The sequence below is a fragment of the Camelus bactrianus genome, chromosome 8, assembly GCF_048773025.1.
Source record: "Camelus bactrianus isolate YW-2024 breed Bactrian camel chromosome 8, ASM4877302v1, whole genome shotgun sequence".
Lineage (NCBI taxonomy): Eukaryota > Metazoa > Chordata > Mammalia > Artiodactyla > Camelidae > Camelus > Camelus bactrianus.
Window position 1 is genome coordinate 25746613 of NC_133546.1, and position 71679 is coordinate 25818291.

General features: G+C 43.0%; 2 protein-coding genes across 5 annotated transcripts; one reads left to right on the forward strand and one right to left on the reverse strand.

The window, feature by feature from the left end:
* Positions 1-7100: 7100 nt before the first annotated feature.
* ALDH8A1 (aldehyde dehydrogenase 8 family member A1) lies at positions 7101-26962 on the forward strand. Of its 2 annotated transcripts, XM_010965605.3 has the most exons (7): positions 7101-7301; positions 10613-10760; positions 12124-12279; positions 13770-13919; positions 18464-18720; positions 21167-21328; positions 25756-26962. In XM_010965605.3, exons 1-7 carry the CDS (start codon positions 7164-7166, stop codon positions 26206-26208), a joined length of 1464 nt encoding a protein of 487 aa, XP_010963907.1. In that variant the 5' UTR covers positions 7101-7163; the 3' UTR covers positions 26209-26962. The 2 variants fall into 2 exon arrangements, with proteins under 2 accessions (XP_010963907.1, XP_010963909.1); XM_010965607.3 differs by lacking the exon at positions 13770-13919.
* Positions 26963-55337: 28375 nt separating this feature from the next.
* On the reverse strand, positions 55338-59725 carry LOC105077251 (spindlin-1). Of its 3 annotated transcripts, none has more exons than XM_045524546.2 (2): positions 59577-59725; positions 55338-58757 (listed from the first exon to the last, which is right to left on the reverse strand). In XM_045524546.2, the coding sequence occupies exon 2, from the start codon at positions 58725-58727 to the stop codon at positions 57942-57944; it is 786 nt and encodes a 261-aa protein (XP_045380502.1). In that variant the 5' UTR covers positions 58728-58757; positions 59577-59725; the 3' UTR covers positions 55338-57941. The 3 variants fall into 3 exon arrangements, with proteins under 3 accessions (XP_045380502.1, XP_045380503.1, XP_045380504.1); XM_045524547.2 differs by having other exon boundaries at positions 55338-58754; positions 59577-59719; XM_045524548.2 differs by having other exon boundaries at positions 59573-59706.
* Between the last annotated feature and the right edge of the window lie 11954 nt (positions 59726-71679).

A 71679-nucleotide genomic window follows, 5' to 3' on the forward strand; every position in this document is an offset into this window, starting at 1 on the left:
TCTGAAAATGACAAGCTTTTGTTTCTATTATAATGCTATGTGTGAAGGGGCTATTTTTTACAGTGAAGGAAAGAGAACTTATTAGAAGCAAACTTTAAAAATGCTTTTAAAAAATGCTTCAGTCTGTCCTTTTGTCTGGTGAACAACAGCCCCATCTTGGGGGTCTTTCCTGAACTGAGGTGACCCTCTTGAGCGTGGAAGATTCAAATGTGCTTGCCTTTCAGAAAAGGAACCAGAAATGAGCTGGCTGCCAGGGAGTCTCCCAGCTCTCAGGTGGACTGTGCGACAGCGGGGGGTAGAGGATACCTTGTACTTTCTAATCCTGGGCTTGGATGTATTTCTTTTTACTTAAGGATGGTTAAGAAATACCGTAACAGGCCTGTGGGACAACCTCTAGTACTTCAGCACGTGCAGGCAAAAACCTTTCTGAAATTTCAGGTGTATTGCAGGAAACCAAAGTTTTCTGTAACTGTTGCATGGTATCTGGAAGAGGTACAAGACTGTTGCTTACTTGAGGAGACAACCAAGACAGGTTAGAAGAGCTATGTGGGGACCTAAATCATAAATAGCAAAATTCAAGTATTCATTGAAGGCTGTGAAGTAGATAATCATTGGAGAAGACTGGATGATTATAGAAGTTGTCCTTGGAAACCAATCCTAGAATTCAGATAGGTGAAAATGATGAACAGGAAGACCCGGAGATTGCATGTGAGGAGAGCACATCGTATCTTAGGTCCAACATCCAAAGGACTTACAACCAGATTAAACAAATCTTGGGAACAAAACTCCCCAGAAAATGATCTTCAAAGAAGCAAAAACTGAGCCTCAGTCTTATCAGCAATGCTAAATTCCAAAAGGCAAAGGGATAAAGGAACTAAATATGTAAAACTTTAAGTTACAGGGATTATAACCCACAAATTCCTTACTCAGCTCTGGCATTGTTTACAGGTGAAGGAAAGAAAGTCTCAAAAGATGCCCTTCTGGGAGAGGAGTGAAGGGATTTAAAATGCTCAGATCATAAAGAGGTAGTTCAAAACTTTAAGATTGGGGACAGCGTGGTAGAAAATTCTGCAGCAAGCATATGTTGAAGCCCATAATTTATTGATGCCATCAAAGACCACCGGGACACAACTGAGCTCAAAATTATTTTATTGATGCTTGCTGCAGCCAGAGAGACCACACACCGTGGAGTTGAGGTCTTCTCAAGGTGTAAGAAGGGGCTTGTTAAAGAATTTGAGCACAAGTAGGTAACTATGAGGAGGGCTCAACTGAGCTAGGGTCTCTTCTGGATTGGGTGCTGTTGGAAAGTGGGAGTAATTCTGTTGTTGAGTATCAATTTTCATGTAGGAGGAGGTAGGAGAAACAGAGCAAGGTAAACAGCAGCAGTCACCCATGTTGGCCACAAGAGGGCGATGTTTAGTTATTTTTAATTTTAGTCTGTGCTCAGGTGTGGTTCCAGTATCTCATTTCATCAGGATCACGCAATAACCTTGTCTGATGTCAGAGATTTAGGAATTGTCAGTGTTCAATAGGAGAACACCATGGCCTAGCTGCGAGTGCCAAGCCAGCTTTCAGTCTTCAGAAGATCCCTTTTGTCTCACACTGAAACTACTTAAATATGTAGAAGTAAATTAATAGTGTAAAACAAAATAATGAAGTAAATCAATTAAATTATACCTTAAATATGGTGACATGAAGTAGGAGAAGAGAAAGCATTAAGTTATTTATAGTCCATAAAGGAGTTGATTAGTTTGTTAACTGATAATCACATAAAACAAAGTTTTAAGAATGTTTAGGGTACCCACTAATGGAACTAATAAAAGTATTCATATCAATGCAAAAGACAAAAGCAAAGAAACTTAGTCTGTAGAGCAAAAAATAGAAAGGAAACAGCAAAAAAGTTAATCACATGAAGAAAAAGATAGCAATTATTACAATAAATGAAAATAGTTCAGGATTTTCTCATAAAAAGGTACACTGAAACTGCAAAGCAATTGATGTGCTATTTACAAATGATATGCCTAAAATCAAGCTGTAGATTGAAAGAAAAAAAGAGGCACTGATGTATCAGGGAAATAAAAATAATTACCATGGGTTGGGTGTCCACTGTGCCAGGCAGTTTTCACGCAACAGTTCAAACTAATAAATCCATTACAGATCTTGATTATGATTTGAATTTGGATTTAAGATACGAAGTCTCTTTCTGGAAAACTCCTGTTTATGTCACCCCCCAAATCCCACATTTCACAGAGAGACCCCATCTCTGGTTTGTTGTTTGTATCACCTGAAGAGGGTCGTGTCAATTTCTGGCATGTATTCTGCTGAGATCTGGTCCCTCTGTTCAGCTCCATCTCTGCAAATCTCTGCACCTGCGCTTTGTTCTTGATCTCAGGGTCAAGTAGTCAGAAGGAAGATGGGGTCCAGAATGAGGACTTCCTCTGCCTGGAATTACCTACTCCTTTTTGTCTTCTAACTTTCTCTCCATCCTTCCTCATCCTCTTCAAAGTCTCATTCCATGACCTCTTCATTCAGCCTCTGGTGAATGAACTCTCATTCCCTGCCCTGTGTTCTGAGTCCGGTGCACACCCCCAGGGGCGCCCTCGAGCTACTACACTGTGATCTGTGTTCACCGCTCTCTCTTCCCCTGTTCTTCTAGCATCAAGTCTCTCTTTCCCCACGGCCCCTGGAATCTAGGAGATGCTCACTTGACAAACTTGCTGCACTTCCTGGTGGCCCACACAGATGGTTCCAAACTCCAGAAACGCCCTAAAGTTTTTAGAGCTCCTACATCAGGGATTGCCTCACTCCCTTCAAAGGGGCTAACTTTTGTCTAGGAGGGGAAAGCAGTCTATTCTCTTCTGGAGTATTCTAGAACTAGTAGTTCCCTTAGAACTCCAGTATATCTAATACCTCACATCTATAATTCTTGTCAGTTGAGCTCAAAGTCTTGAGTTCTCTATCCTCGCTGTGCAGGACCTGGCACTCAATCTGCCTCTGAGGGATGGTGGGGGCAGATCTGGTTGCTGCTAATGTCAGTAAATACACTGCCGCCTGGGGTAAGAATGATATTCCAGGCCTCAGCAGATCGTGCACTGGAAAGCTGGTGGAGCCGGCCAGGAGAACTCAGGAGCAGGGGATACCCAGGGCACAGTAAGGCAAGTAGAACCACCAAGGAGTAGGGCCTCTTCCCCTAGGCCTGGGTGCGGGATTTTATGTCTTCTTAAGGGAAACAGACAAGCAAAATATTGGTCCCCAGTTTAGAGGGAAGGACTTGAAGGCATGTCAGGGCTCAGGTGTGAGGACTGGGGTCAAAGGAGGTGGCCAGACTCTCAGGGAAGCCATGTGCTCTGTCCTCAGTGGCTGGACCTCTCTCCCTCCTCGGCTGAGCTCTGGTTCCTGCAGGTGGGGATCAATGGTTGTGCTGTGGATGGAAAAGAGATGAGGGGACAGAGGGGGAAGGTTGGGGAAAGGACCACTACGTTAAGCAAAAATGGACCAGGTCTTGGCTGTTGTAAGTAGAGCTGCTGAGAACATTGAGGTTCATGGATCTCGTTGAATTAGAGATTGCTCTGGATGTATGCCCAGGATTACTCAGCCATAAAAAAAGAATGAAATAATGCCATTTGCAGCAACATGGGTGGACCTAGGGATACCATACTAAATGAAGTAAACCAGAAAGACAGAAATACCATATAATATCACTTATATGTGAAATCTAAAATTAAAAAAAAAAGACACAAATGAACTTTACAAAACAGAAACAAACTTAGATATAGAAAACAAACTTATAGTTACAAGGGGTAAAGGTGGAGGAGGGATAAACTGGGAGTCTGGGATAAAATGGATGCAGAACACCCCTTCAGTTTTTCAATAAAAGTTTGAAAATCAGAAAGGACCAGGTCAAGCTTGAACAGCAAATGGCACGTCACCCCCACGACGAACGCCGGCGCTGCTGGTGGCGGGGCCCGATCCGGGTGGGGAACCGCTTTCTCATAAACATCAAGGACTGTGTCCAGTTCCCCACCCTCTTCTGCTATTATGTGGCAGAAAGCTCCTTCCTGCCTGTGCCATTTCTTTCTTTAAAAAGATTTCTCTTCGATAGCCCTCTAATTATAGTCTTCTGGATTATTAGGAACTGTATAAAAAGAAATTCTTATCGATCAATCAACATGAGACCCAGTTGCTTCAGTCACATAATCAGGTTATGTTTTCTGTGCAGCTTGGGTGAGGTAAATTTCGGTTAAGTGGCTTGAAGAAAAGAAGGGCGATGCATTATTTTTGAGCATGAAGTGCTGGGGGCAAGGTGGGCTTCTAGGAGGTTCTGAAAGGGCCAAGTGGACTAGGAGCCGGGAGTGGGACAACCGGGGAGGGGCGGAAGGGGACAAAAGTCTTTATGCACCAGTGGTGACTTGTCGACTCTCCGTCCCAAGCTCACTCCTCAGGGCTTCGCTCCGGGGTGCCAGGGCTGGGAGCTGCAAACCGTCTGTCTCACAGACACTTGCCAGCCGGCTTTCAGCTCAGGGGAGGCACTAGGAAGAGCCTGGAAAGAGCGGGAGGAAGACACTGCCTCTCCAGCAACAGCCGGCAGCTCCTGCTCCGGCCCCCGCTGCCCCGGCCCTGCCCGCATCAGCCACACCAGGTGCCTCTGAAGCACCCGCCCCATCTGGGGATGGAGGGCGGCGGGGGCTTCTGGTAGCGCCCCCCTCTTCTTGTTCCCAGTCTCAAAAATGCTCCTTGCTTTTTGCAGCCCCTAATGTCTGGGTTATCTCAGCAGACCTGGGGTGCTCTCTCAGCCTCCAACGTATGTGACCATCTCCTGGTATTAAACCTTGAAACGCCTACCGTGGTTTCGGTTTTCCTGAAGGGACTCTGGCAGTATCTAGCATTGTATTTCCTTGCCCGTGTATACATGTGACCAGATTCTAAAATATATCGGAAGAGCCTTTCCAAAGAGGCACATCAATTGGACCGAAAATCATCAACACAAGATTGAAAAAAAATTAACCCGAAAAAGGAAGTGTTAAGAATTTTAATCTGAGAAAAGAAATTTCACCTTTACACTGTTTCCTGCTTCTTTAGTGGGTGGGGAGAGGGAGCCTCGGGAATCTGGCTCTGTTACATGAGTTATGATTCCAAAGTTTCTGCAGAGGCTTGGAGCTGCAAAGGAGAAAAGGTGGGCAAGTCGGTTCTTTGTTCAGTGGGTCCTCATAGTAGTTTTAAGATCCACAGAGAGAGGGGCCTGGAGCTTCGCTGACTGGCATTGGAGGGATGATTGCTTGCACTGGTGATTGGCGAGCATCTGGAGCTTATCCAGAGAGAGACCACTTAAAGGTGGAAGCAGGAAGGGCCTAAGGGGCCAGCGAATGTCTCGAAATGACCAATAAATCTAGAATATTGACATTTAACATTCGATTACATTTAAAAAAAATCAACTATGTAATGGATTTCAAAACATTGTTATACTCTAGTTGAGTATACTGTAATATTTACAAATTCTGCATGTCCTCTTCTCTGTTTGACGTGATCCAGATCTCACTTGACCATCTCAGATTCTCTCTACAATCATTTCTGCGTATGATAGTCAAGAATAATTTATTTTTCCTTCCCAAGAATATATATGTGTATAATATGTTTTATAATACATGTATTATTTTGTAGTTTGTCAGTTACTTAGTAAAAGACAAGTAGAAATATTTTCCTTTGGCTTCTTATCTACTTTTTTTTTTCCCAGTTTCATTGAAAAATGATAGACATACCTCATTGTATAGGTTTAAGCATGATCAACTAAATTTTAACTATAAAAGTGATGTACTATTACGAGCTCAAGAAATTTAAGACTACATGGCGTAAAAAGAAGAAGAAACCATCCACTCTCCCCTTCGATCCCTCAGTCATATGGGCGTCCAAGGAGATTATATCATATAGATTATTCACCCATTTTCTTTTCCACTTAGCAATATGTCCTTTCAGTGCTTAAATGATACTCTTCATTATGGATGTAACAATGAATTATAATATTTACCAGTTAGTGGACATTTCAGTTGTTTTCAATTTAAAAATTTTTTTAATTTTATTTTTTGGGGGATAATTAGGTATTTATTTATATGGAGGTACTGGGGATTTAACCCAGGACCTCGTGCCTGCTAAGTATGTGCTCTACCACTGAGCTATACCTTCCTCCCCTTGATTGTTCTCAATTTTTTAAATTACCATAAAACATGATACTTTATGCCTTATCTCCTTGCACATAAGCAGGTAATTCTGCAGGAGAGAATCCTGGAGAGGGGGAGAATGCCAGACCCAAGAGAGGCAGGTGTAGAGGTTAACACTGCCAAGCTGTCCTTACTGTGTTCTGTGCACCCTCCCAGCAGCCGAGTAGGAAAGCACATTCTGTCCCACATCTGCAGGTGGAGTGGATGTTTCAGATCTTTGAAAACGTTTTCCAGTCTGCTAGGCAACTTGGACATCTTTGCATCTCACATTCCCAGACTGTCAGAGACGCAGAGCATCCTTTCACACATTCATTAGCTCACTGCGTTCCTGCCAAGGTAAAGGGAAACTGGTGAGTGATGGAAAGAGAGAGGCTGTCTTCAGCCATCTCTGAGGATGAGGGCAGTGATGCATCGAGGAAAAAAGCACATGATTTGGAGACAAACAGATTCAGGTTTACCCTTACTAACTATGCAACTTTGGACAAATTCACCTCTCCGGTGCTGTTTTTTTCTACAAAACAGGAGAAGTAATGACATTTACTCTCTATAGGGTTATTGTGTGGAATAAATGAATAAATTCATGTAAAGGACCTGCCTCAGCGGCCTGGCATTTAATCAGCATTTGAGCAATGAATAGTTTATAGGATGAACCCAGTAAAATGATATACACAGGTGCCTTTTGACCATTTTAAAGGGCTATGAACACATAAGTTGATGTGAGTTTAACATACTAGCATCCATTTCTCATGGTGCACTGGACGGCTGTGAAATATTTGGGAACTCTCTTCGTCAGAGCTGGGAGCCTGGAATATTCTTGGAGAATGTCAAGTCACCTCCCACTTTCACTGATTGGCCAGTGAGGACCTTGGGGCTGGAAATGAGGAGGCCAAGTCAAGAGTCAGGAGAGTTGGGGGAGAACCTCACTGAGCACGGGCAGCTGTGGCCTTCACCATGGCTGCATCGAGGGCACTTCTGACGCTGGAAAACTTCATAGGTGGAAAATTTTTACCTTGTAACTCATACCTAGACTCCTACGATCCCTCTACAGGAGAGGTGTACTGCAGAGTGCCAGACAGCGGAAAAGAAGAGGTGAGTGTATTCACTCGGGGAAGATTGAAATGTACTTAGCCTGTGAGAGACTTAATTTCCTGGGATCAAAGGAGATTGAGAAAAGGCGTAGAATTGTTAAACATCAGCAGAAGGAAGAGTTTAGTTCTAGGAAGGTTTACTTTGTAATTGGGTACTTACCACACACGAAACAAATCTCAGATTTGCAGAAGCAAATCATGGTCTAGGTAGCTTAACACACCATCACTGTTCTCAGACACGACTTAGTGGTTGCCTGGTAAAAAGCATTATTTGTAAGAATTATCAGTGTTACTACATGCTCCCTTTCCTCTACCAAGTGTTGCCTAAATTTGCCATTATATTCAAGGATTCCCCCAAATGTGTTACTTCACTAACACAAACAACATTTAAAAACCCAGGGATTTATTTTAGATTATCCTCTAATAATTCTTCATGTCTTCAAAATACCTAGTAAAGTAAAACCAGTCATTTAAATGGTGAAATGCAGAATCAAATTCCTATACATTTTTGGAGTTACATTTAACACTATCCTTTTTCTTACTCAGAGTACGTAATGGCACCCACATTAAAATTTTTTTCAGTGATGTAGAATTAATATTATTGAGGAATTTTGTAAAATATTTGAGATATATTTGATTAGTCATCATTATTGCACAGAGAATGTAAATGTATTTGGAATGATAAATGTGGCTGATGGATATATACTCATCTAAAGCCTAACAGATTTTAATTTATTTTTTAAGGCACAAAGAACTAGATTATTTAAAAGCTATCTGTAGCCTTCAAATATAAATATTACATGCATTTTTTTTTAAAATAACTAACCTATTATTTCTCTCTTGTTAATAATGTTTTAAATCTGTCTTGCATTAAAAAAAACCTTTAGACTTGTGGATTAAAGTTTGCAAATATTGGCTAATTTGTTGGTTAAACTGTAACCTGAAGTTTTGTTTGCTTCAAATGACCTAGGATAGATGTGGGAAATCCAGCTTTGTATTTTCCAACCCTTCTTGTCTCAGAGTGCTTTCCAGAGTAAAGTTAAAAAAGACAAATATACCAAATTCAGGTGAACTTCTCTGCCGCTCAGGGCTCAGCCCTTTCAGAAGAGAGAATGAGGGATGGAGTTACAGGCTAGGAAAGTAAGAGAGTTTGGATTTCCCAGCAATCCAGCTCTCAAATATTCTGCCTGATCCCCCAAATCCTAGGTTTTTCTGGCTTGAAAAATATGGTTACCATGCAAGCTACATGTCCATTTCTCCAAAAGTCACTCGCAGAGTGTCCTGCTGGTGCTGCCAGCGGGGCTCCCATTCGTTCAGCGTTTGCTTTGTGCTGTGCAGTTGCCAAACAGCTTAATGTGAATTGTCCTAAATCTGGGTCGTAACAACCTAGAGGTAAGACTCTATCATCATCCTTATGTGACAGACCATAGTGTGTTAACACTTTCCTCTCTGACACTTAGATCAGTGATCACTCACACACACACGTAGGCGCACACCTGTGTTGGCACCTGCACTGCAGCCCTGCGGTCATAAGCACAGACTGCAGTCCGACTGCCTGGCTTCAAAGGTCAGCGGCTCCACTCACTCCCTGTGGTCTTGACTTAGAGCTGAACCTCCCTGTGCCTCAGTCTCCTCACCTACAAAATGGGGATAATAATAATACCTACTTCATAATGTCCTGAAGATTAAACAGACCAACATGTGTAGAGTCCCCTGTGTCTAGCAAATAGTAAATGCTACGTATTAGCTTTGCTAATAGTATTATACAATATTATATATTATATAGTATACATGTATTATATATAGTAGATTACTATGTATTCTATATTAAGTGGACATAGGACATGTGACATAAGACAACTTAGAAAATATGACTGGACTTGAGTTTTCCACTTTTCAAAAAGCTCAGTGTTTCGTTGCCAGCTGTAAGAAGATTCGATCTGCGCTGCCCCCTGCAGGAAGGCCCCCTCCTCTCGCTGGCCGGCAGCAGGCATCCTGGGGCTGCAGCTCCTGGTGGAGGTCACCAAAGCCCCCATCCCTTCCTTCATTCTGCCTGCAGGCCCACTTTAGAGATCTAGTTTTTGAGGTGAAACCACCAACTTTCCAGAAATTTATCAGCAGGATGAGAATCATTTTCAACTTCACTTCAGCTCAGCAGAAGGTGACTTTGTTCACATGAAGAAGGAGTGTAGATCAGGCCTGGGGTGAGAGGGCAGCTGAACTGTCAGGTCACGTGATACAGGAAAGTTGTGCTGGCTGCCGGGAGCCTGTGGAAAAGGGCTCTGAGACTGAGCCCGGGCCCTGTGGTGGCAGAAAGCTGGGAGTGATAGTGAACGCTTGTCGTGCACGTGGGAGAGGAGGGGGTGGGACACGGGCCCTGGATTTGCCATCTCTGGGAAAGGCATTTGTTAGACATTGCCTCACAGAGGAGGAAGGCAGCAGACAGCCTGAAAGTCATTCTGTCTGTGTGAACTGGCCTGGCCGATACCTCCCCGTGCATTGTTTCCTTTCAGATTAAGCTCTAAAGGCAGGTCGCCGAGGTATGTGTTCAACCACAGAGGACCTCCTCTCCTACAGAGGCCTCTTCCATCAGGCGGAGCCAGGCCGGGGGCAGGCCAGCTGTGGTCTTGGGAGCCACACAGATCTGGGTTTACGTCCTGATTCTGACACGTGTTAGCTGTGTGACCTCTGGCAAGTGACTTGAGCTCTCTGTGCTTCAGTTTCCTCATCTGTAAAATGGGCATAGCGATACTCATATTATAGAACTTTAAAAGGAATTTAATGAAATAATTTGTATAAAGCATTTAGCACATTCCCTAATATATAAATTAGTCAATAAATAACTAATATGATGAGTCATTTCAAGTGGGAATGACAGTCTGGGATGTGATTTCAAACAAAATTTTAGATTTTATCAGAGATGTCAGGACTGGATTATGGGTTTGGAAATTCTACACACCTTGGCTCAGTTTGCTCTCTCATAGCATATTTTAAAAATTAGACATTTTGAAATGATTTAAAATGTGTATCTGCTAAATTCAATTAACGTCTTTCTTATTACCTGACTGCCACATCCTGGAGAGCTTGGTGGAAATGGAGCATTTTTCTTTGTTTTTTGTGGTGCCCCTGCTTTGCTGATCACATAAACACCACTTTGTGGGTAACTCTGCACTAGGAAGTGTTGAATGTTTGAAGTTAGGCAGAAAAAAAAGTTAAGCAGATACAGATTTGTGGATTCCAGATTCATCCAACCCCTGGGGAGCAAGACTCTTAGGGCTACACTCTCCCCTCTCTCCCATCTGCTGCTCTAAGATCGAAGCCGCGGTGGAAGCAGCCAGAGCAGCTTTTCCAGGCTGGTCGTCCCGGAGCCCCCAGGAGCGCTCACAGGTGCTGCACCGGCTGGCGGATTTGCTGGAACAGTCCCTGGAGGAGCTGGCTCAGGCTGAATCGAAGGACCAAGGTGAGACGCACTCACTCTTCTCGAGAGCCACCTCTGCCGGCCTCCCCGCCTCCCCAACGCTCGCTGTCTCTAGCAGAGCCAGGAGCGTGCTCCTTCTTTCTGGAAAGTTCACTACCTCATCAGAAGCTGGCCATTCATACCCTCCTTCCAGGTTGTCAGTTGATTTCTTGCCTCTTAACCGTACGGCTGGAATGCAGGACACTTGCTTTATGTCTCCCCTCCTGGGCCCACCTGGCTAAGCCACCCACGTGCTTTTCAAGGAAAACCAGCCCAGGCCTCTGCAGGTTGAGGCTGCAGCTGGCCCACTTCTGCCTCATTCTCATGGTCAAGGCAAGTCAAGGCCGAACCCAAGTCCAGGAGGCCGGGATGTCAATACACTGACTGTTTGGTGGAAGAAATGGCAAAGATGTAGAGCAAAGGCAGGGATATGGGACAAGAGGAAGAGTGAGGGCTGCTCTCGCAATCCTCTACCGATTCTAAGCAGAGAGTTTCAAAGCAAAGGTCATTTGAAGAGCAGTCACACAGTCAGTTACTTAGACTTCCAACATGACGGACACTGTTCCACTCCCAACACAATTTGCCAATTTTTTCGACTCCTTCCCAGAAGTCAGGGTGATGGAGTCAATGTCTGTAAATCTTTGTAATGATATCTGTTAGGAAAGGCCAGCATCTTTTAAAGTCATATATAGGTGTGCTGTCAAGAAGCCTAAAGTTGGGAAGCAGTATGGCTCCAAGTCCTTAAGAAGAAAATGCTCCCTGACACTACAGAGTCTCACTGCCTCACTAAAGATAACTAAGGAACAGTCTGGGTAAGCTCCTATCTAGGACGTGCATTGGGCACGTGATGGGTGAGCAAGGACCACATGGCATCCTGGGCCGGGTTCCCATCACCTGTTCTGCCGCGTGTCCATCTTAATGACTCCATCCTACGTTGGAGGGACAATTCATATCACCCTGTGTTTATCAGTGTTTTTTTTTGTGATGTGCAAATATAGCTGTCTTTACATCCATTATTCCAACCCCTCTGTAGCAAATGCAGTGATTTTGAATTGAAAGAGCTGGGGTGGACAGAATGGTAGCATCTGGTGAATACATGACGATGGCTGTGAATTGTTCAGTCCACAAAGCGAAGATTATTTGATTCAACTGTAACCCCCTCAACATCATCTTGCAACCTCATACTTAATTGTTTCATAGTTTTATCCAACCATGATCAACACTCCCTGAGGCCAAGGAACACCCATCCCAGGATTCAAAGAACAGAGGCTACTTCTGTGTGTGTTAGGATATGTGTACGGTAGTGTCTCCACTAAGTTCCAGGTGAAGTACACTGACTGGACCTTCTGTTGTTGGCTTCTTACAGGGAAAACCATTACACTGGCAAAAACCATGGACATTCCCAGGTCTGTACAGAACTTCCGGTTCTTTGCCTCCTCCATCCTGCACCACACGTCGGAGTGCACGCAGATGGACCACCTGGGCTGTCTGCACTACACAGTGCGGGCCCCCGTGGGCATTGGTAGGTGCTGTGCTGTGAAAGCCTGGACCACACTTGCACACAGAGATGCTCGGTCAACTCTATAGAGCTGGTCTAAAGGAGCAGACTAAGAAAAAGAGAAATAGAAATTTCTTCTACTTTATCTGAAACTTAATTGGCCTTAAAAATTGAACTCTAGTTTATTTTCTTTGTGTCAAGTTCCCTACTCATTCCTGGAAAATGGCTCTTGAGAAATCACAGGGGAAAGAATGATACTGAGAGTAAATTCACAAACCAGGACTTTTTTTCCCTTGTAATTTTATCTTTATACATTTTATGTGGATTAAATAAATTAATAAGCATAGAGCACTTAGAACAGTGCCAGGTATGTGGTGAGTAAGCCTTGAGGTGAGGGAAGAGGGAAGATGATTTTACTTCCCTCGTTCATTTCTCTGCCTCCTGACCTTTAGAGGACATATATGTACCTGCCATGCGTCAAGATGTCCACTGGATGTCACTGTTTCCTCTGAGAAATAAACACAAAGCCTACATATTTTACTAGTTACATTTTATGACAGGATAACAGAAAATACATTAAAAGGAAAGAAAATAGGACATTTTTCTACTTTTGATTATTTGAACCCTTCGGAAATGGTATTTTCAAGGCATTATGAAAAGCTCAGACCTCTTCCGAAGAAGTGTGCTAATAACACATCATGCTGCAAAAATAGTCCATTATCCCCTAACAAGCAGATTTTTTTCAGTGGGAAATTTAGTAATATAAAATATGTTAACATTCATAGCTCAGGCTTGAGGGCAGAGTGTAAAATAAGGTGAATCCATTTACTCATAACATGAATCTTATTTTTGCGCCATTTTATGGTCAGAAGCCTGATGGTTTCAGAATATTACATGGAGACACACTGTAGATGTTGGTTCTGCTACTTATCCAGCAAACTTACCTGGTCAGGTTACAGGTGAGAACTTGGAGAGAATTTTTTTACTAAAAAATACTCTGGCTAGCTAAAACAGATCTCACAGCCTCAGAACCTATTTGCTTTTACTTTACAAATAACTCTAAACAGCTTGAGATTTTATGTCTCAATCCACAAGAGTTTAAAAACAGAGATGAAGACATTTAGAAGAAATAGTGGTGGACTGTTTAATAATGAGAAGGGTTGTTTACACAATGTAAAGATCAGTCTGTAAATCTCAAAACTGATCACTTTCTGGAACTGTTTGGGGACCAGCAACAGCCTTTTAGTCCCAGAACTTATACTGCTATCATTCGTAAATATAATTGTAAGTCATCAAGAAAGGGGTAAACGCCATTGATTGTAACTTTAAAAGGTACAGATGCTTGTAATACATTTTAGAGTTGTTTCCCTGAAGTTGGCTACAAGTTTGGGGTTTGGGAAGAGTCAGCTGAAGTTTCGTGTAGCATAAGGAGATTTTGATGAAGAAACCCCACCTGGCACGTCTGCTTGGAGGGGCATGTCATTGCTGGCAGTGCTTCCCTTCTCCTCTGTTAGCGGGTCTGATCAGTCCCTGGAATTTGCCACTCTACTTGCTGACCTGGAAGATCGCCCCGGCGATCGCTGCTGGCAACACTGTGATAGCCAAGCCCAGCGAGCTGACTTCAGTGACCACGTGGATGATGTGTAGACTCCTGGAGAAAGCAGGTAATAGGTGTCAGGGTTTGGCGGGGGCACAGGATTGGCTTTGGGGCTGTATGTTTGGTAGGCTTCAGACACTTAAGGTCACTCATTGACATTTGAACCGTTTTTTTTTTTAAGTTTTTTTTTTTTTAACTTATTTTTTGGGGGTAGATAATAAGGTTTATTTATTTAAAAAATGTTTTTAATGGAGGTACTGGGGATGGAACTAATGCTTGCTAATTAAGCACTCTACACTGAGCTATACCCCATCCCCCTTGAAAAGTTGTTTTGGATAAAAGTATGCTCACCAGCAAAACAGATTCCAGGGACACCATTGGTTTCTGTCTCCTTGATCCTTTTCTAAGAAATCTCCTTCATCTGTGGGGTTCACCACCACTGCTTCCTTTATCCATCCCCAGAACTGAGCTACTGCAGGACAGTTCCTCCCTGCAGGGGGCTCCATAGGCAGTACCATGAGCACAGGATAGCAGTGCAGGAACCGGCTTAACGAGCTGATCAGATCCGACACCAGCCTGCTCCAGAGAGTGTCTTCAACATCAATCTTATGATTGAACCACAAGTAAATCTTGATGAAAAGAAGACTATTGCTGGGTGCCCCGCTGGTTTGCCCAGCTACAGAATACCATTGAAACAGCCCATTTTCAAGAGAATGGAATACACATAGCTCCATTTTCCCTAAGTTTGGAACCACTGCCAGTGGTTATACTACGCTGTTGTACAGTGGCTGCTTGTCTTTCTTCTGCTGACGGTGGAATGGCCACAGCCAGGGCGTATTCCCAGTTTCCTTCTGGAGTGTTCAGCTGACACTGCACCAAGGTTGTAAGGTAGCGGGCAGGAGGCTCCACCTTGTAACCTATGAGGAAGCCCCTCATTGCTAGATCCTCAGCCCCTGTCTCTGCCCAGCCTGGGTGGGGATGATGGGCAGGTGATGGGGGACAGGCTATCTTCCTGGCTCCGTCCATCTCTGCCTTGCTGGCTTCCTTCAAGCCCACTGAGGAAGCCTCCGGGCTCACTCAGAACCGCAGACAGGGTGGTTGGTAAGAGTGCGTCTCTCTCCCTGGATGCCTTTTCTCTCAAAGCAAAAACATACATGTTGGCTTCCAGGAAAGCTGAACCCATTCTTTATCCAGGGTTTAGATGACATCTTAAATCATTCCTGTTTAGGGAGAGCATTGGGCCTGTGACCCTACCTTAGCCGCCCACCCCCTTGTGTCCCACGGAGGAGTGAGGCCTCCCAGCCGAGGTCTTTGGGATGATGTCGATGGATGCCCTAGGCCTCTGGACGGTGGAGGATATGAACTGGCCTACCCTCTTGAGTCCCAGAATGTGCCACCCTCCCTTATAGCAGTGATCACGTCTAGTCCACTCTTTGCCAAGTTGAATCTCTAGTATCTGCGAAGGCCCAGGGCATCTCTTCCCTGCCTGTTGACAGCAGGTTCCCTGGTGTGAGAAAGAAGCAGGCTTACGCTCAGCCTTGATGGATCCCATGTCAGGGAAGATGCACAAGGGGGTGGGGAGGGCACCACAGAGCCGTGTTCCAGAGACCTTCTCTTTTCTAACTGCTCTCCCCTTACACATAACCCGGAATCTGGTCTGCGTGAGAGCTCTATGTTTCTGTTTATTTACACAGCATTGCTCTTATTTCTTATGAATGAATAAATTTATTAGGCCAAGATGGTCCCTCCCTCCCTGGGCTGGCTTTGCCAAACTTTCCTGCACTGAGAATCACTGAGAGTGTGATGGTCAAATTGCACATGATTTAAACCCTCAGTTTCTCCACTGGGATTGGGCGGGGGTGGTGGTGTGTGGATCACATCTACACAGCCCTGCTTTAGAGCACTGTAAGGGAAACTTTTAATAGTGTCAGGAAAGAAAGCTAAAACAACTTGCTAATGCATAATGGATATTTCAAAAGTCAGTTCCTTTAGTCCTGAGTGTTCATGCAGTCTTAGCCGATGAACTTCTTTTGAAATAAAATCATTTAAGATTTATTTAAGCACACCATGAATACCTCTTGGGCAGTTCTAGAATATTTGTTTCTTTCTTGGAGGCACCAAATGTTTGCCCTCATTCCTGGAGTGTCCACTGATGGCAGGTTTCTTCCTATTAATTTTTGTTCTGCTCTATTTAAGCTTAACATTCTCCTTGTTGCCACATGGCCACATCCTGGCATTGGAGCCACCTCCTTCCCTTTGCTGCCTCTTAGCCACCTCCTCTGAGTTCTCCCCGATTGTTATCTGTCAATTAAACTGTCTTCCTTCTCTTATAAGCAGAACCTCTTTAAGGGCAGAGGGTGAATGTCTCTAGAAAAAGTCCATTAACATCTGTATCAAATGGCAAAATGGTACTGGGAAATACTGGCCAGTAGATAGCTCTTAAATTAACAGCCGGGCTCAAGGAAACACAATCAAAATGTTAATTCCATTGTGTGGAAGACACTGCCTGCTGCAACAAGCTCATTTTGCTAGGGTGATAAATATGAGGTGTTTCTATGTTTCCTCTCACCCTTTGTTAAAATGGTGCTGTAAACATTAGAAATGATTGGAGCCATTTTTTGCCAGGATTTTTTGTCAGGATTTATAAAGTCCAATGGTCCACGTTCTCTGGGCCCCCAATCCCCTGCTTAAAAAGATGCATGACCCATCCTGCAAATAATGGGAAACTTGTTCTTGTTTCTCCCCTCATCAATGGCTGGGAGGGTCTTTTCCCCGAGCCTCTTCTTTGCCCCAACCCAGATGCCAGCTGCTCTCACACGGTGCCTGGCCCTGGGCCTGCCCTCCTCTGGCAATGACCTGTGTCCAGGACCCACCTAAGCGGGATTTCAGCAAGTGTGTGCTCTGAGTGCAGAGGTGGGGCTCTGCTAGACACCTTTCTCCTTAGGTGCTCACCTGAGTGGGCCCTCAAGGTGATCGGGCTGAGGCTCTGCTCAGTGGGAAGCTCTTCTGGATGATAGCGGATCATCAATGAGAACTTACTACTTACACCTTAAAAATGTATTCTTGAAGAGATGATTTGAATCTAAGAGAGTATGTTTCCTTTGAGAAGAGAGTGTCTAACCTGGAGCAAGGGAAACTAGGAGCAGGGAAGTGATTACTTTCCAAACCAGAGGATTTCTGCACCTACTCCAGCTCAAGCCTGAAGAAGCAGAGGGAGTAAACTCAGCTACCTCCAGGCAAATCCTAAGAGCTTCCTGGTCACGACACAACTGCACACAGATTTTTTTCTGAACATGTAAATCTTCCCAGAGTCAAGAACCTTTTCTTCTTCTTCTTTCTTTTTTATAGGATTGTTTATTACTGCTGATTTTTTTCTGTTTTTTTTCTTTTGGGGGGGTGTAATTAGTTTTATTTATTTACTTTTTTAATGAAGTTACTGGGGATTGAACCCAGGATCTTGTGCGTGCTAAACATGCACTCTATCACTAAGCTATACCCTCCCCCAAGAACCTTTTCTTAACTGAAAATGTACACCAAGCATTCATTCATTCATTGATTTAACAATGACTTATTAACCTACACCCAGTTTTGCCTTTTACTGGTTGTTGCTTAAACTTGCTTTGCTTCAGTTTTCTGATAGGTGAAGTGAGGATGTTACTATTTGGGAAATCTGAAGGGTGTAACCCAGTTACAGCAATGTCTGACCCACAGTAAGCACCTAATAAATGTGAGCATTTACTGGTGTTTATTCTTTAACATTTTTATTTTTATTTTTTATTCTCCTTAAAATTATTGTAATAGCATATATATACATATGTAGCATTATATCTTCTTTTTCCATTCATTTATTTTAAATGTGACGCATTAGTTTTTTTAAACTGATACTCATTCTATAAGGCAAAGTAGGCGGTGGCACGGGGGATACCACGGAGGCAGAACACAGATCCCACTTCTGCCCTCAGCTAGCTACCTCCTAGTTGTCGGTAGGTAATGAGCAAGTAAATCCATAAAACATGTAAATGGATACGTGCAGATTGAGAGCAGTAGGGTTTGTGATAGAAAAGATTGGGACCCCTATTTGGGGTGTTCTTGGTCAGTCAGTCCTAAAGGGTAATGGTGCATCCATCTCTTGGGTAACAGGACCTTCAACTCAAATCTCACCTTCCTGGGGGAGCCCTCCGTCATGCCCTGGGGCCCGGTAGTCAGCCTCTTCTCTGGCTTCTGCAGCATTTACACTCCCCTCTTCTTAACATTTGCACACTGAACTGTGATCCCTGGACGCCAGCTCAGAGCAGGGCTCTCCTCCCTCACAGGGTCTGACCTGCCTGGGGATATGGCTGCATCCTCTTGAAGCCTAGTTAATACCCTGGAATGAATTATGTAGAATAGTCAACCCCCAGTTTTCTAGGGCAAAGCGCCTGGAGAAATCCCACCCAGGTGCACTATAGGCAGAGGTGATGCTGTAGTCTTTGCTCTTAAGCCAGAGAGAGCCATCCATATTGACCCTCAACCCCATTCAAGCTATTGGACTTTGAAGAGGAATCTCCATGTGGCCTGAAGTCTTTAACACACTGAGCAGAATGACTGTAACTGATGCTGCTTCCCATGCAGGTGTTCCAGCAGGCGTGGTCAACATTGTGTTTGGAACAGGGCCCCAGGTGGGTGAAGCCTTGGTGTCCCATCCGGAGGTGCCCCTCATCTCCTTCACGGGGAGCCAGCCCACAGCCGAGCGCATCATGCAGCTGAGTGCTCCCCACTGCAAGAAGCTCTCGCTGGAGCTGGGGGGCAAGAATCCTGCCCTCATCTTTGAAGACGCCAACCTGGAAGAGTGCATTCCCACCACCGTCAGGTCCAGCTTTGCCAACCAGGTAGTGCTCTGGTTTTTTTTTTTCCCTTTGTTTATTTGTTTCAACTCTGTAGTTGACATAGTGCTGTCAAGCTGCATCTGTTGCACCACAGTGCAAAGCCAGCGGGGAAGCAGGTCAATGTCACTGAAGGGAGACTTGTTACACTGTGTTATTCCATTGACTAGCTGGTCAATCCTTTTTTTTTAAAAGAGAGAAATTTCTGTCTTATTTTTCTTTTCTTTTCTTTTTTCCTCCGGCTTTTTAAATTTTTTAATTTTTTGGTGGGGGGGGATTGGGTTTGTTTGTTTGTTCGTTTGTTTATTTTAATAGAGATACTGGGGATCGAACCCAGGACCCTGTGCATGCTAAGCATGTGCTCTGCCACTGAGCTCTACCCTCCCCGCTATCTGTTCAATCTTAATGCAGTTGGAGGTCTTGCAGCATCACAGCTCCTGTTCAGCGAGCTCCTTTTCCTGAGTTACACAACTTTTATCAGGTACCAGCCCTGGGCCAAATGATTGCTTTTTTGCTTCTCTAAGCTTCTCCGTTCCTTTATTTACAGTTTTCTTAATCTTTTCTTGCTAAATGTCCTAGCTCCAAGAAACCTTATTCTCTTCCCCAAAGAATGCATCCCCAGTGCATTCTTACTTAGAAATAAACACCTGAGCCAATCTCAGCAGGTTTCTTACCTTAGAGTCATAGACAAGCCTCAGGGCAATCTTCACATCTCTTGAAATTGTGTAACATGTTTTTTCTGGGGCCCGTAATTTTCCTCAGATTCTTCAAGGCCATGCCACCCCAAAGGGTCAAGGACACTGGATCAGACATTCTAGACTGTTGCAGCATCACAGCTCCTGTTCAGCAAGCCTCATAAGGGGGGCAACTGTGGCTGCTTCCATGCAGCACTTTGTCTTCAACACCAGGATAGTGTCTGGGACGGAGCAGGGTGCATAAGTATGGGATGGTTTTCTCCAAAGGGTATGTGCTTTACAAATTTTAGCAGAGAACAAAGGCTTGAGCCAAGAGTTAGAGAGATGTGTGGAAGGAGACATATATTTACCTAACTTAAATAAGATGCATACCTTTCAGACCCGCATTCCTTTATCTGTAAAATCATGGAAGTAATAATAATGATGCCTTCCAATAGGGATTTTGTGAGTGTAGAATGAAAAACATTCTTTACAATGATTATTTCATGATCATGTTTCTTTCACAGTAATTCCTAAAGAAAGTAGCTTAGAAATATATCTATATCTGTATCTATCTATCTGTCTGTCTATCTATCTAAATATATACATACAGAGAGATTTTCCTGGATCAATAAGCCAATTTTAAATTTTAGAAAATAAACAACAATTTTTATGATACTATTGCTTTAATCATCAAAATAAACCAGTATTGAAGTGAACAATTAAATCAGGCAGGGAAGAGACTACCATCTGCTCTGCGGCTCAGGCCAAAAGTCTGGGACACATCCTTGCTCTTACCTTCTCTTTTCCTTACACCTCAATAACCTGTCAACAGGTCCTGTTGGTTCTGTCTTTAAAATATACCCGAATCTCATCACTCCTCCAGAGCATCTATGTCAGTTTCCTTATGCTTTGGGGGTCCCATGACCCTGTAAGAATCTCTTGACCTTGGTGGACTCCTATCTTTATTTTCATCTCCATCAGTCCTGCCCTGATCCAAGCCACCTCCACTTACCTGGACGTCTGGAAAGCTCTCAGCTCTCCTCTGTTCTCACTCCTGTTTTCTCCAGTTCTATTCTCCACACAGCTACTAGAATGATCATTTAAAAATGTAAATTCAGTCACATCATTTTGCTTCTGAAAGCCTCCCGCGATCCTTTCATGATACTGAGGATAAAATGCAAGCTTCTTGTGAGACTGTGAGATGCTGTGTGATGTTGCCTTGTATTCTTCACATCCTGCCTTCATCTCCTACATCCCTGTGAGCCATGTCCCTGCCTCCACCGCCCCTCTCCACCCACCTCACCTGGCTGCCTTTCCTCACAGACTCCAAGCTCATTCCCGCGGCAGGTCCTCTGTACTTACTGCTCAGAATCGTCTTCTCCAGATCTTTGTCCATCTAGCTCCTTCGTGTCTATCAAGGGTCAATTCAAATACCCCTGTTCACAAGGGCCTTCCGGAGCTCCCTTTAATAAAAGAGAGTAAAAGCTGCGCCCTCCATTAGGTCTCTATTCTTATCTTCTGCTTGGTTTTCTTGTATTGCTCTGGCCGCAACCTGAAGTTGTATTATACACTGAGCTATACTTGTGCTATTTATTGCTTGTCTTCCCCACAAGACAGTGTGTTGCATGTGGTGAAACTGCCTCTGGTTTACCACTGGCCCCCATTGTTTAGACCAGTAATGATACACGACAGGCACTCGGAAGTGCAGGGTGACCTCTCCATGAAGAAGGGAGTCCTCTTGTCTTGTCATCGTTCTCACGTGTCATTCTTGGCAGGGAGAAATCTGTCTCTGCACCAGCAGGATCTTTGTCCAGAAGAGCATCTATAATGAATTTTTAAAGAGGTTTGTGGAAGCTACCAGAATGTGGAAAGTTGGCGTTCCCTCCGACCCATCGGCCAACATGGGCGCTCTGATCAGTAAAGCTCATTTGGAGAAAGTAAGTAAACCCCTGCATGTAAGTGACAGAAAGAGTTCTTATTTGGAGAGAAGCTCAGAGCCAGGCATAGCAGCATCCATGCTTTGAAATACTGTTCATGACTACCCTATTAAAAAAAATATGACCTGTGGGAAATTGTCTCTGGATACAGACTCTGAAAGTGTTAGAGAGAAATACAAAATGCAGTCCAGGTTAAAGCAGCGTCTACATGAAATGGACTGGAGACGTCAGCATGGAGATACCACTAGTAAAACGAGGAAGGCTGCGTTCAAAGTACAAAGCTCAGCTGATGAAAATGACGTGGACCTGGGGGAGAGAGTATAGGTCAGTGGCAGAGCGCATGCTTAGCATACACAAGGTCCTGGGTTCAATCCCCAGTAGCTCCATTAAGAAATAAATAAATAAACCTAATTACCTCCCACCACCAAAGAAAAAAAGAGAAAGAAAGAAAGAAAAACAAGTGAACTGAGAGTGGCGGGGATTTCCGTAGGTAAATGTTCCCAGTCAGTTCCCAGACAGTAAGGTTCCATCTCTGGCTTACAGCAGGTGGGATTCTGGAAGCACGAACACACACAATTCAAACTACGTGGTCTTGAGTTGGTGGGGTGACTAGTGGAGGCCTCTGAGGGAGATGCTGTTGATGTTCTCTGGGTGGTTTACAGAATTTAGGTCTTTAGGGTCATTTTAATTCATTGCCTGATGTGACTCCCATTATGAGTCATAGAATTTTGGAGTTAGAAGGACCTCTTGTTCAGCTGCAGTGACTAAGACCCACCAAGGATAATGGAAACATGCCCCCATCAGTTAGCCAATGAAAGATACAGCCTTCAATCAGGTTTGAAGAACTCTGACAGTGCACAGACTTGGCAGATTTACTGCATTTTCACTTTGACCTTCGCTATATTGTGAAGCACAGATGCCTGTAGGTGGGGTGGTGTAGCTGCTTGCTGGTCTCTTATTTCTCCTGTTTTCTCAGTGACAGAGGCAGCAGGGTGAGGAGGCGAGGTGGTGCTGAAGGTTTCAGGAAGGAGGAGAAGGTATGCGATCGTCTTGCAGGAGATCAGGAGAGAGAACGGACTTTGATGTGACTGTGTTGTTGGCAGGGCAGCTCCAAGGGCTCACCTGAGGCTTGAGGTCATTTATTTAAAGTGAGGCTGACTGGCACTGCTGTGCTTTCCTCTGGTCAAATTCACTGGCAAGATTGCAGACGCACAGGCAGCAGCCCCCAGAGCGCTCACGGGGGACCTGTGGTTCTGGATGTCCTCTGCCTGGAGCGAGGCATCACCATGTGCAGGAAGCTCCCTTGTCCCCTCTCGTCCGGCTGTTTCTAGACACCAGGCCTCCATGTCTACCTGCCCCCATATGCCGATAAATAGTGAAAAATAAATTCTGCACATTCCCAAATACTTCCTTTGTAGCAAAGTTAACTTCCCAGAAGCATAGTCCAGTAAGCTCGGGGCATGGTGCCATCTCAGGTCCCCTCTGCAATTCACCACTCAGCCAAGACTCAAAGTTCTCTTCATCCGCTCAGCAGAGAAACTATTTTCCTATCATAGGCACTGTCATAATAGCTATTTGCTATCCAGTGAGGGGAGATGTATTAGTGAGGCAAATCAAAACGTTTGACTTTTCTGTATCAGCTGAATGATTTGGATCCCCTGTATGCGTGTGCACATGGGTACACACACACACACACACACACACACACACACACACAGTCTTGTGTGTGTGAGAGAGCTCTGGGCTTGTAAGGAAGCCCTGGGTGTCTCTGCCCTTTGAGAGGGAGCCAATGGAAGCGGCTAGAGAAGGCTACGTGTGTCCTTTCCAGGCTGTGACTCTTTTCAGCTCTGTGTGTCAAACCTTGATCTGGGATCAAGGAGGCAGTGGACATGCTCCACTGGCAGTCATCCTTCCTCGCCTCTCACCAGAAAGCTTTGGGGGCTGCAAGCCAAGGAAGGGCCGGCTGCCACCTTTGCATTCCAACTCTCTTCTTCTGTATCTTCTCCAGATCAAATTAGCCACACAGAGTCTTTGTGTCCCTCCTACTTCTGTGTGCTTGTCACGACAGATGGTGATGCAGTGACAGAAGAATCCAATGAGAGAGTGCAGAAGCTGTTCTGTCATGGCAAAGGGCTCCCAGGTGGAGGTGTGACTTCCCGGGCTCCCAGGGACTGCGGGGGAGGCACGGGAAATTACCTGTTTCACAGGGTTGCTTTTGGTCTTCTTTTTACTCTCCTGAATCCTTCCCACTTGAGTGTCTGGAGAATCTGGCTCCAGGCCAGTCTTCCCAAAGATGCTAGAGAGAGAGGATTCTCAAGCGTTTCCAAGGAGGCTGGAGGAAACCCAGAGGAAGTTCACGGGTATATCCCCCAATAAGGCAGGGCTTCAGGCCGAAGGTCCAGTCTTGTAGTCTTTTGTCCTCCCCTGTCAGGTATAAAAACTGACATACCAGGGAGGGGGGCATCCCTGAAGTCTCCTAGCTCGTGTCTGATCTTGCATTACATCACCATCTTCACCATCATCATCATTGTCACCGTCAACAAAACAACACCGCTGACCTTCGGAAGACTTACTATATGTCAGTAGTACAGGAAGTAGTTTGCATATATTATTTCATTTAATCGTCTCAAGACCCTGTGAATAGGTGGCCCAGTCAATCCCATCTTTCTGATGAGGAAACTGAGGAATAGAGCATTTAAAGTCTCTGCTGGTAAGTGGAGGATCTGGGATTTGAGCAGTGCTGAGCTCCCGAGCCCACTCTTCGAACTTCTATGCTTTGATTTTATGGTCAAAACGACTAAGGACTAACGACACTCTGCTCTCTTCTCCTAAGAAAAGGTTTTATAAGAATCTTTCACTGAATTTTATGGCATGTTCCCAGTCGCAAGGTTGTTCTCTAGAGCTGCAAGTGTAGATAGAATTGTCATGTCATCCCTAGAAAATAAATTCAGTGTAGTGTGAGTCACCTTATACGTTCAATAATTTGGTAAGTTCACAATTTGAAAACTAACACTTTCTTTCATATTTTATTATGCTAAGAGCTTCCAGAGATAATCATGTAATTTTGCCTAAACGTGATCATCCACAGCCAGAGCGCCCCTTGTGCTATTTGAATCACTGATAAAAGTCCCAGCTCTGCATCCGGGAGACTCACCTGCACTTGCCGTGTTCACACAGGATGCTGCCTCCGGCATCTTTTAATTAATGTTGGTGGGTTGTTTCAAAAGGAGCAAGACTGTAGGGGAAAGAGAAGTCCCAATCCATTGGAGGCTCTACCCACAAACTAGACCGGGGCTTTGAGATGATTGTGTGTACAGGAGGAGGAGGAATAGTGGAGTGGAATGGAAAGCGGTCCCAAATGTTCTATTTTTTCAAACATCTTTGACTTCGTGGTGTATGAAGTGTTCTACAAATTGAAGCAAAATTAATAACAAAACATTACCTTTTAATTTTTACATGGCCAACATATAGCTCTACCCTGACTAGAGTTTCACAATGGAGTACTACCCTAATACTGGGGTAGGATAGATGATAAAGGATATAAGTAGGATTCCAAAACATCATTCCAAAATTTACCCTGCCTTTGATGTATTACTTGACTGTTGTTTTACACTTTTAATTTGGGGGAAGACTTTTCTACTTCTTTTATGCTTGTAATGCTCCTCAAGGGTGGAATAATGTATTATTGTGACTTCAACATTTCCAAACATAAATATATATACCATTATTGTGAGTCATTTCTATAATCATTATTAATGAACCTCTATCATTATCTCTGAGCCACTGAGTCGACTCATTGCATAATTTATTTCCCATTATTATGAGCTTTACTATATTACTTAGACATGTTTTTCCCAATATAATCAGTAAATGAGACAAGAAATTAGAAATTATTTGTTTTGGAGGCTCAGTTATTGAAGGGCGTCCTGGCCTTTCACTAAGTCTCATACACCGTTCGGCTTCCTATTTTCTGCAATGGATGTAGCCTCCCCAAAAGTGAGAGAACATTTTGTGTATTTAACAGATATCCGAGTGTGAATCCTAGCTCTCCTGTTTATTAGCTATATGAACCATCTACTCTTTTTTGAGGCTCAATTATTCAACAGCAAATTGGAGATAATAATACATAGCTAATAGAGTTCTGAGCAAATTCAACGAGAATGTGTAAAAAGTGCCTGGCACTTAGTCATGAAATAAATGAAAGACTTTCCTCCCCTTACGCATGAGGACTGAATACCCAGCTAAGTGCCCAAAGCACTTCTGTCCTCAGGCTCAGCATCTGACTGAAAATAGAATCAAGCTTAGATTTGTTTTGGGAAGGGCAATGACCTTTTACATCTCCCTTAGATGCTTCAGAAATACTGTATTTTCTCTGCTTGGTGTGAAGACAAATGATAAGATGCTACTATGTTTTTTTATCCACTCAGGTCAGAAGTTACATCAAGAGAGCTCGCATGGAAGGGGCCCAAATTCTGTGCGGTGAGGGAGTGGATAATTTGAACCTCCCCCCCAGGAACCAGACAGGGTATTTCATGCTTCCCACGGTGATAACAGACATTAAGGACGAGTCCTGCTGCATGAAGGAAGAGATATTTGGTCCAGTGACGTGTGTTGTCCCCTTTGATAGCGAAGAGGAAGTGATTCAAAGAGCCAACAGCGTTAAATACGGGCTGGCCGCGACGGTGTGGTCAAGCAACGTGGGGCGTGTCCACCGGGTGGCAAAGAGGTTACAGGCAGGCTTGGTCTGGACAAACTGCTGGCTCATCAGAGAGCTGAACCTGCCTTTCGGGGGGATGAAGAGTTCTGGGGTGGGCAGAGAAGGAGTCAAAGACTCTTACGAATTCTTTACTGAAATCAAAACCATCACGGTTAAACACTGACCTTGGCCAATGCACAAGCTGTTACAGTTGATGCCTGGCTGCAGAGAATCAGTCGTCCAATGCGGTGAACAGAAATCCTGGCATAAACTCCAGCCACATCTTGACTCAGCAGAAGCTTATCTCTCTAGCTTATCTCCGTAGTTAGTAGTTTTACCCGCAGGTGAAGAGAGACTGTCTCTCTTCAATGAGGATGCAAAGAGGAGAAGACTTCAGAATAGGAAGGCACAACAAGGAATCCAAGCAAACAGCAGGCTCTTCCTAGGCTGTGTTTTCATACTATTTTTTCCATCATTTTGATTCAATTCTTGGAAATTCACATTTCCAAGATAACCACAATTTTTTTTTTCATTTGCAAGTATATGGTTAAAAAAAATCTACGAATCACTATAATTTCCTACTTTGGAGAGATTGTCAAGATGATCTCCCTCTCCATCAGCCACTATAGCTAATTGGTAATTGAAGAGGCTGCACCTCCTTATCCAAGGGGCCCATGAATGTTGACGATAAATGTTATGTGAATTTGTCGGAGAAGATATTTATGGTAGGTCCTACTGAATAACTCTGTATAAGGACAAATTAAAATAAAATAGCTACCACTTTTGGAGGAAACTTAGAACAAGGAGAGCTTGATCTAGTCCTACTGTGGAGTCTAATCAATTCTAATTCTTCATGTATGCATCTCATGAAACTTAAAATTTACTAACCCTAAAGGAAGCAATAAATGTTAAGCAATTTTAGTAACCAGTATGACATACACCCTCTTCATGAGTTGTCCTTTATTCTTCCTTATCTTCACCCTCTTAGGAGCATGGACTTTTTACCAAGTAACAGTGGTATTTCTAGCACTTTTTTTCCCTGAATCTCCCAATGATCAAAGGAGAAATCTGAGGTTTATAGAGATTAAGTAGCAAGCTCAAGGTCATAAAAATGGTGTGGGGGCAGAGGAAGGATTTAAATCCAGGGCTCTCAGACTCCACACTCCACAATCTCTGACCATTCCACACTTGCCTTGGGTTATGCTTCAGAAGTGAAGTCCTTAGGGTTCATGGACCACATTACATTGGGTCTCCCCTCTGTATCTCCTTCTGTTTTGCCTCTCCCCTCCTCTGTCCTGCCTCACTCCACCCAGCCATGCAACCCAATCCATGCAGCCAGGAACACCTCTAATACAGCCCTTTCCACACGAACTGAAATGACCTGTTTGCATGTCTCACTTCCTGATGGGACAGGAGTTGATGAAGTCCAGGGCAGGTGTTACTCTTCTTTGAAGTCTTGGTTCACAGCACAGTGCCTGGGCACAGAAGGTGCTCAAAATGAGTTCTGGGATGGAACAAAGTCCTCCTGGGGCTCCGGGGTATTTGTTGCATGGTGTACAGATGGGGCTGGTTCAGGGTGTGCAGAATAATCTTTATAATTTTGTGTAGGATTTGACATATGTTGGCTGGTTTACAAATGCTGAAAAATATTTCCCTTTGAGATCAAGTGATGGTGTCAGGTCATACCTGGCTCTTAGCTTCTACCTCCTCTCCCCTCTCCTTTCCTCGCTCTCCCTCTTCCCTAGCTGAGGTCCCTTGACTTCGACCAGTTAAGTCTAGGAGCAGTTCTGAGTGTCCGCAGGAAGAATTTCAGTAGCTCCAGTCTCTAATAATCTGCATCCTCACTCTTGTATTGGTCTGGCCTGACCTCATCCTTATTTCTAAGACCTAAGCCCTATCCTGATTCCAAATTCTGGCAACGGAACCTCTTAGCTCCCTGTGCCTGAATACCATCTCCCACCGCACTGGTTTTCTGCATAAGAGACTGCTCCTTCTGGGACTTGGAGCCTGCCCTCCTCTGGTCACTTCTCATCTGGGCCCTGGATCCCGCCTTATGGAAGGGCCTGCTGCCTGCTGGCAGACATTCTGGATGCCATCTCCCTGCTTCTGTGTCCCTTGGGGTCCCTGGAAGCTCCCCTTGTGCTCACACGTCAGTCCCACTGGTGCATATTTGACCAGATGGTGTTCTCCTTCACCCCACACTGTCCCATTTCTCAGGGACATCAGCTATAATGTCTTAGTTAGACCTTGCCTCATCTGCTCTATCCAAAGTGGGTGAGTTCAGCTCTAAGGCCTTACTTCTCCCTGGCCATCTCATGCAGACTCAGGCCTCACATCAGCTAAGGGCGCTGTCTGGGTCTGTGCCTGCCCCACGGCTGAGTCCCACAGATCTGTGCATTTGTGGCTACAGGACTGTTGGGGGCCCTGCCATGTTGTGCTCAGAACTAAAATAAAGAAAATCAGGGGAAATGGTCACAAGGATTTAAATCCTATATGTAACATTTCATTTTTTAGCTGGATGTTGGGTGCTTGGATGTTTCCTGTACAATTTCATAAGTAGGGAATACTTATATACCACAGGGAGGGTGGCTGATAGTGAAGGACAATCCTGAGCATGTGCAGGAGAACGCTGACAGGAGGTGGCACAGCTTCAACCTCCAGGCTCCAGGCTCCAGACTCCAGCGTCAGGGACGGAGAGGCAGGAACAAGGACCTTGTGGAGCAGCGCTTCTCAGACTTTGATGTGCTTCCGAATTGTGGAGGAGTCTTGTTAAAATGCAGATTCAGAAGCTGTAGGTCTGGGGTAGGACCTGATTGCACTTTGAGGGTGGAAGGACTTAGAAGAAACTTTGGAAACTGCCGGCTGGGGTGCCCCCTCCCCACTTCCTAGGTCTCCGGAGCAGCTGGAGGTAGCATCAGCTCCTGCTGGAGACAAAGGAAGTGCTCAAACACCGAGAGTAGACGGCCCTCCCCAGGAGGCCTTACAGACTGCAAAGAATAACTTTGCCAAATACTTAAAATAATCAACCAATGTGCTTTTTATTTTAAAATATTACTGATCAACCAAGGATCATCAAATATTTGGTAGAAGAGAAATACCAAGATATGTGACGGAGCAGCTGACCACCAGAGAAACATAGAAGAAAGAAGACAACAAAAACTGAATTAGCATCCTCAGAGAGGTTTCAGAGGATAGTGGATTCACACACAAGTAGAGGCTACTATGAAAAAAGAGCAAGCACAGAACATGAAAGAAGCCATGAAAAATTAAACACTGGTTCCCCAAATACATTTTAAAAATCAGTAGAATTGAATCACTGGTGTGACTGAAAACTCAATTAGTAATCTGGAAGATAAAGTTGAGAAAATAGCTCAGGATGTAGAGAATGACAGAGGGGAAAATATACAAAAGTTGAGATGGAGGATAGACCTAGAAAGCTGTTAATATGTAACTAATCCAAGATCAGAGAACAAAGATGAATAATCAACCAAATAAAAAAAGATAATTTCCCTGAACTAAAAACAGATTTTCAGATGGAAAATATTCACCATGTGCCAAGAATTGTTCTGTTGAAATTTTGAAATTCCTGGTATAAAGCTTGCAGAGAGAATTACCAGGATACTTACAAAAAACTAAAGAACCAAAATACACATACATAGAAACAAAAAAACCCAGAAGATTGTCATCCCATTTTGCATTAACAATTTTGATGCTAGAAGACAGTAGAGTAAGAATTCAAAGTTCTCAGGGAAAATTATTTTGAACCTAACTTAAAGCCAGCAAACTGTTACTCAAGAATTAAGGCAAAATAAGATACCCAGAGAGTTTCTCCCATTTACTCTTCCTAGAATAACTGGGGATGTAATGCAGGAAAAGGAAAGCTGAATCCAAGGAACAGAAGAACTGTCTGAGGAATAAAATGAAAAGAAGTTTCAAGTTGTCCCAAATAGATGGAAAGATATACTGTGTTCTTGGATTGGAAGAATCAGTATTTGTTAAAATGACCATACTACCCAAGGCAATACAGATTCATTGCAATCCCTATCAAATTACCAATGGCATTTTTCACCAAACTGGAACAAAATTTTTTAAGATTTGTGTGGAAACACAAAGGACCCCGAATAGCCAAAGCAATCTTGAGAAAGAAGAACGGAGCTGGGGAAGTCACGTGCCTTGACTTCAGACTATAGTACAAAGCTACAGTAATCAAAATAGTATCACACAAAAACAGACACATCGATCAATGGAACAAGATAGAAAGCCCAGAAATAAAAATATGCACTTATGGTCAATAAATCTATGACACAAGGGAGGTAAGAATATACAATGGAGAAAAGACAGTCTCTTCAATAAGTGGTGCTGGGAAAACTGGACAGCTACATGTAAAGGATGAAATTAGAACATTCCCTAATACCACATATAAAAATAAACTCAAAGTGGATTAAAGACCTAAATGTAAGACTGGATACTATAAAATTCCTAGAGGAAAACATAGGCAGAACACTCTTTGACATAAATTGCAGCAATATTTTTTTGGAATCGTCTCCTAGAGTAATGGAAATAAAAGCAAAAATAAAAAAATGGGACCTAATTAAACTTAAAAACTTCTGCACAGCAAAGGAAGCCTTCAACAAAATGAATAGACAACCTATGGAATGGGAGAAAATATTTGCAAATGATACCACTGACAAAGGATTAAGTTCCAAAATACACAAACAGCTCAGACATCTTAATATCAAAACCAAACCAAACAAAAACAAAAACAAACATCTAATCAAATTGTCAGCTGCTAATCAGGCCTAGAAAGGAATTGGCCCAAACTAGAGCAGGGAAGACAGGAGGTAGTGATTGAAGAATATTGATTAAAAAAACAAGCCTATTTTTAATAATATGGAAGACCTTAGGTATGTAAAAGATACACATGTGGCAATTCTATCCATTAGAATAAAGGAAACAAAAAACTATTCAGAAATCATGATAAGATGAAGCAAAGTGAAATGTGACCCAACTTGGAAAATTAGAAGGAGTGGAAGTGAAAAAGAATCCATTTTCCCATCATTTTTTGTATGGCTATTTTTGGTAACATAAAGTAACATTTCTATCATTAAGGGCCTTACATACTACTTGATACTGCAATTAATATTTATATATTTTGAATATCTGAATATCTGTCACTGATTTTCAGCTTCCAAAGTCAAACTATTTTGGAAATGTCACTAAATTAATCTTGGAAGATGCCCCCAGTGCCCTGGGCGCTGCCAGTCTGCCCAGCAGGAGGCTCTAGAGGGGCTGACCCTGGAGAACCCTCCTCCCACCTCACTTGTTCTTTCCTTCCTGCCCAGACAGGGAGGGTGACAGGCCCTTCTGGGATAGCTCACCCGCCTCAGGCCACCCCCACTGGATGTTTCCCTAAGCTTGAACCCCCACAGTTAAAAGAAATCTCCAAAGCCTGTGGTCCTTCTTTGCTTTGGATTTGTGTTTCTCCTGGAAATTTCTGGTGTCCTTTTCTGGGGGGTGCCTGAAGCTTCCTGCAACCTCCATCCAGTTGGGTGGATCTGCCTCTAAGATATCCCAGCAGTGAGCCCCTCACATCAGACTTAGCAGATGAGGGCTTCAGGGTGTACTTTTAGGAAGACATTTTGCTCATGGGTATCAGAAGCAAGCCTTCTGGAATACGTCCTGGTGTTCTCTTGTCTAACAGTCCCAAGCATTCATGTTGTCAGTCTCTGTTGCCACGCTTGTCAGTGCCCCAGTCAGTGCTGACTCATCCCAGGCTTGTGCAAACCATCAGCGTCACTATTCTGAGGCTTCTGCCAAACAAATGAGGGGTAGCTCTTCTGGGAAGAGTCATATTTCTGATTGCAGCTGGCCATTTGTCAAGCATCGGAATTTGTCTAATCTTGTCTGTCGGCCAGGATATGCCATCTCCATGCTCTGATTAAGCCTTCCCATCCCACACCCCATGGCATGCCTCATCCACATTCCTCAGTCCAATCTTATTTCAGGAGATACCGTTATACTCCAGTCTCATATAATTGCCATTCCAGTGTGACTCAACGATTTCCAACAAAGCATTGAAAAATACTCCTTGGAATAATAAGGGATGGTGGAGTCATTGAATCATAACAAGGTGGAGTTGCCAGAGATCTTGAGATCAGCCTGTGTAGCTCCCTTGCACTCCCACACAGACAACTGAGGCATAGAGATTAACTGACTTGTCAAAGATCTGACAGCAAATAGTGCCTCTAAGTGGAACTGGATGTACAGAAATATACAAGTATCAAAGAGGTAGAGGTATTCTGAGGACAATGGAAATAATTGCAAAGTCTGCTAAGTATTTTGGAATTCCCTCCCACAGACAGTAAGCAGCTGGGCTCTGTCTCCATGGAGGATAAGATATGGGGGTGGGAGGGTTCTTAACAGCAGTTTGAGTTTTTTATGTAAAAGAAGTACTAACTTTGAGTGTTTCAGTCTCAGAAATAATGCGTGGTAGGAAAGGGTGGGAACCCCTTTCTGGAGGACTCTAAGCATGGGTGGTGCCCCTGTCCCAGGTGGTTGACCTGCAGGAGTGCGGGTGGGGAGCACTCTCTGATATTGTGTGATTTATGTGATGGCACCAGCTGCGGGCCCCACTGCACCAGGTGTGGGCTGCGCCCTGTGGGAGCGGATTGCTGTGCGGGCATCAAATGCTCTCAGCGCAGCATCTCATCAAGGTGTCCGCATAGCAGGTCACAAGGTCTGCCACTGGGAAATGAGCAGCAGGAGTTCATGCATTTCTAAGTAGGAGAAATCTGATTTTCGTGCAACGTCCTTGAGAAATCAAAGTATGTGAGAATCATCAAGATAGGTTAAAAACTTGAAGATTGGCTTTTTTTCCCCCCTCTCTCTTCAGAGAGATTTTTGAACTATTTCTCTGATGTTTAAAATTGAGCAAAATACATGCTTCTCGAGTCCTTTTTTGCATTCCCTCCGGGTATCTTCAGGGAAATGCACTCTCCCACTTAGCAGTAATAAATCACCAGAAGGCAGTGCTGAGGGGTTATTTATAACTCCCTGGATTCCCATGGCCACTGGCTGGGGCTTGAGCTGAGTTAGTGGTCTTCGGTCAGACTGAATTCTATCACCAGGATGGATAGGGCTCTGTTCTTGGTGGAAGAGATATGAAGCTCTTAGGAAGGACTTACTCAAGCTGTGACCTGACTCTCCTCCCGAGTCCTGCCCTTCCTCTGACAGCCTAAATAAAGGGAGAGAGTTCACCTCTCCGGGACAGTGGTCACAGAGAATGCACTGCACCCTTTCCTCAGGATGTACTCAGTGCATCCTATTCTTGAGAAAGCTCACTCCCTGAACTTTAAGGTTAGAAATAATTAGACAAGAAAATCCCTTCCCTTGATTTCTTGTAACTGTCAAAAATGATGAGTAGTAAAAACATTGCCTCAGGCCAGACTTCTCACTCTCCGTGAACCTTTGCACCATATTGTTTATAAAAAGAATATGACACCCCCTGGCATGATAAGGTGAGCGTTGCTATTTCTGCCTTTTGACTGTTTTTTTGTGCTTTGTTTTCTATGACAAGCACCCAGATGGCTCCAGGACCCTCAGTAAATGCCGTGATGACTCGGGACTGTTCAACACGCTCTCCCACTTTTTCATCTTTCCTTCATTACAGGAAACACCTCCTTTTGTCTTAACCAGCCCATTTCAGAAAAATTATTTAACTCATTTCTTTTGTTTGACAACAAAAAAAAGCTTTGTATATCCTACTTTGATTGCCTTAGAGGTCAACCATCCAGAAAACAACATTTCATTTTCAAGCGTTGAAGAATCTTAAGGTGGTCTGGCTCTGCTTTCCTATTTTTTATGATATATATGTATATATAGAAACGTATGTAAGTATCGTCTCTAGGCTTCACACGCAGTGCTCTGAAGATGAGTTTCAACACCCTTCCATTCTCCACAGAGTGCGAACTCCTGGAAGGCAGGGCTCTTGTTTTACATTAGGTACATGTCAGGATTTCTTTTTTCCCCACAGATCCTAGATCAGTGCTTTTGACAGAGTGGAGACTGAATACAAGTTTACTGTACTGAATTTAATAAAAATAAAAATCACGGTATTGAGACGGGAAGGAAGGAGACAGGGCACAGCCTTTCAAGAAATAACACAGCAATTAACACCAAGGTGGCGGAAAATTCAACTCCCAACAGGCCTTGAGGCCCAAGATGGCCAGAGATTTGACTTCCAGGAGACCTTGAGCTTTCTTATGCGCTCGTTGTAATATACTTACATGCTAAGTGGCACTCCCACAGGCGCTATGACAGTTCCCAGGCTGGCCATAAAAGATCAGAAAGTGGGTGGTGGCCCAGTTCCTGAAAATCCCGGTCCCTTTCCCAAAACATGTGAAATTACTGAGCCCCTGAAAACCAACAGCCCCGCACCTGGTGGCTGCTCTCCCTTCTGAGTAAGACAACCCGCACTCTAGCGACAGTGTGTCACTACTTTTACTTTAAACTCAGCACCCAACCCTCGCACCTCGTGGCCTTTCTCTTGCCGTCTGAGACAGCCTGCACTCTATGGAGTATGTATCTCTCTATAAATCTACCTTTACTCAATTGTGGCTCACTCTTCTGTTCTTTCCTGTGTGAAGCCAATTACACACATTTGGCAGGACAGGTCCCAGGGGCTCAACCGCGACCTGGGACATAGCCATCTTCTCGCCCCACGTTCATTTTCCTGTATCAGTATGACTATACGAACGGTCTTGTGTTCTGGAGAAAGAACACACTATCTGTGATGAGGCTGAATGAAACCAAGTTGTAATGATTAAGTTCGTCTTTAGTGATTTCTGGGCAGGCTTATTTATCTCACAAACAAGAACACAGAGGCCAGGCACCCTGGCCCCTCAGACGGTACAAAATGCTGGGTGCTTGTTTCTTGGCAGAGGGTTGTAGGCCAAGCAGTGGGGAACGGAGCCAGGACCCTCAGACCACTCAGGCAGGTGTGGCCTGGCCCAGCCCATTGTTCAAGTGTACTGTATTCAGAGAGTTCATTAAATGTGACACCCCTGACCCCCCTTCAAGGGCCTAGGCTCCATTGTGTGGCTGAAAGGCAGTGGTTGGGCCAGCACTGCCTTAGTTCTCCGAGAATGAATCACAGAATTTCTGTAATGCTCTCCAAAGTGTGTGCCTGGGTTCTGGAGGAGAAAGAAACACTTTGTACTTGAAAATTTAAGAGAGAGTGTAGGTATTAATAAATCAACCTGATAACAAAAAAGTCAAGTTGGCAGCATGAACTAACATTTTTGTGGGAATTTAAAATCAGAAATGCATTGACTCCAGTGTTCCAGACTAAATTAACTAAAGCAATAAATTCATACCTTATAAAATGGAGCCTTCTAGTGGGATGACCTGGCTATTCAACAGAAGGTGACCTCATGGGCCAGAAAAGTCCCTGGGGCCAGAGCTTGGACGTGTCATTCTCAGTTTCAACTTTCAGCTCCTAAAGCCATTTCCCCCCCTTTCCCCACCCTTTATTTCTGTAATAGTTCTGTTAGCACGGCAAATAGAAAGTTCTGAATTCAGTCCATGCCTGCAAAACAAAAACTTTCATCTTATTTCTGTAGGAGAGAAAAAACTTTTCCTCTGTCTTCATAGGTTTGTGCCCGGAGCCTGTAAATTAAACTAACCAAAGAGCAACAAGAAAAAAGGCATAACAATTATATTTTTAATTTATTGTGTATGAGGACTCCAGAGAAAAGAAATAAAACCCCCCAAAGCAGCTATATTTGGGGAAAGGGGCTTATATACCATTTTAACAAAGGGCAATAAATTACGGAGAAGTGACCAAGCGAAGGAAAAGGGTTAGGGCTTTCTAGGGATGGTAAGTTGTGGGCAGGTAAACACATGGGGGAAACCAGTGATGGATAAGGGTATTCGTTTACTCAGACTCATCTGCGTGCTGCTTCCACCTCTAGTGATAAAGGCGGTCCTCTTCCTGGTGTGGGAGAAGGCAGGGGCCCCTCACAAGGGGAATTTATGCCCTGCTTTTTGATAGGTATTTTGTTTTTTGTTCAAAATAATAATTATGCCAAAATGGTGTATTTGAGGATGGCATATGCCAATATATACTGATCCCCTTAGTTTCATGTATTTCCCACCTTTTAAAGAAAAAAATGCCCACGATGGTCTAAGTGAAGAAATATTTGGATGTTATGCTTGGATGAGAATGCTCTGGGAAACATGCTCGGGTGGAGGGCAAGTAATGTGGATGCTGCGAGTAACTGGGATTTTTAAACACAGGGTTTTCAAGACCCTTTGTTCTCAGAGAGCAGCATGTGAACCAGGATAAAATGCAGGTGCCAGTACAAATTCTGGGTTCCAGGCTTATTCTAGAACAGACATGAAAAAGGTGAGCTCCAGTGGGTAGAATCATCATTCTCAGAAGGTCTGTTAAAAAGAAAGAGTTGAACTAAACCACAAGGACTTTACCAAGTTTCACTTTTATTAGTCTGTTGTGGTAAAGTGGACAGGAAGTCCTGGTCATAAGTGTGGACTGGAAGTGGGCATTTTTCATATTTTTCTCAAGCTTTAGTGTCTGAAAGGAATCTTTTCAGTAATAACTTAGAACAGAAGTTTCTATTTTTATTTTTGCTTCTGCTTTTTGGGAGGAGAGGGAGGTAATTAGGTTTATGTATTTCATTACTTTTGGAGGCAGTACTGGGGATTGAGCCTAGGACCTTGTGTATGCTAAGCATATGCTCTACCACTTGAGTTATACCCTCCCCTCAAGAGTTATGTTTTTAATGTGTGGTACTTTCAATACTCAATGGGAATGTGTTGAAGCCCCTGTTTATTTATAGGATCATACAGCGGAACAGAAAAAGGAGAGCAGATTCTGAGTCCATTGCTTCCCAGAGCTTCTCAGTGAGGGAGAATGGAAAAAAATGACTAAGGAATAGAAATAACATTAATAAAACAAGCTCATGTAAATCAATAAAATATAATGCAAGATGGAAATTATCACAAGGCGGTATTTTCCTCCTGAGAAACCGTCAGGAAGGTCTGGATAAGCATAGCGTTTAGCTGATGGGTGGGACACTGGAATGTTAGAAAAGGAAATGAATTTACAAGCCTGGGGACAGTTTGAGTAAAACATTATTGTGATCATGTTACCCTTTTCTAGAGGATGATTCCATTCTTCAGGAATTGGTGAGTTTTGTGGCTTTTGCAAAAGAGGATTGCTTCTAAACAGACACCTCATCTATTTCTTTGCCTAGCTGGAGGTAACTGTGAGTGAATTGTGTCCAGTGCGAGTTTCCTTAAAGAAGCCGGGCCCTCTGAGGGAGGATAACTAAAGAAATGCATTCTGGTCCGTGGCGTCTCTCTTTAATCTGGGGACACTCACTGTCTTCTGGGGAGGTATTTGGTTCACGATGAATTTCACAGACTCATTTCATGTCCTCCAGGAATTTCTGATCCCCTGTTAACCTTTGCTTTGCCTGTTAGATATTTATTTTATAGTATCCCCACTTGGATATTTATTCTTGACCAGATTTTTTTAACTGAATGTATATTTCCTGAATTAAATAATCATGACCTGGAAGCATATGTTTTGTAAGGAAAACTTCCTTGCTTTTAACAACTCCTCTAGTCTTTTATAGCCTGAGTGTGCGAACAGTTACATTTCTCTAGCAGGGTTTACTTTAAAAATGTTAGCGTGTGATTTTAAAATGCAAATGTGTCTATACCTACCAAATGGTATTGAAGCTGTGAAATGATGTCCATATTGGAACTGGCCAGATTCAACTCGCCTCAATCCTATTTAACCTTATTCAGTTGATTCCCGCTTGGCTCTTTCCGATTATGGTGGATGGAAAATACCAACGCTGAGAGGCTCCCTGCAGACCTGCGACCGGCTGGGAGGGGGTTCATTTACCATGCTGAGGGGATTGGCAAGTGGCTTTAAACTAAGGGGAAGAGACTCCAGAGGTGGACTAGTTCTCCACAATCCCAAATCCTCATTGGGAATAACATCAACGAACTGCGTCTCACAACTGCCATGGGAGGGCGGGACGTGGGATGGGGGTGGGGGCATCGGGACCACAGCGCTCACCTTCGTTTGCTTTCAGAGCCTCAATGTATTGGGACAAAATTGTCCGTTTTCCCATCCTGGTGACATCTGTCCACTAAAGTTGAGGAGGCAGGGATTGCTTCTCTGACAAACATCATTAAACCCTCTCTATAGGATCAGACAGGGGTTTGCCGTGTTAACTGCCTTGGAGTGTGTGATGCCTGTGTGGCCTCCTCAACTGGGAGTGCGGATGTGAACACCTTGTTCTTTTTTACATTTTATTTTGGTTACAGAGTAATTTTATTTGTGTGCCAGTCTCTGGAATTTTTTTTAAATATCTGCATCATTAAACATTCTCCACCCCCTCCAACTCCCCCACCCTTAGGTATTTCTCAGATACGGTCGGAACAGCCTGTGCTCAAAGCTCAAATCATGGGGCTACCCGGTGATCTGCGCACACATTTCTGTCACTGAGTATTGCTAAATAAGATGAAGTGTTAAGATTATGGGGATTTGTATTAGGTTACAGATTCTTGAGACATCATGTGAGGTGGCGTGACAACGAATGTTCCCTGGTACATTTTTCTGCAACCTGTGCAGTTTTCAAGGAAACAGCTGAGTGGTTTTGTTCTGGTCGAGTGGCAGGGAATGGGGACAGATAAGGAGACACATCTTATCTCCAAATTGTGCCAAAGAGGAGGAACAGAGAAAAAGAAAAGTGCAGCCTGGCTAGTTGCCCTTGGCATTAGCCTTGTGTTTGAGCTGTTGTACTCTGAGGTCCCCTTCTGCTATGGCAGGATGCTGGGGAAATATGGGCTTCTTTTGAGCTGGCTGTTTTCCTGCACAGGGCTGCTCTGTATTGGGAAGAGTTGATGCTTTTCATTTCTCTACTGCCTTGAGGGCCCTGGGGTGGGAGAGCCCTGAGGTGGGAGTGTCTTGGGGTGGAGACCTGGGTGGGAATTGCACCCATTTGTAGCCTTTCCCCACAGGAATCCCGGCGGACCTCAGGGAAGGGAAGTGAGTGAGATCTGGTGGTATCTGTTTGTATACCCTGATCTAATTATCACGGATCCCAACCATTTGATTTATGACTCATGGTCTCTGTCAACCTGTGCACAATGTGAGGTTCATCAGGCTGAAGATGGCTTCGTTATGAATGTTTCTTCACCAGTGGAGGAAGTACACACTGAGGATGACAGTGCTCCTTAAGTAATGAAAAGAAAATCCCTCTCTAATCATGAGTTATTCTTTACATCTGAATCAGAATTCACAAACCCAATTAACACAGTTAGATTTATGTACTAGTTATAGGAGTTGGATGGAGTGAGAAGAGTCCTGGCTCTGAGGGTAAGAAGAGGTGGCTCTGCTGTATAGTTCAGCCCAGGGTCTGGTGCGGCTGCCACATGGCCTGATTAATTGTTGAAGACTAGAAGACCCTGCCCTGGATGTCCCCAAAGGGGTGGAGCACGTACTGAAGGGCTAGATGCCTAGCAGAGGTGGGGTAGGAAATGAGAGCACAATTGTTGGCCACTAGGGGGCAGTCACTGCAAACAGCTGGAAGCCGAAGGGCGCCTGTCCTACCAGGGGCAGACATCACAATGGCAAGTACAGAGCAGCAGAGGTTACCAAACTCTGGCAAGCAGAGCTGGCCTCAGGAAATGTGGCTGTAGACAGAAAGGCTCTGCTGGACTTCAGGGCTGGGCTCTGATTCCCAGAAGGGAGACAGGAAAATGCAAGCCAGAACCCTAATGCTAGACAGTAACACCAGCACCAGGAAGGTTAACCAGAGGAGGAGCTGTCGCTAGTGCCGCATTAGGGACTTGGTTGTGAGAACTGAGGCAGAAGGTCGGGGTTAAGCCAGCTTCCACGTTGGCTTGAGCCTGGTGCTTTCTTGACCCCTTCTTTCCCAGCCCAGAGGATGCTCAGCCCAGTGGAGCTGAACCTGTGTGTGAAGTTCAAGTGGATGGTGTGTGTGTGGAAGAAGGAAAGGAAGTGGACCGAGAAACAGACGCAGACGCTGGGACCGAGCCCAAACCTGATCGTTCTCGGTCTAGCAGAGCTGTTGTGAGTTCTGCCAAACCCCTTTCTCCCTCAGCCTCCAACTGGTTCACTTAAGTAACTCCTACCCTGTCTACTTTTCTTTTAAAACTCATTGCAATCATCCTTTCTAGGGGATTGAAGCCTTTTCTGTATCCCTGGCTGGGTGACCTCCTCCTTCAAAGTTGCTCAGAGCACTTAGCTGAGTTAGAATTTTACATAATTTTGCCTGATTATTTAATTACTTTGGGTCTTTCCCCCAGGAAAGTAAGTTTCATGAGGACAGAGAGCGTGTCTGTCCTGTTGGCTGCTGGGTGTCTAGAAGCTACACAAGTTCTTGGTGTATTTCAGGTGTTTAATAATTATTTGTGGACTGAATGAATATCTTGAGAGAAAAGGGACTTATTTTTGTGGGTGAAAGGAGGGTGACTGTCGGCATTTGGTACTGCAGAGAGCTTATGAGAATAGATCATTCTGCAAACACATTTCAAAGACCACCAACACATTTGGGGAGACCAGATGGGAGGGAGTTATAAAGCCTCTGAATGCTGACAATTAAGTCCTTATACAGTAGGTCCAGGTTTAACATAAAAATAAGCAAAAGTGAAGATGAGTAGGTTCTTTAAGGAAATTCAAGTTCACTTCAGAGCAACTAGATGCCAACAAACTTCAATTTTTCCTTCTCCCTACCCACTGCATGCTGGATCCTGTCCAGACATATCTATACAGATAAATAATATAAAAATAGACATTGAATACATTCTTTAAGGAGGCCATATGACATGCTTGTAACTAGAACACAGGCTGTGGAAGTGGGGTTCCACATTCATCAAACCCCTCATTTGGTTTTGATGAATGTTAGAGTTCTTTGGTTTCTAGTAACAGAACCTACTGTTGGCTATGGTGTGAGTCACATAATCAAAGGGAAGGCTGGGAGACCAGGCTTGGGAATTAATAAAAACTGGAACATCTCTATATATCCCAAACTACTACTCAGTCTTACCTGGTTAGGGCTGTATTTTTTAACCCTCTTCCAATTTCATTCTATTTATCATGTTGCTTGGGTTTCAAATTCTAGAAGAGAGCAGCTTCTTGGGTTGTTTCCAGACCAGAGCATCTTAATCAGTACTTCTACCAATAGGCAGAGGTAATTTCTTAAAAATAACTGAAGTCTTATTTCCCAAGGAAGGAGGTGAGAATTCAGGGCACCTTGAACAAACGAATAAATAAACAAAATGTAGTGTACACATACAATGAAATATTATTCAACCTTAAAAATGATTGACATTCTGATCATTGCTACTGTATGGATGAACCTTGAAAACTTTATGTAAAGTGAAATCAGCCAGACGTACAAGGGACAATAGTGTGTGATTCCACTTATATGATGGGCCTAGAATAATCCGATTTATAGAGACAGAAAGTAGATCAGTGGTTACTAGGGAATGGGGAGGAGGAAATGGAGAATTGTTGTTTAATGTGTACAGAATTTTCAGTTTGGGATGAGGAAAAAGTTCTGGAGGTGGATGTTGGTTGCACAACAGTGTGAATGTACTTAATACCACTGCACTGTACACTGAAAAGTGGTTAAAATGGTAAATGTTATATTATGCATATATTTTACCACAATAAAAAGAGAGTGAAGGATAGATAGCCAAAGTCAGTCAGTGTCAAGAGAGGGCTGATAGAAGGTCTCGGTCATTGGAAGGAGAAGGAAGCCCCCGGGCCCCAGATGCAGGGGACCAGAAACCTCCACCCAAGCCCAGCTCTTCTGTGAACTCTGAGCAAGTCACCAAACCTTCCTGAACTTCTTTTTCTCATTTGCAGTTGGAAACCACGACCCCACATCCTATGTCACAGTAACGGGTTGTCTGTGAAAGTATTCTGTAAACTTATAAAATTCTACACAAAAGCGCTGCTACCTGAGGGAATGAAAAAGACTGTTGGAAACCCATATCTCAGTGACCTGGAGGTGAGTGGAGACCACCTCTTCCTTAGGCTGGTATTCTGGAGGTGGTTGTCCCAGAGAGATGGAAAGGGTTAGAATACAAATAAGAGCAGGACAGGAGACAATCATTCACAGACACACTGCAAAATTGAAATGCGCCTGGACCACCCTACGGTGCTGCTTCCCCATTAAGACTTACAGTGTCAGCGGGGCGTGGACACATCCCCAGTGTCAGTGAAGCCGCCGCTCTTTCCAGCTGAGTGTCTCTAAAGTGACTGCCAACAATGAAGCTGTTAATTAACATCCATAAAAACCAGTGAGGTGTGCCTGTTGGATACACCTGACCTATGTCTGGTACAGGGGTTGGACAAATACAAGAATGATTGATTCCAAGCAAAATTCCAAAGACTGGGCTTTAGAAACCAATGGCCTGTTTCTGTGCTAAGTGCTTATTTGCTAATGTGAGATGCAAAATACAGAATTAAAGCAGGTTTCATTGCAAGGTTTCTCTGGTTCTGTCATCCGCATAGATTAAAACCTTCAGCGAGGGCTGTTATTAGAGTTAAGGTTTGATCAGCTTCAAAGGTTATTGGAAGAAATGCTAGCAGCTTTATAACGTTAGGGTTGAATTTTCTGGTCACTCATCAGGGGAGACACTTGGCTTTTTCACTCTTGGCTTTACATAGGGAGCCCAGTTCCAACCACCTGTTCAGTAGCGGTTTGGGGCTTCAACTTTAGAGCTCCGGTTTACAGACACATTGCTCCTCCCAAAACACCTGAGAGCTACCTGGCCCAAATGCCTTCTCCCAGCTGGCCCTTGGAGGTCTTATTCTCAAGATGTCATTTCTTTTTTTGAATTTGAATTTGACTGTATTTTATATTGTATAATGCATATACATGTATTATTTACAGCATATATATATATATGTTTTATCTACTACTTCTACCTCATCTATATATTGGTAGTAGAAGAGGTTTTCCCTATGTATGTCCAATTTAACATATCAATTAAGGATGGAGCTTGGGCATCCATATTATTAAATTCTGTAGATTTTGCTACTTGGCCATCCCGGCAACTGGGGAACCAGGATGGTGCTGCCTTTTTGGAGCTTGGTGTGTCCTCCTTGGGCTGGTGATCCCTGCGCTCATGGTGGCCAATCTGTCACCATTTGGACTCACTGCAGCCTTTCAGGAGGAAAGGGCAGACCCTACTTATTACCATAAAACTGGTCTTTTTATGAGACTGAAATTATTGATTTATATTGATTGAGAGTGACTTTATTTCTATGTATCCAGCAATAGACAGACCAGGGCTGGAGTTGAAGATTAGGGGGCAGAGGGATGGTAAAGGGGGAAAAGAAAGAGAAAAAGGATCAGAGAAGGAGGAATAAGAATGAGGACAAAGAAAAGGGAAGAAAGGGAAAGTGGATGGTCCCAGACAGAGAGGAGAGTAAGTGAGGAAAAGAGACGGGGGTGGGGAGAGGGGCTACTGCCTTCCTCTCTCCTGCTCTCTGGAAGGAATAAACTACCTGCTCTACAGCGGGCAGCTTCCAGCAGCAGCCGAGTCTCGGTCTGTGATTCCATCTGGAGGTGGCAGCTGGCAGGCGGATGCACCCTCAGCCGCATCCTTTCTTGTCCCCTCCCTTCATTTGTCAGACACCCTCACAGTCAAGCTCAGATCCGGGAACCCGCCTTGGTTTAGCTGAGGGACGCCCTTTTTCCGTGGACACATTACCCAGCAGAGCCATCAGTTGCTGTTTTTCACAATTTCCAGATACTGATTTTAGGCCAAGGCTGCTGTCACCACATTTGTTTTCCTTTTTGAACTGGGGTGGGGTGCGTTGGGGAAAATTTTTAACCAACCCAACTACTGTGTCTCAGGGAACATCAGTGAAAATTGCACCTGCAAACATTTGTAATGAAAGGATTTTGACAGTGTTCTTGAGTTCTTGAAGATCTGAAGACGCAGTCCGTCTGACCCACCTGCATTCACATAACCTGCCATACACGTTTTGCGCCAATGCACAAAATTAATGTGAGACATCTGAATCGTGAAATTGATGGATTCCAATTAGTTCTCTCTTTAAATAGCTACGTTTGGTGTGTGGTGCTATTTAGAAACTTCTCGCATCCCCATGCTATTTATAAACTGCTTTTATAAAGCATGGGCTTTAAAGGCTGAAAGAGACCTTAGAAATGCTGTAATGAAAAGAGCACTTTCCAGCTTCAGCTCTGAAACCCAATTGTTTGTGACCTTGAATAAACCACTGATCTCCTCTGTCTGATTTTTCCCCTCCGTGAAATAAACTGCTTGAACTGACTGTGAGGTTACTTCAGTTCCCACACTCCTTTGTGTATTGCTTCACGGTTGTTTCTCGCTGTGAAACGGAGGCTGGGGTGTTCAGTGTCCTGGCCAGGGCTGCCCCCTAGTTAGGAACAGGCCACCGTGATACAGGAAAAATGAATGTGGGGTGAGAGGAGGGCGAGTCCCAGGTCTCGGTTGAGCCCCTGGGACGTGCCCCGGCAAGTGTGGGTCCTTGGCTTCCCACAGGAAAGAATTCAAGAGTGAGCCACAGTTGAGTAAAGATAGATTTATTTAGAGAGATGCATACTGCATAGAGTGTAGGCTGTTTCAGAAGGCAAGAGAAAGGCCACGAGGTGTAGGGGGTGGGTGCTCAGGTTAAGGTAAAAGTAGACACACACTCCACAGACAGAGTGCAGGCCGTCTCCGAAGATGAGGGAGCAAGAGAGGTGGCCATGAGTCACATGTTGCCAGTTTTTATGGGGTTGTTAGCTTCACATGCCAACAAGTGGGAGGACCATTCCAACTACCCTGGGGAAGGGGCTGGGATTCCCAGGAATTCGGCCACTGCCCACTCTTTGACCATTTTTGGTCAGCCTTGAAGCTGTCATGGCACCTGTGGGCATGTTGTTTATCATATTAATATATTCCAGTGAGCATATAACGAAGCTACTAGAAGTCAAATCTCCTGCCATCTTGAGCTTCAAGGTCTACTGGGAGTTGAATCTTCCACCATTTTGGTGTTAATTGCTGTGACATTCCTTGAATGGCTGCTTCCTGCCCGCTTCCCTCCTGACTCCCCGGACATATCAGATACTGAACTCATTACTCGTGCCTGCCCAGCCCCGCTGCTCCCCCTTGTGTGCCTTCTGTACCCGTCATCACTGGCATCTGCCCAGTGGCCCAAGCCAGGCATATGGAGGTCATCTCTCATCCCTTCCTCTTCTCGACCACACATCAGTTGGCCTCTGCATTAGTTTTCCAAGCCTGCCCTGACAAAGTACCACAGATGAGGTGGCTTAACACAACAGAGATTTATTCTCTCCTAGTTCTGGAGTCTGGGAGTCCAAAATCAAGGTGTCAGCAGGGCCATGCTCTCCCTGAAGGCTCTAGGGGAGAATCTGTTCCATGCCTTTCTCGTGGTTTCTGGTCACCTGGCATTCCTTGGATGGCAGATGTATCACTTCAATGTCTGCCTCAGTTACCAAGTGGCATCTCCTGTAGGGGAGGGGCAACTTCCCCTATTTCCCTTCTTTGTTCTTCTGCTGGCAATTAAAATGACATAAAGCAGATTAATGGAAGAAAGTCAAATTTATTACACATACAGGGCAATTCACATAAATACGAAGAATTCCAAAGATTGCCAGGTAAGGTGAAGTATATATTCTGAACTAAGGAGAAAAAGGTAGGGGTCTGAGGCTTTAAGAGGAAATACGATAATTTGCAGGAAATAGAGTTAGTGTTTGGTAAAGGAATGCTTGCTGGGCCCTCCAAAGACAATGGGACACAGAAAGGATGTGGATCAAATGGACTTTGCTGGGTTCCTCCCTGGCCATCTCATCTAATGCTTTACATGGTTATCTGTGGTGATAGCTCCTTCCCGGGACAGACCTCCTATCTTACTTTCTTCTAGGCAGTGAGGGGGAAGTTCAAAGGTTCTTCCTGAGTCTTTTGGGTCTCTATTGTTTTCAGCTTGAAATAATCTGCAGGCCAGTGTGGTACATCTTGGGGCGGCCTGCCCTGAGCCCCATCAGTCCCCTGGGTTTCTGGGTCTTTTCTCCTCTTCTCAGAAGGACACCAGCCAAATTGGATTAAGGACCTGCCCTGACTTACTATGACCTTATCCACTACTTGGATGTCTCCCTTTCTCCTTCCACGAACCTGACCTTCTGCTTCTCGGGGATGGATGGGGCAATGGGGTGAGGGTCAAGGGTCACTTTGTCCAGCCCTTTACAAGGCTGAAGGGAGTTGGGGCAGCTCTTTGGCACTGTATGTACAACGTGCGGCTTTGCTGAGACTACTGGCTTCAGCTCTGGAACTTTAGCCAGGATCTCAAGGCTAAGCAAGAAGACTCCGGCAACTTTTTGCTCCATATATAGTTTTAGATGTACAAAAATTTAAACATTAATAGCTCACCTTTGGGAATCTCCCTTTTACTAGGCTGTAGAAAGCAAAGGTATCAAAACGGTGAAAGATTTTTCCTTTCAAAAGAAAAGTACTAATTTTTCAATTATTTTCTAAATGCATGTCCTATGCACACCTTTGGAGCAAGGTCTATTGTCTTTCTTTTTTCTTTTTTGAAGTTCTACAAGACCTTGTATAGGTATTTCCAGATAGGAGGTGCTCAAGGGAGAAAGCAAGGAGGGAACGAAGAAACGAAGGAAGGGAGGGAGGGAGGATGGGAGGGACTGACTAACCAATGACAATGGGACCCTGAGGACTGTACAGAAGTGAGCTGGGCTGTCTCATTCTCAAGACTCCTTAACTTTACATAAAAGAGTTCATTGTTATTTAAATTTATCTTGCAAAGATTCTATTGCAAGTTGGATTCTTAGCTCAATAGGGAGGAACTAATCTGATCACAGTCTGCAAGGTCTCAGAGATTTTTTTTTCTCCTCAGAGTGGCACAGAGAGCTCTTTGAAGTTTTTTCATTAAGTTATGTATCCCAGGGCTATCTGTATCCAGAAATCTACTGTGCTTCAAGAGTTGGGCGAGTGCTTGATTTGCAAATTTAAACAATGGATATAATTTGCCACCTATCATTCTAACAGATTTAAAAAAGGACAATATCCAATGAGGAAGGAATCAAGCACTATGGTATACAGCTGCTAAGGGTTAATTGGAACAAAATTTTTAGAGTGTAATCTTTGTCTGTTCACATATGTGCATAAATTTGAACCAGCAACAACACCTTTAGGAGTTTATTTCAGAAAATATCTTAAATATGCACAATGGTTTAGCTACATGTTGCTTACTACAGCCTTATTTAGAGAATTGGGGAGGGGGAAAGGTATGGTTCAGGGGTAGAGTGCATGCTTAGCATGCGTGAGGTCCTGGGTTCAATCCCCAGTACCTCCATTAAAAATAAAAATAAAAAATAAATTGATAAAATAAGCGAAGGTTTAAAAAAATGACTAAACAAAAAACAAAAAGAATGAAAACCTGGACATAAACAATATTTCCTACAAAAGAAATACTCTTGAAAATTTATGGTTCATGTTTTGGGACATATGGGGAGGCAGGTTGGTGAGCCAGTGACATGCGGATTGGTAAAAGATTTTTACCAGAGATAAAGCATGGAAATAGAAAAGAGTTTATTAGGGTACACAGTCACAGACAAAAGCAGACCACATAGACAAGAGGAGCCTGTGTGAGTGCCAAGGGCCAGTTGCTGGGTTGTTTTATAAGACTGGTTCACAAAGTGCCTGATTGGTTGTGGGTGAGGTGAGAGGTTTAGGGTCTGTGAAAGGCGGTGGGGTTTAACTCTGGTCAAGATGGGCTGGAGCAAGCCAGACTGAGCATTACCTAGGGCTATTAGTTTGTTAGGGGAAACATACCCAGTAAAGAATGTATTTATCTATTGAGGAATAACAGGCAGACATCTGAGAGCCCAGAAAGGGGGAGTCACTGGGCTTTGAAGGACATCAGTTGGCCCAACAGTTCATCCATCAATAAAATGCAGCTCAACCGTTAAGATGGATGTTGGCATCACCACCCCTCCAACTGTACTCTGTAGGGCCCAGGGGTCTCATGCAATGATCTTGGGAAGGCTGAGGGTGGGGGGCTCCAAGCCTCTCACACCCCTCTCCAACCAGAATAGCAAAATGGGGGGAATACTAGATGTGAGAGCTACTGCCAGCACAAACCAGGAATTTTGATACAGTGAAACATGCTTCCGGTATTCCGGTATATGAAAAAGGAAAAAGGCAGCAGAGCAGGGTAAACACCATTAAAGAGAAAACCACAGGCCCCAAGTGGGGTCACTTGTGCTGAAGCCCATGATCTCAAACTCTCACTGCAGATTCCATCTTCCTGAGAAATATAGTCTTAATCAACCAGTCTAGAATGCTCTGGTCATTCTAGAGGTGATCTGTCACACAGGTCCTCTCCACCCACCCCATCTCCCACTCCACAGAGAAGAAGAGCCAAGGGGTGGGGTAAAACCCTTGCTGTTCCCTTCTCCCACCCCAAGACGTCCTGACCTAAAAATAATCCTTTCCTTTCTTTTGCTAATAGCTCCCTCGCCCCACCCTTCTTCCTATAAAAACGTCCCATTTTGTACAGCCCCTCCGAAAGCCCTTCTGATTGCTTGATGGACTGCTGCCCCACTCGTGAATTGCTGAATAGAGCCAATTTGATTTTCAAATTTACCCGGTTGCATTTTGTTTTTAACAGCACCCTAAGTCTGCTTTTTTGCTGGCCTCATGGTTTTGGGTTTTCCTTCCCAATTTTCCCTTCCAGAAGCATATCTGTCTCAGGGGAGGCAGGGCATATACAAAGCATATCAGAAGGGAGTCCCTCAAATGGAACTCAAAGAGGAAATGAGAGAGAGAAAGAGAGAGACAGGCTTGCAAACACACTAACGAGCAAGAGTTGTGCTAAGAAGTAATCACACTGGCAGAGGGAAAGGTCTGTTTTTATTGTCCTTTTTTGTTTATTTGTTTTTGGGACTGTTGCACTTGCCTTCCATCATAATTAGTCGGACTCTATGTCTCTCATTCCTCTGGAACCCACAGGATTAAAATCGGCTACAGAATCCAAGTGGTGTGCTTGTGGGAAGGTCTGTGGTGGGGGAGGGCGCAGGGCTAGTGAAGACAATGCCTTTATAGTTTTTTGTCAATGCTGGCGCTGGAAATTTCAATCTAGGTACAATGACGGGTCCACTGAAGATTTATCTGGAGGGTAATGTGCTCTTCAAGTGTGGCTATGCTCTCTGTACTCAGAACCTGCTCTGCCGATTCAGATGTCTGTCTCCTTGGGACTTCATGCAGATAGGTGCTGCTCCTTCTTAATGCTGACAAACTTCCAGACACCTAAATCGACTTAAAATCCATGATTAGGGCTTATTTTGCATAGTATATAATATACCCTTTCAAGTGATTTTTTAACTAAATTTTCCCAGTTGGGCAAGCATCACTATAAATCTGTTTTAGAATATTTTCATCCCTCTAACGTGCATATTTACTGCTAATCTCCCTTTCCCCTCCCTCGCCGCTGCCACCAGCAACCAGGAATCTACTTTTTGTCTTTAGAGAAGGAGGACGAAAGCAAGTAAGGTAAGGAGGATGGATCTGGAAAGAAAGAAGGAAACTTGGTTCCCAATAGCATCACTGAGCAGCAGCTCAAGCTTCGGCTGCCTACTTCCAGATTTCTCATTACACAAGAACAATAAAGCTTATTTGTTTATCTCTGTGCATGAATTTTTCTGTTTGTTTTCTGTGCTGCCAAATGCATTTCTAGCTGATATAATAAGCTTGTCAGATTCTTGGATGTTTGGATATTAAGATGAAGGGTAAATACATTTGATGGCAATTTAAAATTTAAAGGTACATTCATTTATTTATTCCTCCACAAGGTATTTATGAAATATTTACCAGGTATTAGATCTAGTGCTAGGTGGTGGGCTGAAATGCTCTCAAAAAGATAAAACTCCATAGGGAGTAACAGATAAAATATGCCATCTTTAGGTTCAGCACATTCAAGTGTGCAAAACAGGACTGAAGGGACTTTGCTCAGCTGAGTATCTAATAAAGGGTCTCAGCCATGAGTCCAGCCTGGACCCAAGCTGAGGACCACCACAGGCTCTCCTCTGTGAACCAAGGCAGGAAGGCACTATCTCCTGTTGAATGCTCTGATTTTTAGGGCACTTCTAGGGCAACGTGCTTACGGAGCTGGTCCCTCAGTTTTAGAAAGACATTGGCAAAATAAACAATCTGGAATGATTCTGGTGATCCAGCCTTGGTGAAAAGAATGGGTGTTGGAAGGTGTGGGAGTGAGATTCAGTGCCTGCCTCTGGGTGTGCAGAGACCTCTGGATGGTCCACCTGGCACAGCATTGAGCTCATGCCATTGGACATGACACTGAAATTGGAAAGCTCATGTGGATGTTGCTTAAATTGTCACTGTTCAGAGGGAGATGACTTCTGTTTCTTTCCTACTGAAACCTCCGTAATGAAAACATATTAAACAATTAACCAATTAGTTCGTTCCTTCGTTATTTATGCATTATCTACAATGTGCCACCATGTCTAACCGACTCTCTATTCTTATAAATCTAGATGTCTCTGGGGCCTCAACACTTATTCCCTCCCTCAGGCTTTGAGTCAGGATCGCTCTGTATTGTAGCTTCCTCCTCCTCCTCTTCTCCTTCTCCTTCTCCTTCTCCTTCTCCTTCTCCTTCTCCTTCTCCTTCTCCTTCTCCTTCTCCTTCTTCTTCTTCTTCTTCTTCTTCTTCTTCTTCTTCTTCTTCTTCTTCTTCTTCTTCTTCTCCTTCTCCTTCTCCTTCTCCTTCTCCTTCTCCTTCTCCTTCTCCTTCTTCTTCTTCCCCTTCCCCTTCCCCTTTTTTTTTCTTTAAGGGGGGGTTAGTGGGGGCTCACTTTTCTCTCCTTCCTGTATAATGGGCCTCCCCTCGGTTTAATATTCAGAATTATTTTGTTACTACATATTCCTTGATTCAGAGGAGTATTGCAGTCAGATTCCTTTTCTGCTTTTATGCACACATTTGTGATCTCGAAAACCCTTTTTTTTACTTCTGTGTCTTTTACACATTCAGGGTATCTTTTTATATCTTAGAATCATTTCATCCTGTATCTGATGGTCAGGTGAGTCATCTTAAAGCACAGTTCTGATCATTTTATTTTCCTTCCCAGAAATCTTCAATGTTTTTCGACTGCTTACAGGAATAAGCTCAAACTCCTTATTTTTGCATTTACGAAATCACCTAATCATGTCTCAACTTCCCTTTCCTGCCTTATCTCATGCTATTCTCCTAAAAAGTCTTACTCAGGTTAATTTGATCTTCCTGGTGTTTATCAAACACATTGCATTTCATTTTTCTTAACAAAAAAAATCAACTTTTAACATGTTTTCTGCCTCCATTTTTTTGTTTGCTCCGTTTTTTTCCCCCATCATCTTTGAACGTTATCCAAATCCTAGTAATTTTGCGGATGCAACTCAAGAAACTCTTCCTCCATAAAACCCTTTCTGGCCCCTGCCTGGCCCCTGCCTGAAGTCCTGGATCTCAAGGTGGTTAGGTTCATTCTACTCTGGGACATACTTTATTTTTTGATTGGCCTAGTTATTTACTTTTTATAATTGCTATTTATGTTTGTATTGTTTCATGCCAGTTCTCTGCAATGAGAGATCAGGAATGTGTTTTATACTGTATAAAGCCTTTAATATAGAAAATGCCTTGAGTGTAATGGAACTCATCAGATAACACGATTTTTCTTTATGAGGCAGAATTCTAGAGCTGGAGGGAGACTTGGAGATCTGACAAGTTGGTTGGTTGATTAGTGGAGTCTGAACTAAGAAAACTTTAAACCTTTGAACCTGGCTATATACTCAAAATAACCGATTTTGAGTAAGTGGCATATTATTTTGAATTAGTACATATTATTGAGGCTGATCTAGAAAGAAAGATGTATAGCATACATGAACAGTTTGAAAAAGTAAACCTAAAACATGGCTAAAATTAACCTGAGGAGAAATCTTTCCACAGTCTGATGATTTCTTCAAAGTTTAAAGTCTCAGCTTTTGATTAAGACTAATGCTCCCGATTCTGTATTCAGTGAAACCTCAGACTGGCGACTCATCATGATTTATACTTACCACGTGCAGCACCACAGTGTCCCAGCAGGTGGCGCTGCTTATCTGCAGAAATTTTTCATGATCCGTTCAACAGCCTCGCTCTCATTCACACTGCTGCTGCAAGGGGACTGACCCCGAAGAGCAATTTGAATATTTTACATTAGTGGAAATAAGAACTGCTTACATTTATTATGTATTCCTTGATAAACAAGGATTTCAAAAATCATACTGGTTTCTTCCAAGGACTTTTATTTTAGCATTTCTGACCTTGAAAGTCTAGGTTCCTCATTATTATCCCTGAACCGTTTCAGATCTTTCAGATTTTATAATCAGTTGAGGAGACAGAGGTCTTGAGTAGGTATCCAGGCCCACCTTTCATTTCTTCAGGCGAGGAACTTACAGCCCAGATACCTGGGGGAGGTCATTCATAAAGTCAAAGGCAGAGCCGGAGTCAAATCCAGATCTCTTACTATCCTGTCTCAGCCGTTAGTTTGCATCAGGTGTGCCTACACTTGTGCAGTGTAATGTGACAAAAGCCAACATCCCCCTCATTCTGAGAAGCTGCTGGGGTTGTCCCCAAATAGGAGGGCGTGTGTGTGTGTGTGTGTGTGTGTGTGTGTGTGTGTGTGTGTGTGTAGAACAGAGATTCTGTACCAGGGTCTGTCTCATTCTTCTTTGCAGCATGTGACCCGGGGTAAGCCCTTCACAAGTATTTTTTGAGTGAATGGAGGGTGGAAGGAACTGAAGAAAGGACGGAAGAAGAGCAGGAGGAGAGGGAAGGAAGGAAGGAAGAAAAGAAGGGAAAGAGGACAGAAAGGGAGGAGGAGAGGGAGGCAGGAAGCCCAGCGACTCGTAGCACTGCTAACCACCACCGACATCCGGTAGATGCTGCGATGATTCACGCTGGTTGAGAGCGCTCTGAGAAATAGGATGTAGAACACTGTCTGGCCAACTGGGCTATTTTATTAGCTCTTATTTCATCCTATTTTGACATAGGCAATAAATTCAAAGGTGGCTGCAGCGGCTTGTCCATCTCAGTGAGGATAAATCTCCACCTGCCGCTCGTGTCCGGCAGCGGAGACCTGGCGTCAGGCGGCTCCCCACGCCCAGTCTGCAGACATCCTGGAAACCGGCCATTCATGAGGGCAGAGGGGACGTGGAAGATTTTGGGAACAAGTCCATTTTCAGAGTAAGAAAAATTCCAGGAAATCCAAACACATGGTTTTATTAGCTTCATGTCCAGAATGAGAATTATTGCTCTAAGTGGAAGCAGAGCATCGAAGCTGTGACCCAAGACAGGAAGTACACCCTCTCCCGTTTCTTTCTCTTTTCTTTCTTTTTCCCCCCAGCCTCTACTTATGACTCAAATATAAAGTGTTGGCTTTTCTCTCTTATGATGGATCTCATTCTACAGGCAAGGCCTAAATGCCCTGAGTTTTATTTCTGTGAATCTCTCTTTAGACCCAGTCCCTCCGTGGGATTTTATGTTTTAATGCCACGGATCTCACTTGACCTAATCAGCCCTCAAAACTCACCTATCCTAGGCCCCATTCAGAACCTTGCTAGTTGACCAAATGAATTAATCGGAAGTGATAATTCTTATCTTAGAGGATATATTTGATTTCTTTTAATATAGTAGTTAGTATCTGCAAATCTTGAACCCCCAATTTCTCTCTCTCAATACCTCACCCCCACCTTTCCCCGCTGGTAACCGTAAGTTTGATTTCTAGAGGACATACTTGATTTTTAACACAGGCCTCCTGGAAACAAAATGCTTTACCCCAGGAGTCAAATCTACTCTGCCCGTGGAGATTTCTGGCATTGTATCACATCAGGAGGAAGGTGGGTTTGAATCACTTCTGTACTCTGGACGCCTGACAGTCAGACCACCTGGGCAGCCATATGTTCTTGCAAATGCATGAAGAGGTTGTATAAGAAAATCATTTATTTAGCAAACATGATTGAGGACCTGCTGGGAGCCAGGCCCTATGCTGTCAGGGCTGAGAAGGTAGGTGGGTGGGTGGGTGCCTTTAGGGAGGAGACAGGTAGGTGCCTTTGGGGATGACATGCAGAGAGGTGCTGCTGGGAGAGACCTGCGGGGGGTCGGAGAGAAGGGGATGGCATTCAGGGTTCGTAAAAAGGTAGACTGCAGCATGAGGCAGCTGCCCAGTGCTGATGGGCAGAGGGAAGGAAGAACCAAGAATGACTTCTAGTTTTGTTTAAGAACCTGGCAGGTAGGATGAAGAGGACTACGGACTGTAGTCATGTGAGGGGCCACAGTTACACAAAAGTGCCTGTGTGTGTGTGTGTGTGTGTGTTTAAGCATGTGTATGAGAGAATCTGAGGATGTTGAGGAAGGAGGTTGGTATATTTTCAGTTTAGGGAACAGAAGACTTTCAGCCTAAAGACAAGCAAGCCTCAGGTGAATACAACCTATGTTACAACTTAAAAAAAATTATTTTTTGGCACACATAGGGTTTATTTTAAATGTTTTAAGGATAGTTACATCATAATTATGAAAACTGCTTACAGAATTAAGATTTATTTTGTTTACACCTCTAAAGGCAGAGAACTGTCTATTGTCTAAAATAAAATTAAAATTAAAAAATATATTCGAGCTTGAAAGAAGAGGCCATTTACCTAATTTTAAAATGCAAACATGAAGACCTCTTAAACTGTACATTTGTTCAAACCGCACTCATGATGGAAAATACAAATGTGCGGCATTTCCAAAAAAACCACAGGCATGTTGGCCATAATTATTTTCTGTTCTAATAATTGTTCCTGTCTTTGGAGAGATTTATTTTTTTTAAAGACAATTAGCTTAAGGATGTTTTCAGGCACTACAATTTGTGACAATCAAAACAGTCTTTTAATGGACCACAGCATTCAGAGCTCTAAGCCCAGGGCACTTGGGTGTATGGCCTGTAAAATAGTAATAGAAATGAAGTCTGGTTGAGAAGTAACTATAATTGTTTTCAGAATGCACAGTCCCTTCAAATGCAGCATGACAACTGAAAAATCAGCTTTGGCTGGCACTGCATTTGCCTCACCAGGGCATTTTTATCCTACGACCCCTGAAACAGCACAGTAAGCAAATACACAAAAAACTGAAGACAAATAAAAACAAAGAAAACAAAAAACCCCAAGTATCTTTCACATGCAATTTTAGTTGGTTACCTTGAACATTCTACTTAGAATATCATGTAAAAAAGATGGCCTGTTTTTAAGGTTTTCCTTTGAAGCCTTCCAGGCACCTGGATGTCACACACGCACACACATGATACAATAATGGTCATGGAGAATGGCCAATACATTTTATACAGAGATTCACGTCTTGTGTTATCACAAATCCCACTGTAATGCTGGAAATTAACGTTGAATTTCTAGAACAAGGAACCAATATTCAGATACCAAGAAAATGCAAGCCAGGCACAGAGATCTGAAACACAAGAGGCTAAATGAAGCTTGAAATATTTGACTGGGGTGCAGAGCTAGTCTCAGCATCAGAAAGTGTGGTTTAAGCCACTGAAAGAACAAAGAATGGGAGGGGGATGGAAAAACAACAGCCCTGGCCCCTTCCCCTTCCTTAACCCTAAAGGCAATAAATGGAACAATAATTAAAATAATGATCATAACAATCACGTGTCACATTCATCTAGAGTGTGGCAGATAATGTGGTGGTAAAGTTGCTAATGGTACTTGCAGAAAAACCACAGTGTGAGTCATTAAGTGATGCTAGAAATGTTTCAACTGACTCAACCGTCAGTCTACTTCTAAAGGACTTTATTTTTCAGTCTGAAGTCACTGCTGTGTTTGTGCTGTGGGAGCAGGACACACTGACTCTCTGGGCTGCACGTGTCTGCTTGGGCTCAGGGAGCCAGGCTGGGCTTTGAGATTCACACACAGGGATTCTTAGGAGAGCTACTAGGAAAACTGGTGACAGATTTGCTGCATGGGAGAAACATCTCAGATCTGAGCACTCACTACCTGGAAAAGCTCGTCCCTGGTTGCCCTTGTGGGCACACTGCAGAAAACGGAGGTGCTGTGTTTATGAGGTGCTCGGGGTTACCAGCCAAGAGCAGAAGGCACAGCCTTCCTGAACTGGGCATCCTGCAAACTGCTCACGGGAGGCCTTGAAACTGCAGGATCTCTAACATCAAGAATAGCCACGATGGAGCTTTCAGGGACCTCTGGTGTTTGACTGACAGCATATGCATTTAGACTTCTGCCCAAATCGAAGGTCAGATTTCCAAACTCCACAAGAGACTGGTTCTGCATACTGCCTTTCCCCTAGCTTTCAAAAAGCCAGGGCTCATTCAGAACAAAGTGACAGATGGCCATTTCACTGCTAAACCAATCACTTTTGCAGTTCTATTTTGGTTAAAACAATCTTGCAGGAATAAGCCACAAAAGGATTCTGTGGCTCAAGGCTGCTATCAGTCACATCCACAAGCCAGTGCAGGTGACAGACCCTGATGGGATGGGGAACACTCAACAGGATGAATCCACATAAATAGCAAGAAGACACAGCACCACAAAAAGATTTCGGAAGTTCTTTGTCCAAACACTCTTCGTGGGGAAAAATCAGGGAGAAAAAGCCTTCTGACCATAATCATAGTCTCAGTAACAATAGGAATAAAAATAAAAGTGTCCTAGAGAACTGGTTAGAAAGCAACAACTTGCATTCTTAAACTTACACTTCTTACATAAAAGCACTATATTCTCCCAGGAACTTACCACATACACCCAAGCCACTGGTGTACTGTTTCCTTTTACATCGTGTACTAAAATCCAGATTGCTGATTTATACAAATAATAGACCAAAAGCACTGTCCAAAACACACCTACATTACACTGTGTGGACCAGGCACCTGGGCTTTGCTAAAAAAAAAAAACCCAGAAACAGTATTTACGATAAAAATGTAAACAAAAAAATTTATAAACTGAGAATCAGAGGCAGTCTTTCACCCAGATTTCTAACTGTTTGGTAAAAGTCTAACATGGGTCATTAATGGTTCAAAAGTGATTCATGTTTGAACTTCCAGACTGAAGTGATGCTCTACACTTCTGACTTTCAAAGCAAACGGAATGTCCTGGTGTGCTTTCTGTGTTCAAATTTAATTTTAAATAAACAGCAGTGATATAGTCAGTATGATTGACTTGGGTCAAGCTTTCCTGTTGAACTGGAGACAATTACTTAACCCCCGTTTCAAGCCACAAAGAAAGGATTGCAGATGAAGTGTGTGTGTGTGTGTGTGTGTGAGTGTGTGTGTGAGTGTGTGTGTATAAAATACATATATATAAAATAAATGTAAATCCACAGATACAGACAAATAGGTAGCTATAGATACACGTTTATCTCCAAAAAGGCAATAACAAAAATACCAAACTATGCTTGCATTGTGGCGGCAGAATAAGAGAATGTTAAAAATGAAGGGGAAAACTGATAAAATCTATTACAGTTTTAAACAACTATGATAATAGCTTAATTTTTTTTTTTTTTTTACCAAACTTGCCTGTAACTCCCCTCCAAACAGACAGACTTCTTTTAAGAGGAAGGAGTTCCTTACACAAAATGCTTTTGTATTCACATAAATCTATACTATTCAGAACAAAACCAGTTCTGTTGGCAGAGACTGTGGATTCGCAGGGACATTTAAGCTCTCATGAAAATGGAAAGCAATCAAGTCTTTATGTCTACAAATTACACATTTAACAGTCGTAGAAATTTGGCAAAGTTCGTGATGACATCTAGGATTTCACCAAATCGTAGACATAAATATGGAAATCATTATCAAACTTGATGAAACAGACAGACAGTCTGGCCTCTACTTGGTGGATGATCGTCCCAATTCTTTTAGAGCCATCTTCTTTAGCATATTCCACCTGTTTGCCTATCAGGCTCTCCATGGTTTTTCCTTGTTCCCCTTCTGCTGGAGGTGAATCAGTATAATCAGACATAATGTGAAGGTTGCCTTCTTTATAATCATCTAAGAGCTGGTACATATACAAGACAGGATCTTTCTCATAGGTGATGTAAAACCACGTGCTCATTATAGGGACGCGTGCTAGGACCATTCCGCTCCACTCGTCTTTAGAGCCATCCTCGCTGTCAAACACGTGCTTCACTGCTTTGCCAATTATCATGTCGGCTAGGTGTGAATCACTGATTTGAGATGTTGCAATTCTATCAGGGAGGACTTCAAGCTCAAAAATTCTTTCATCTTTATTAAGTTCCAGTCCATAAACACAGTCAAACCCATCGTATTTTACAAGATACAAAGAAGGATTTACAGGCACCTGATCCAGAATGGTTCCTTTCCACTGGGTGACAAGGCCGTTCCCCTCTTTCCACCCATGCCGAATCCTGCAGCCTATCATGCTCCGCCGGGGCCGGGAAACAGGTGTGCTGGGCCCCACACCGCTCCGATGTTTTTTGTGGGACGTCTTCTTCTTCATCATGCTTACAGATACACCGGCGTGGCCTGCATCAGCTCTGGACCGCTGGCCAGGTGTCTTCCTGAATAGAGTCGTCATTCATCTGTATTTTGGTGGGCAGCAGAACTGCTGGAAGAGGGTGGAAAAGTCAATATTCTCCAATTTGAAACTTTTTACGGAATTTCAGTGTTCTTATTAATCCAGCATTCAAGTGCCTCTTCTACAAGTTCAGCAAAAACTCGAAGCCTTCAGGTCTCTGCGGGGCTGCGGAGGCCAACGTCCGCAGCCCCGCGGGCCCCGCCTTCCAGCGTCGCGCTCCAGCCGGGCGACCCGGTCGGACAGCGCCGCCTCGCCCCCGCTCGGCCCCAAGGCCGCCGCTCGAGCGGTCGCCCCGCTCCGGGCCCCGCCCCCGGCCGCAGGGCGCACGCGCGCTGCGCCGGCCCATTGCGTCGGCCCCGGCTGCTTGGACCCCGCAATCTTTATCATCGTTTAAAAATTTTAGTTATTAAAAGGGCATGCTTGGTTTTCTCTTCACCCTATAAGAGGTCAGGTGTACAGAGTTCTTATATTTGAAGCTCTTATGATTAAGGACTACTGTACAGATAAGGATCATGGGACAAATGAGCCCGAACTCCGAGTGACAGGAAACAAGAGAGGTCGGGGAGCGGGGAGCGGGAGCGGGGAGCTGGCAGCGGGGAGCGGGGAGCGGGGAGCGGGGAGCGGGGAGCTGGCAGCGGGGAGCGGGCAGCGGGGAGCGGGGAGCGGGGAGCGGGGAGGCCTTCCTCAGGCCTTGGCATCAGCCGGCACTAGGCCGGGGCTCGCAGACAGGCTTTCGTGCTGCGCACGTAATTCACCCACCCACGCTTCTCAGTGGTTAGAGAATGAAGTCACTTGCTTTGTCCTCCGCAAACATTTATAAACAAAACTTTTTCGCAGACCCTTACTTACGGTCGTTGGGGAGGTGATAGACCTGTGCTTGTAGATGTCTCCAGCACCGTCAAAACTTCCTTCTGACTCCATTCGACCTTCTCTGTGCCTTATATGTAGGGGCTGTAAACTCCTGTATGATAGATACCCAAATCTGGAAGAAAAAAAAAAAAAAAAAAAAAAAAAAAGAATGAGCAGGAAAATTGAGATCGCGATGTGTCTCAATGACTTTCTATTTGGCTGTGGGCGGGGCAGAGAAGTGGGAGTTTTTCAGTTGTTCTGTAACGGCTCACGATGAACATGAGTCAGTGATAAGACTCAAGGGTCTCTCCAGAAACTTGTTCTGAGACTTCTCTTTTTAAAAAAAAATAATTATTTTTAATGGATTACTGGGGGATTGAACCCAGGACCTCGCGCGTGCTAAGCACACGCCTTACCAAGACTTCTTGATGATAAAGAAGCCAAAGTAAAATGCTCCTTTTTCAATCAGAGTCCATAATTTTAGGAAAGAAGCCTATTACTTGGAGGTAGTTTATAGTAACGATATTTATAGTTGACTCACCTTTAGGGAAATCCCATGCCTTTGAAGCTACTCCATGAAAAAAACTCAAATGATTTCATAAGTTTGGGAAACCAACCCTTCCCTTCCTTATGGAGCGTCATTGACATCTGAAGGGTTCTGAGAACTTCTGCAGCAAAGAACCCTGGAAGACTTCAGGCTAAACAAACAAACAAACAAATGTCTAATGGTGAGTATTTCAGTTGTCTGCTGTGTGAGTGCGTATTATAATCGTTCCCTTCTAGCTCCTCTACAAAATCTTTAGTAAAAAATTGAGGTGAAGAGGGTGAGTTCATGTTTTGGGTGAATGTGAAGAGTTGTTGGGGGTATGGTAAAAGGAAAGGATGGCTTTGGGGGATGGCTGACCTATGGGTTCCATGGACAATGCAGAGTGGGGTAAATCGGGGTGCTGTGGTAATTCAGAGGAGGGACTTGCAAGGCAGATTTGACTAAATCAGAGAAGGCTTCCTAGATGTGATGGTTAAATTTAAACTGGCCGATGAATGGGAGTGATCCATGTGTTCCAGTTATCATTGCTGTGTAACAAGTTACCTCTTAAAAACTTAAAGCCTTAACCATTTCGTTTTGCTCACAGTTGGAAGGGTCAAGAAACTGGGAATCGGATGAGTCTCTCCTGGAGTCTCTCCTGTGTTTGCAGTCATCTGAGGGCTACTGCATTGGCTTTCCAGAGCTGTTGTAAAAAAGAGTCACAAACGGAGTTCTTTAAAACAACAGAGATGTTATTTCTTGAGATCTGGAAGCTAGAAGTCCACAATCATGGTGGTCAAGGTGTTGGCAGGGCCATGCTCTCTCTGAAGACTCTAAGGGAGGATCATCCTGGCTTTTTCCTAGCTTCTAGTGGTTGCCAGCAATCCTTGCCTTATAGATGGAGCCCGTCCATCTCTGCTTCATTGCTACATGGTGTTCTCCCTGTCTGTCTCTTCACAGAGCTGTCTTCTTGTGTGTGTCACTGTGTCCAAATTTCCCTCTTCTAGTAAGGACACCAGTCACTAGATTAAGGACCACTTTAGTCTTAAATGACTTCATCTTAATTTGGTTATCTCTCCAAAGACCATATTTCCAAATAAGGTCATATTCACAAGTTCCAGAGGTTAGGACTCAACATGCCTTTTGGGGGGACACAAATTAACTAGAATAGTTAGTCAGAACTGAATATCTAAGATGTCTCACTCACATGACTGGCTGTTGAGGCTGATTGTCAGCTAGGAGCTCAGCTGGGCTATTGACCAGAGTGCCTAAGTGTGGTGATCTGAGAGAAACTGAACTTCTTACGTGGTGGTTGACACCCCCAGCCCCAACTCCCTCCCTCTGCAAACATCCTGAGAACTAGGAGGTCATTGCCTTTTCTAGCCTTGCCTCAGAAATCACAGAGCATCACTCTTGTCTTACTTTATTGGTTGCAGCAGTGACAAGGCTGCCCAGATTCAAGGAGAGGGGACACGGTCCACATCTCCCAATAGAAGGAGTGTTAAAAAATTTGCGGGTGTGTTTGACAGTTGCCACACCAAGGAGAAGGGAATAGTGATGGAGCTGGTGCTGGTGAGAACCAAAATGGAAGGTCTAGGAGGACGCCAGATCAAGGGTACTTTGCAGTTCTTGTGCAGTTGTTTCCAAATGGTTGCTCAAAGGCTAACTAGTATGAGACCTTAAAGAGAGTACACAGAAAATGAGATGGACATGCAATTTTCTGTAAAGATATGATTAAACTCAGGAAAAATAACTCCTCCCTCCTCTTCTCTCTTTATTCTCTCCCCCTCTCCCTCCCACTTTTTCTTTTACTTCCCCAAGCATGTAGTAGAAGCATTGACATTTATTTTATAATACAGAATCAAGCTGAGGCACTACATATGTGTCCAGCCATGATCCTTACTTATAATACAAGTAAATAGTGTCTTAATTCACGAATTAATAAATTGATATTCTCTAATATATATTGTAGTACCAAACAAATGTGCATATTTTAGAGTTAGGCCAATCTAATCACAGGCTAGTTGTGTTGCTTCAGTTTAAATAACAAAGCTATATAGAAAAAAATCAACGAAGGCAAGACATCAAATATTAAAGGTAGTAATTTGAGAGTGATGGCATTCTGATTTTTTAGTTCCTTCTTTACACTTTTCTATAGTTTCTACAATCACCTCAGTAGACACATATCACTTTTAGAACATAATCAACTATTAAAATGTAATGACTCTGTTGCTTAAATTTTTGCTTCAGAGTTAGAAACAATATATTATTTTTCAAAAGCTAGTCAGCTCTGCCTTTGTAGGGAGAAACAGCCACAGTATGTAGATATATGAGCCTGGTTCTGTTTCAATACAATTTGTTTCTTGCTTTGTAATTTTAATATCGTGTAATTCTCACATGCCATGAAACGTCCTTTTGATTTTTTTCAACTACTTAAAAATGCAAAATTTGTTCTTGTGTTATGAACTATACAAAAACAGGTGGTAGGCCAACTCTGGCCCATGGGCTGTCATCTGTTGACTCCTGCTCTAAGACCATTTGTAGAAAAATGTTAAGGGATGTGGAGAAGCTCTTTGTCATCATTTCATTCATACTTTTACAGAATTACTTTGGAGACTGTATGGAGAGCAAGTGTAGTGCAGGGGGCTGTGAATGTCAACGGAGAGGCATGTGAGGATGCTGGAGCAGCGGTCCAGCAGGATGGTGAGCTGGACGAGGGTGGCTGTGAGATGTCTGGACAGCTATCTCTGTGTATAAGAAAACTAATGAGAATTCAGATGCTGTGGTGTACCAGGCCCTGCACTGGGACCTTCCATAATCTCCTCTCGATTTGAAGCCAAGTGCAAATCTCCCCTTTCCATTAAACGTTCCTATTTCCAGCTCTAAAAGAGATGCCTGAAATTCTTGCCATTCTAGTCCCCCATTTCAGTCACGGCTTTGTCCCCAGAAAGCTCTTGTTACCTGGGAGATTGATATACTCAAAGATATACTTGAAGGAACCAAATATTGTAGTTTTTAATTTGTCTGATAATTTGCCTGTAGTATTTGAAAATAGAAAGCCTGGACTAGAAGCAAGGAGTGATGCATTTTGAGTGGGTGAAGTCAGGGAAGGCTAGAGCACAGTGTCCTTCCTTGAGGAAACTAGGGTGTGGGTGGTACCAAGGAAAGGCAGTTCACATTAACTGTTATGTGTCCCTGTACATTGAAGTCCTAACCACCTCAGAATGTGACTGTATTTGGGGATAGATACCCCCCACCCATTTTCCCTTTGGCTGGGAGATAATTGGCCTTATTTATTTGATGGAGGTACTGGGGATTGAGCCCAGGGCCTTGTGCATGCTGGGCATGGCACTCTGCCACTGAGCTATACATCCCCCCACCCTCACCCCGGAGACAGGGTCCTTAAAGAGGTAATTCGGTTAAAATTAGTTCATTCAGGGCCCTAATCTAGTGACTGCTGTCTTTGTAAGAAGAGGGGATTAGGACACAGACAAGCACAAAGGGAAAACCACATGAAGACTCAGGAAGGTCCTTCTACAAGCCACGCAGAGAGGCCTCAGAAGAGACCTTGACCTTGGACTTCGGCCCTTTGGAACTGTGAGGAAAATAATTATCTGTTGTTTAAGTCATCCAGTGTGTGGCATTTTGTTACGGTGGCTGTAACAAATAAAAACACTCACCAAAGGCAGGAGCGGAAGTGTTGCTTATTTTGCAGAGATTCTTTGGGCCAGTGTTGGTTACGACTGTAATTTTGCTGAATGCTCTTAGGGCTAGGACATTGTAACATCTTTTATGACTTTAAGATGCATTTTCTTTAACTCTGTGCCTGTAGGAGGCACATGAAAGCTGGAGGGCCCGTTGAGGAGGCGCCGTGGAGTGCTGGACTCAAAGAGTATCCTGAACACGCTCACGCTAAGAGACTCCGAGTCTCCATTTGTCAGGCTGGGCAAAATGGCTGGAATGACACTGCTGTTCTATGTCAAAAGAAGGGTATGTCTTAGCTTCGTTTCACCGTTCAGGTTGATTCTAGAATTCATTTACACCATCCTTCTATTCTGCACTTTTAAGTCTCTGTGGCTTTTCTAAGTAAAATATGAAAAATCCTTTGCAATTTAAGTTCTGTTGAAAATTACAGCTACAGCAAGCTCACCTCCTCCAAATCTTTTCTTTCTCTCTGAGTCCTCTCATAGGATTAAAAAAAAAAAATTTCTTTCTTTTTTTCAAAACCTATGACTGTGGGGGAGGGAAATAGCTCAGTGATAGTGTGCTTAGCCTGCACAAAATTCTGGGTTCAATTTCCAGTACTTCCATCAAAAAAAAATGAAACAAAACAAAACAAGAAACTCGGTAAAAACAAAAACCAAAAAACATGTCACTGCGATGTGAGATTATCATATTAAATGAAGTGAGGCAGACAGAGAAAGACAAATATCATATGGTATCACTTATACGGAGCCTAAAAGAAATGATATAAATGAACTTATTCATAAACTGGAAATAGACTCAGACATAGAAAACAAATTATAGTTACCAAAAGGGAACAGGGTGGAGGGAGGGATAAATTAGGAGTTTGGGATTAACATATGCACACTACTATTTATGAAATAGATAAACAACAAGGACCTGTAGAGCACAGGGAACTATATTCAATATCTTGTAATAACCCATAATGGAAAAGAAGCTGAAAAAGAAAAAAAAATATATATGTATATGTATAACAGAATCACTTTGTTCTACACCTAAAACTAACACAGCATTGTAAATCAACAATACTTCAAAAAAAAAAATCCTCCAAATAACAACAACAAAACCCCCTACATATGACTGTGCAGCTAAGTGGTTCAGTTCCCTACTCGCTCTTGGGGCTGCATGGAGGTAGAAAAAGGAATTTGAAATAAGGGAAAGGACAGCCTCAGAGCCCGAGCGGATTATTCGCCTTTACCTCTGTGTCCCAGCTCCGTCCTCTGCCCCTGCATGTCTTATGTTGCTCCCTGAGAGTTGACCTCAATGGACCACATCACTTAAACTCTTACCCTCTGCTTTCTGGTTGGCTGGTCAATGCCAGGCACTAGCAGGGAGGGAGGGAAGCACCGAGAGAGGTCTGGATATTTTTCCCCATCCCCCCAGCTTCTGCATGCCTTGCTTTAGTTCTGGAAGTTTCTCTGCCTGCGGCTAGAGCTCCAGTTGGTTGGTTCCAGGAAGAGCATTTTCTCCCTTTTTCTCTTCAGACGTAGGAGTAGTATCAGCTCTGATCTCTTCAGTTGCTAGTCCCTGGGTACTTCCCCATTCCTTGTTATTTTCTTCAACTCTACCTGGCCTTCTGCAAACAGTCTTTCCATTAAACTATTCTCAGTTAAATGTTTGAGAATGCCAATGCTAGGACCCTGACTGATACAGACTCATGGCTCAGAGGACATTTATTTTCTTATATTAGATATTTAAAGCAGTATCATGTATTCTGGCAAACTTCACTGTCCTTTTTCCTTCTGCATACCTTACTGAGAGGGAATATAGCCTAGGTCTCCCTCACTGATCTCTAGGTGAATGCATGTTCCTTTTGAATAATTCATTCATATAAACCATTATGTCATTCATACATAAATCATTCATGCTTATAAATTCATGTATATGCATTCTTGTGGTTTTCATCAGGCACATGTCAGCCAGGCTGGGAAAGAATGGGGATGAAGTTACTTGTGTGAGTAGTAACAGTTGTGTATATAGCCAGTGGTGTGCTGGTAAATGTTTAAAAACCAGCTTTCTTGGTGGGGGAAGCCCTGATTTGTAGCATTTGCCATTTTCTGTGGTGTAAATATTTCCACTGTGGCCGATTTCAAACCACCAGCGTGACATCATTGAACATAAACTGGGAAGAGATGCTACCTAACATCAGCTCTTGCGTCAGCTGGTACAAGGCGGCCCCAGCATCCCACTGTTTATATCCAGCTGTAGTCAGACTGGGATGAATACATTTATACTACAGCGGGAATTTAATAGTTTAAAACATTATGGTAAAGCAATTTGTTGGGAAAGTCATTGAGAGTCAAGATGGGGTTATTAATTAGCAGGTGAACACAAATAAGAAGCACAGGTGTGTTTGTGTTCTTGGTGGAAGGTACCACTGCTGTTTGATCATTCCAGGTTTCAAATGCAAATTAAAGGCAGCCTCATGATTCCAGAATCCTGGTACACTGTCACGGTCTCTAAACTACTGAATGTGCTGGCTTATTGCTGCAAATCAAACTTCAGTTATTGCTGGAGGGTTTACTTTTCCCCTTTCTCAAATCAGTTTTATGTCTGATTAGCAACGTGAGGTGGGAGGGTGAAAAATTACTTGAAAATGATAGAACAACCCACATGGTTTCATTTGACGTTCTCTGAATATATACCCGAAATGTGACCAAAATTATGTAATCAGATTTTGGAATCCAGAACCCAAGATACAGCCCTTAAAGCTTAAAAGAACAAACTTTGGAGAGAATACATAGATATAGTAAATAGCAAACATTAAAGCCATAGTACTTACAAGTCCCTAACATGGCCCATAATGAAAATATAAATAGGTTCCAAAAGTGTTTAGAAAAATTCTAGGATGAAAGGAGTAACAGAAGTTATTATGGAAAACTGGTTATATTTCAAGTTAATACCAAACTTCTTGAAGTGAAAGACGTGCCAGTCGTGATCTCCCGCATGTTCTATATCATATAAAGAAACTGTCAAAAATCCAATGACGGAACATTGGGAATTCATTCCAGTATTTTTAAACTTGTGTGTAAATTCAGTTTCTGCAATTACATACTGTTGTAGAGTCTTTATTAGAAGTCGGTGGTGTTCTGAGGGTGGGGTGCTAGGAACAGTTTGCCCTCTGTGCGGCAGTATGGAAGGGCATTGTCTGTAGGGAATTTAAAAACAGTAATTAACGTGGCTATGGGTTAGTCTGCTTTTTATCATCACCATGTGCTAGTAATTCTAAACAATGGCAGTGATGAAATGCTCCTTGAAAAAGTTCTGTTGTTGGTTTAAGTTCCAATTTTTATGGTTAGTACTGAATTTTAACAGTATATATATATCTCTAACTTTGTATGTATTTATTACTTGTCCTTTAAGAAACATTGTATTCTACATAGAATTCAATTCTACATAGAAGTCAATGTGGAGAATTCTCAACTATCTTGTTGGCTCCAGCACATGCGGATTTAGCTACAAATGCCTGTGTCTAGAATAAGTTCGTAATGGCTTGGAATTGTTCTAGCCTGCTTCTGACTGAGTTTGTGTCTCCAATTCCTGGGGTACTGCGTACTCCTGCTTTTAAGCAGTAGAGTTGATATAAATAATGATAATAGAGAGATTATAAAGAGGAAGAAACAGAACTTGAGTTCTTTCAATTCTTTGTTTTTTCTCATTTTGTTTTTAATTTGTGTTTAAATTAGAAACAGCAAAACAGTGCCAGCTATGCAGTGTAATATTTTTGTTTGGTTACCACAAGTTTAATTCCTGTAGGAAATATTTTTCTGAATTTGACTAATACTTTAAAAATAGAATTTTATTCTTTTAAATTGTTAATTTTCTTAAAACTGAAAGAAAAAAAGAAAAGAAAACATTACATTAATGGTAGGATTTAGAATTAAAGTAAATTTTAACTTTTGTGGCTGTTTCAGCTTTATTAAAATCACTCATTAATTTTATTGGCAAGATATACAGAATTCAGTAAAAGAAAATGGTAACTGTCTGCATTTACTTTCTGTCCATTATTATTTATTTCATTTCATATTTGTATTAAAAGTAATTTTACCTCCAAAGAGGAAGAAAGTGAAAAATGCTGTGTCTGGTGTGTTAAATACACTAAGGTATGTACGCAAAGTAAATATGAGTCTTGTATAAGTTATAGAATCATCCCCTATTATGCTTGCCTATGTTATTGTAATTGTAATGTTTTATACATTCTTTTAAAGAAAATCATCCATAGAGGGAGTGTCTAGCTCAGTGGTTGAGCTCATGCTTAGCACAGATGAGCTTCTGGGTTCAATCCCCAGTAACTCCATTAAAATAAATAAGCAAATAAATAATTTAATTCCCTCCCCCAAAAACAAAGCAAAGAATTAAACAAAAATAAAATATGTATATTAAAAAAAAGAAAATCATCCATAGTAAGCATTAAGATCCTACTCTAACCAGAAATTAACACAACATTGTAAATCAACTATACTTCAATCAATCAATCAATCAATCAATCAATCAATTAATAGATCCTACTCTAAAGGATGCCAGGTATAATAGACCCCAGTGACTCAGACATAGAGACAATATCTTTCCCCAGGAGCCTGCAGGAGAGGAGCCCCGAGCACATTCAGTTCTTCTCTCTCACATAGTGGTCACCATGGGCTTAGAGGCTGAATGTCCCTGAAGGACTGTGAACTTAAAACTCTGTGCTCAGAGGCTAAGAGAAAAAGAAGCAGATGAAAATGTCCATTTAGGCCACCTGCTTTGCACAGGCATGTACACACATAATCATAGTTTGGTAAAAGAGCATCTTTTCCTCCTTTGACAGCACTGTCACCCCATGTGACCTCTGCCCATCTGTAATTCCCAAATGAGTGATATGAGGAATCAGAATGTCCCATCACCAAAACTACTGATCAAACCTCCAGTCTGTTGCTTCCTGCAAAATATCACACCTGAAAAAGGAGTTGATCCTTGGAATCTCTTACTAGAAATCAGTAAAATGAAACTGCTGCTACTATCATATTTAAATATATATTATGTGTATATATATATGTGTGTGTGTGTGTGTCACACACACACACACACACACACACACACACAATGGAATACTACTCAGCGATAAAAAAGAATGAAATTTTGCCTTTTGCAGCAACATGGATGGACTTGGAAGGCATTAAGCTAAGTGAAATAAGTCAGATAGAGAAAGACAAATACTGTATAATATCACTTGTATGTGCAATGTAAAAAATACAAAATATTAGTGAATAAAACAAAAAAGAAGCAGACTCACAGATATAGAGAACAAACTAGTGGTTACCAGTGGGGAGAGGGAAGAGGGAGGGACAATATAGGGGTGGGGGGAAAAGTGTTATTATGGGATTATATGAAATTGTGTGTGAAACTTTTAAAAATTGTAAAGCACTATAGAATTTAAAGAATTTTTCATTCAATTAAAAAAAAGCATTTTTCATAACAAAAAAGTGCACATTCAGAAAAGTTTACAATCAGGACTTTGTTTAAATTTTTAATTTGTCCTTTCTTTTGAAGAACATTTGTTCCTAGGACAGTGTGTCGAATTCCTAGTACTAGTTGAGGCAGGTTAGTTAGTTCCTTGAGTTCCTAATTTAATGTGCTTTAATTTAATCACACACGGAATCAATATTCTTTCTTTCTTTTCTTTTTTTAACATTTTTATTGATTTATAATAATTTTACAATGTTGTGTCAAATTCCAGTGTTCAGCACAACTTTTCAGTCATACATGGATATATACACACTCATTGTCACATTTTTTTCTCTGTGAGCTACCATAACATTTTGTGTATATTTCCCTGTGCTATACAGTATAATCTTGTTTATCTATTCTACAATTTTGAAATCCCAGTCTATCCCTTCCCACCCTCCACCCCCCTGGCAACCACAAGTCTGTATTCTCTGTCTATGAGTCTATTTCTGTCCTGTATTTACGCTTTGTTTTTGTTTGTTTGTTTTTGTTTTTGTTTTTTAGATTCCACATATGAGCGATCTCATATGGTATTTTTCTTTCTCTTTCTGGCTTACTTCACTTAGAATGACATTCTCCAGGAGCATCCATGTTGCTGCAAATGGTGTTATGTTGTCAGTTTTTATGGCTAAGTAGTATTCCATTGTATAAATATACCACATCTTCTTTATATTCTTTCTTTCTGAAAATTTAATCTATCAGAGGCTGGCAACCTCTTTTGAATGATGGAGCATATGAAAAAAATAACTCCTTGATGTGTCAGGTTATTTTTTAAAACAGAGAGACAGGAACATTTCCCATAAGCTTCAGAGAACGTAATCTCTATTTCTCTAGTTTCTTTCTTAAGCAGTCTCTGAAGGTAAATTTAGAAGTTCAGGACTAAACTAAGTAATTTTTTTTTTAATTTAAAAATTATTTATTTTTTGGTGTATTTATTTTTTTAGTTTTCTTTTGTTGTTGTTGTTGTTTTTCTTTTTCTTTTGTACTAAGTAATCTTTTTTTTAAAGTACACTATAAAAGGAAGTATCCAAAGTCAAACCACTCAACCTCAAGTATATCAGTCATGTTGATCTGAACAAATATGCCTTTCTGGTTCCAAGTTAGTTCCTTTGTGTCTTTTATGGCTACTGATGATAATGGGCTGGACATGGCTGAGGTTTGGGACAACCTGATACACTGGCTCCAGTAATAAAGCAGCATTCACTGAGCAGGTCGGTGTCTGTGGTGGGATAATAAACTTGAGAATCAACCTGGATATTCTTTTCTTCTTTTTGCAACCATATCCCAGCTGGGCTGGGAGATTTGGGGAGTTTGTTGGACTGTCCTTGAGAACAAAGACAGCAAGCTTTTAATCTTCTAAACTTAAATGCTACATGTCCAAGTGCAAGAGAGAAAGATACCCGAAATAGACTATGGTGCTGATGTTCCAGAATTGTTTCTTTGCCCTTGACTCCCCAGACAGGAGAAATCCATCTTAAGCTGGGACGGGAGTGAGAAGGGAGTTTGGAAATGAAAAGGGTGGGAACTGACATACCATGGAATATTCTTCTATTTGGGGGTTCTGACAGTTGAGTGGATCTGTTTGTTACTTCCTGGTTAAATCCTGGGCACTGCGGACCTTGTGGAGAACTCCTCCCTGCCCCCTAAAGTGGCTGTCATTCATAGAACTGGTGGCAGAGGTATTCTAAGCTGGAGATGCTACGGAGGTTCCCGGACCCCAGAGTGGGTGAGAAGACATTTGGAAGTTTCTGGGGCACTCGGGTAGCTCCATAGACATGAATGAAAGCACAGTTCAAACCCAGGTTCTTGATCCTTGTGTTATAAATTTGACATAATAAGTGATTGATAGAATTGTGATCAAACTTCTGTCTTCTGCTTCATTTTCCAGGGCTCATCAGTACATGTGAACTTTTAGTGCCTCTCTGAGAGACTTAACTAGCACAAATGATGGAGCAATAGTCAGAAAAATAGAATATGTTTCTTTTTGATGTAATAAACCCTCATTGAGCACACAGTGTCAGAAGATTGCTCTCTGTTTATCATAGATAAATCCTTGTTATCTGAAGGCCTTGTGGAAAGTTTGTGGTGTTTTTGGGCTGTCACCATCCAGTATTGCCCGTGTATGAAAACGACAGGCTTAAAACTTTCCTTTTCAAGGTGTGTAAGAGTAAAACCTAAAATATTCTGTGTAATTTATAGCTTTAATAATTCCAAATGGGAAATTTTTGCCTTTTGTGATTTTTTTGCTTGCTGTTTTCCACTCATATAAATTAGAGGATTTAAATCAGCATTGTCCAATAGAATTTTCTGCACTGATGGACGAGTTCTATATCTACAATGTCCAGTTTAGTA

Bases quoted from the DNA above. Each gene is read 5' to 3' on its own strand.
- ALDH8A1 (XM_010965605.3), top strand. From the start codon at position 7,164: ATGGCTGCATCGAGGGCACTTCTGACGCTGGAAAACTTCATAGGTGGA. The intron at 12,280-13,769 runs GTAGGTGCTGTG...CTCCTCTGTTAG, and splicing joins GCGGGCCCCCGTGGGCATTG to CGGGTCTGATCAGTCCCTGG. The intron at 21,329-25,755 runs GTAAGTAAACCC...TTATCCACTCAG, and splicing joins GTAAAGCTCATTTGGAGAAA to GTCAGAAGTTACATCAAGAG.
- LOC105077251 (XM_045524546.2), bottom strand. From the start codon at position 58,727: ATGACGACTCTATTCAGGAAGACACCTGGCCAGCGGTCCAGAGCTGAT.